The sequence below is a fragment of the Macaca nemestrina genome, chromosome 4 (assembly GCF_043159975.1).
Source record: "Macaca nemestrina isolate mMacNem1 chromosome 4, mMacNem.hap1, whole genome shotgun sequence".
NCBI classification, from domain to species: Eukaryota; Metazoa; Chordata; class Mammalia; order Primates; family Cercopithecidae; genus Macaca; species Macaca nemestrina.
The window spans coordinates 128,204,776-128,276,864 of NC_092128.1; the positions used below are offsets into that span (position 1 = coordinate 128,204,776).

General features: G+C 41.4%; 1 long non-coding RNA gene and 2 pseudogenes across 1 annotated transcript; 2 read left to right on the plus strand and 1 right to left on the minus strand.

The window, feature by feature from the left end:
- Window positions 1–20,028: 20,028 nt before the first annotated feature.
- On the minus strand, window positions 20,029–53,842 carry LOC139362888 (uncharacterized). The gene is made up of 3 exons (XR_011622437.1): window positions 53,718–53,842; window positions 32,668–33,013; window positions 20,029–20,844 (listed from the first exon to the last, which is right to left on the minus strand). It is a non-coding gene; the product is annotated as an uncharacterized lncRNA (long non-coding RNA).
- Window positions 44,702–45,434, plus strand: LOC105495918 (vomeronasal type-1 receptor 94-like; annotated as a pseudogene).
- On the plus strand, window positions 47,184–49,640 carry LOC105495915 (uncharacterized; annotated as a pseudogene).
- Window positions 53,843–72,089: the final 18,247 nt, after the last annotated feature.

Here is a 72,089-nt window from a genome sequence, read left to right on the forward strand (position 1 = left end):
ACAAAAATTAGCTGGGCATGGTGGCACGCACCTGTAATCCCAGCTACTCAAGAGGCTGAGGCAGGAGAATCGCTTGAACCCAGGAGGCGGAGGTTGCAGTGAGCCGAGATCACACCACTGCACTCCAGCCTGAGTGACAGAGCAAGACTCCGTCTCAAAAAAAAAAAAAAAAAAAAAAAAAAATTCATGGGTGGGAAAGAGTGCAAGGTCAGTGGTAGGACTGGTTTATGCTACAGACAGTGGTCCACGTGGAGCTATACTCTGATTTAGTCCTGTGTCCATGCAGGCAGATTAGACCATGATCAAGTGATACGGACCCCTACATTAGTGGAGGAAACAGGTTGCTACTGCAGATTCAGTGTCTGGGGTTGGGGATATGCCAGAAAACTTGTAGGCACTTTGGTGGGATTTTGGCAAGAAGCACTAAGAGCAAAAGCGCTGTGGTGGAATGCTTGAGGTTGGTGCCTAGTCCTGGGAGGGGTGTGGACGCATCAGTGTCTAGTGGGTCTGTCTGTGAATGGGTGAGAATCACGTGGTGGCAACTCTGAAAAAAGGAGGTCTGTTATCACAATTCCTTTTAGTCCCCTTTCACCCTGAGAGGAGACCTAGAGTCACAGGACAATGTGCAGTGTGACAGCCTGTGTGCAGGAGAACAGAGCCTCCCCTTACCAGATGCCCAGAGTCCCCCTCCAGGTCAGGCCTCTGTAATACCTCTTTTCTGACACCAAATCTGTGGAGTTTGCTAAACACCAAGCAATTTTTTTTTCTTTTGTAATGGAGTCTCTCACTCTGTCGCCCAGGCTGGGGTGCAGTGGCACCATCTCAGCTCACTGCAACCTCCATCTCTCAGGTTCAAGTGATTCTCCTGCCTCAGTCTCCCAAGTAGCTGGGATTACAGGCGCCTGTCACCATGCTCAGCTGATTTTTGTATTTTTAGTGGAGACAGCTTTTCACCATGTTGGCCAGGCTGGCACCAAGCAATTTTTTAACACCAACTTGTTGTCTAACATTTCCATCCTGATACCACCCAGAGTCGGCACGGACCATAATTCAGAGCTCAGTGTCACCATATCGCCCTCACTGCACACGCCTGTCACAAATCCCAGGGACCCATCTATGCTTCTCAGCTACTGTCTGTAAATTGGGGACTCCCATAATCTCCCTCAAGTTCAATAATTTGATAGAGATACAGAATTCTGCAAAATCCTGTACTTATGTTAACCAGTTTACTATAAAACATGCAACCAAGAAACAGTGAAATGGAAAAGAAAAGATGTATAAAAAAAGTTTGGGAAAGATGGGGCATATAGATAGTCCTGGTAAATAGCTGTGATTAATAAAATTCTCCAGCCAGGTGCGATGGTTCATGTCTGTAATCCCAGTAGTCTGAGAGGCTGAGGCAGGTGGATCACCTGAAGTCAGGAGTTTGAGACCAACCTGGCCAACGTGGTGAAATCCTATCTCTACTAAAACAACAAAAAATAAGCCAGGCGCAGTGGTGGGCACCTGTAATCCCAGCTATTTTGGAGGCTGAGGCAGGAGAATTGCTTGAATCCGGGAGGTGGAGGTTGCAGTGAGCCGAGATCATGCCACTGCACTCCAGCAAGGATGACAGAGCGAGCCTGTCTCTAAATTAATTAATTAATTTTTCCATCCTTTGTAGTCTTCACCAACAGCTTAAGAGAAATATTTTTTCCTATTATGACTTAGATGGTTTTGTATTTTCTTACTTATCACATAGCCAGATACAGACTCTGCAAATTTTCACCTCTCTCTTATAAAAGAATCAGCTAAATACTTTTCTTCAGTGGTCAAAATATTTTTTAATCAACTTTGCTTAAATTTTTCTCTTCTCTCAGGGCTCCTGACCTTTGAGTACCCTGTCTGAGCCAACATACAACCCCATTTTCTGTCTCTCCTTAAGAACATGCTTCTTCAGGGTAAAACATTCTCTGATCTAGAATCTAATTTTGTCCCCTTCTATCATACCATTCTTACTCCATCTTCTTTCTAAACTTGTTTGCCATTCTCTATCAAAGAAAGTCCTTGTCTGCCTATACGCTGATATCCTTAAAAATCTTATACTTGGCACTTTTTTCTGTTGTTGGGATTCAGAACTTCTTACCTAAATCTGAACTTGTTTTATTTTACAAAGTCTAGAAGCTGCCCCCAAAACAGCAACACCTTTAATTTCAATAAGATCCTCCCAATTACCATCCATTCTAATTCTAACTGCGTCTGCCTGTGGGTCCCCAGCTTTTCTGAGCTCTGTTGCTTATCTCAGTAAAATGGCTTCTTCCATGGCTGGGATGAGCAGGTTGGGACAACTGCAGGAGAGACTCCCTAGAAAGAACTGACTAGGTCTTCAATAACCTCCTTTTGCAGGCTCCATATTGCTCTTAGCTTGGAGTCACAGGGCTCAGGCTTTAATTTCCAAGTCAGAGATGTTCACTTAGTTTTAGAAACTAAGTGCAAGATAAATCCAGAAAAATTACTGAAACGTAGTGCTTATGGAAGGGAAAAAAATTTTAAGGTGCTTACATTTTATAGCTCAATGAGAAAAGCAAAAGTATCTATCTCTTTCAGACAATACACATATCACTAACTTATTTCCATAACAGAATATTCAGTAAACAATTAGTAATATGAATAAACTTCTAGAAGGTGCCCAGTCCCATCTCATAAAGTTTAGCATAAAATTCAGAAATCAAGATAACAGGGCCAGGAGGGTGGCTCATGCCTATAATCCCAACAATTTGAGAGGCACAGGTGGGCGGACCACCTGAGGTCAGGAGTTCGAGACCAGCCTGGCCAGCATGGCAAAACCCCATCTCTACTAAAAATACAAAAATTATCCGGGCATGGTGGTGGGTATCTGTAATCCCAGCTACCCGGGAGGCTGAGTCAGGAGAATCGCTTGAACCCAGGAGTCGGAGGTTGCATTGAACAGAGATCGTGCCACTGTACTCCAGCCTGGGCGACAGAGACTCAGTCTCAAAAATAAAAATAACAGGATGTAGAACAGAGGTATTTACTGTCACATATATTTTGCAAAAAGAGAGACTGATGTTTTGACGAATCTGTGTAATTCCCCAGTTATCTACCATATTTTCTTGTGCAAATGTATTCATTTCCTACAGCGATAATGGAAGAGACATTTTTCATATTATTTCCCTTGGTAATATTCCCAAAGCTAAGCTTAGAATACCGTGTGAAATCACGCAGCCAAAAAGTAACACACCTGAGAAAATTTCTACACTCACTCTGAAAAAGAAAAGGGCAAATGAGAATTTTTAACAAATGGATGACTACATTTTTTTGTGTGAAACTCATCTCTTTTATGCCCTTTGTAAATATTTTCTTACATATTGAGCTCTACTGATAAAATGCGATTTACAGTTAACTAACTTAAGTCGAAAGAAGTGAAAATATCTTTTCAAGGTGACACACCCAGGGAGTGGCAGTGCTGATTGGAACACAGACATGTCTGACTCATGTGTCAAGTCAAGCCATCCAATCACTTCAGAGTCTCCCACGCGCATCCTGCTCACTGAAATGTTCAATGACAACCATTCCAGGAGACGCAGCACTGTGCCTTAATGAGTTCCCCAGGTGCAATTACTTTGAGATTCTTGCACCATCTTATTGGGATCAGTTTTTCTTGTCTTCTTGTGAACTAGGCAAGGTGGGGACACTTTTACAGGACGCCGTAAAATTCTCAAAGGGAGGGATAAGGAAGGAGACCACTACTGCTCCTGCTGCCCTCCTCCCCCCACCTTGCCTAGTTCACAAGACAGGAGGAAAGAGAGAAAGAAACAAAAGTAAGATAAATAGCCAGACAACCTTGGCACCACCACCCAGCCCTAGGTGTTAGACAAAGTAATAATAATAACATCAGCCCCTGACCTAAACTACTTGTGTTATCTGTAAATTCCAGACACTGTATGAAAAAAGCATTATAGGCCGGGCGCGGTGGCTCAAGCCTGTAATCCCAGCACTTTGGGAGGCCGAGGCGGGCGGATCACAAGGTCAGGAGATCGAGACCACAGTGAAACCCTGTCTCTACTAAAAATACAAAAAATTAGCCGGGCACGGTGGCGGGCGCCTGTAGTCCCAGCTACTCAGGAGGCTGAGGCAGGAGAATGGCGGGAACCCGGGAGGCGGAGCTTGCAGTGAGCCGAGATCGCGCCACTGCACTCCAGCCTGGGCAACAGCGTGAGACTCCGTCTCAAAAAAAAAAAAAAAAAAAAAAAAAAAAAAAAAGCATTATAAAACTTTCTGTTTTGTTAGCTGATGCATGTAGCCCCCAGTCATGTTTCCCACGCTTGCTTGATTTATCATGACCCTTTCACGTGGACCCCTTAAAGTTGTAAGCCTTTTTTTTTTTTTTTTTTAATTATACTTTGAGTTCTAGGGTACATGTGCATAACGTGCAGGTTTGTTACATATGTATACTTATGCCATGTTGGTGTGCTGCAGCCATCAACTCGTCAGCACCCATCAACTCGTCATTTACATCAGGTATAACTCCCAATGCAATCCCTCCCCCCTTCCCCCTCCCCATGATAGGCCCCGGTGTGTGATGTTCCCCTTCCCGAGTCCAAGTGATCTCATTGTTCAGTTCCCACCTATGAGTGAGAACATGCGGTGTTTGGTTTTGTGTTCTTGTGATAGTTTGCTAAGAATGATGGTTTCCAGCTGCATCCATGTCCCTACAAAGGACACAAACTCATCCTTTTTTATGGCTGCATAGTATTCCATGGTGTATATGTGCCACATTTTCTTAATCCAGTCTGTCACTGATGGACATTTGGGTTGATTCCAAGTCTTTGCTATTGTGAATAGTGCCGCAATAAACATACGTGTGCATGTGTCTTTATAGCAGCATGATTTATAATCCTTTGGGTATATACCCAGTAATGGGATGGCTGGGTCATATGGTACATCTAGTTCTAGATCCTTGAGGAATCGCCATACTGTTTTCCATAATGGTTGAACTAGTTTACAATCCCACCAACAGTGTAAAAGTGTTCCTATTTCTCCACATCCTCTCCAGCACCTGTTGTTTCCTGACTTTTTAATGATCGCCATTCTAACTGGTGTGAGATGGTATCTCATTGTGGTTTTGATTTGCATTTCTCTGATGGCCAGTGATGATGAGCATTTTTTCATGTGTCTGTTGGCTGTATGATATCTTCTTTTGAGAAATGTCTGTTCATATCCTTTGCCCACTTTTTGATGGGGTTGTTTGTTTTTTTCTTGTAAATTTGTTTGAGTTCTTTGTAGGTTCTGGATATTAGCCCTTTGTCAGATGAGTAGATTGCAGAAATTTTCTCCCATTCTGTAGGTTGCCTGTTCACTCTGATGGTAGTTTCTTTTGCTGTGCAGAAGCTCTTTAGTTTAATTAGATCCCATTTGTCAATTTTGGCTTTTGCTGCCGTTGCTTTTGGTGTTTTAGACATGAAGTCTTTGCCCATGCCTATGTCCTGAATGGTACTACCTAGGTTTTCCTCTAGGATTTTTATGGTATTAGCTCTAACATTTAAGTCTCTAATCCATCTTGAATTAATTTTCATATAAGGAGTAAGGAAAGGATCCAGTTTCAGCTTTCTACTTATGGCTAGCCAATTTTCCTAGCACCATTTATTAAATAGGGAATCCTTTCCCCATTTCTTGTTTCTCTCAGGTTTGTCAAAGATCAGATGGCTGTAGATGTGTGGTATTATTTCTGAGGACTCTGTTCTGTTCCATTGGTCTATATCTCTATTTTGGTACCAGTACCATGCTGTTTTGGTTACTGTAGCCTTGTAGTATAGTTTGAAGTCAGGTAGCGTGATGCCTCCAGCTTTGTTCTTTTGACTTAGGATTGTCTTGGAGATGCGGCGTCTTTTTTGGTTCCATATGAACTTTAAAGCAGTTTTTTCCAATTCTGTGAAGAAACTCATTGGTAGCTTGATGGGGATGGCATTGAATCTATAAATAACCTTGGGCAGTATGGCCATTTTCACAATATTGATTCTTCCTATCCATGAGCATGGTATGTTCTTCCATATGTTTGTGTCCTCTTCTATTTCACTGAGCAGTGGTTTGTAGTTCTCCTTGAAGAGGTCCTTTACATCCCTTGTAAGTTGGATTCCTAGGTATTTTATTCTCTTTGAAGCAATTGTGAATGGAAGTTCATTCATGATTTGGCTCTCTGTTTGTCTGTTACTGGTGTATAAGAATGCTTGTGATTTTTGCACATTAATTTTGTATCCTGAGACTTTGCTGAAGTTGCTTATCAGCTTAAGGAGATTTTGGGCTGAGACAATGGGGTTTTCTAAATATACAATCATGTCATCTGCAAACAGGGACAATTTGACTTCTTCTTTTCCTAACTGAATACCCTTGATTTCTTTCTCTTGCCTGATTGCCCTAGCCAGAACTTCCAACACTATGTTGAATAGGAGTGGTGAGAGAGGGCATCCCTGTCTTGTGCCAGTTTTCAAAGGGAATTTTTCCAGTTTTTGCCCATTCAGTATGATATTGGCTGTGGGTTTGTCATAAATAGCTGTTATTATTTTGAGGTACGTTCCATCAATACCGAATTTACTGAGAGTTTTTAGCATGAAGGGCTGTTGAATTTTGTCAAAAGCCTTTTCTGCATCTATTGAGATAATCATGTGGTTCTTGTCTTTGGTTCTGTTTATATGCTGGATTATGTTTATTGATTTGCAAATTTTGAACCAGCCTTGCATCCCAGGGATGAAGCCCACTTGATCATGGTGGATAAGCTTTTTGATGTGCTGCTGAATCCGGTTTGCCAGTATTTTATTGAGGATTTTTGCATCGATGTTCATCAGGGATATTGGTCTAAAATTCTCTTTTTTTGTTGTGTCTCTGCCAGGCTTTGGTATCAGGATGATGTTGGCCTCATAAAATGAGTTAGGGAGGATTCCCTCTTTTTCTATTGATTGGAATAGTTTCAGAAGGAATGGTACCAGCTCCTCCTTGTACCTCTGGTAGAATTCGGCTTACTGGGTACATAACGAAATGAAGGCAGAAATAAAGATGTTCTTTGAAACCAATGAGAACAAAGATACAACATACCAGAATCTCTGGGACACATTTAAAGCAGTGTGTAGAGGGAAATTTATAGCACTAAATGCCCACAAGAGAAAGCAGGAAAGATCTAAAATTGACACTCTAACATCGCAATTAAAAGAACTAGAGAAGCAAGAGCAAATACATTCGAAAGCTAGCAGAAGGCAAGAAATAACTAAGATCAGAGCAGAACTGAAGGAGATAGAGACACAAAAAACCCTTCAAAAAATGAATGAATCCAGGAGTTGGTTTTTTGAAAAGATCAACAAAATTGACAGACCGCTAGCAAGACTAATAAAGAAGAAAAGAGAGAAGAATCAAATTGACGCAATAAAAAATGATAAAGGGGATATCACCACCGACCCCACAGAAATACAAACTACCATCAGAGAATACTATAAACACCTCTATGCAAATAAACTGGAAAATCTAGAAGAAATGGATAATTTCCTGGACACTTACACTCTTCCAAGACTAAACCAGGAAGAAGTTGAATCCCTGAATAGACCAATGGCAGGCTCTGAAATTGAGGCAATAATTAATAGCCTACCAACCAAAAAAAGTCCAGGACCAGATGGATTCACAGCCGAATTCTACCAAAGGTACAAGGAGGAGCTGGTATTTCTCTCGGGGAGCTCGGCTCTTAAGACGCGAGTCTGCAGACGCTCCCGGCCTAATAAAGAACCTCTTCCTTCTTTAATCCGGTGTCTGAGGAGTTTTGTCTGCGGCTTGTCCTGCTACAGATTTAGGGACAGTTTTTTTGTTTTTTGGTTTTTTTGCCTTCACAAATCTGACAGAATCCAGAGGGCAGAAATTACTTCTGGGTTTTTCCCTCAATACCAGCATCTGATTGGCTGACCAGCAATGTGTCTCCATGAAATGGAAGCTGAGTTGGGTAAAGACAATCCTAATGTCGCAAGGGATTCGCTTTTTACAGGAAAGGTATACTAGGAGATTGCTCACAGCCCCAGGGCATCCATTTGCTCTCTTGAAAGGCTACACTTTATACCGTGTGTTATTCTCAAAAAGAAAATAACTCAGGAGATGATATGTACTAGACACTCCAGCAGACATGGCCGCAGTGGGTATCTTGGTTTATCCACAAGCAGTACTAAGACCCAGGGCCAGGAAAAACCTAAAGTGTGGCTGAAGAAACATTACCCTGTAAGGTTTCCCCCCAAATAACTCAACCCAGACATTATGATAAGATGTCCGTGCATGGAGAAGACAAAAAAAGAGGCACAGATATTTTTTACAATCCAGTGTCAGAGGCTTAATCTCTGCTTTCTTTCTTTCTCTTTTTTTCTTTCTGAGACAGAGTCTCACTCTGTTGTCCAGGTTGGAGTGCAGTGGCACGATCTTGGCTCACTGCAACCTCCCTCTACTGGGTGCAAGCGATTCTCCTGTCTCAGCCTCCTGAGTAGTTGGGATTACAGGCACCCACCACCACGCCCGCTTAATTTTTTTGTATTTTTAGTAGAGATGGGGTTTCATCATGTTGCCCAAGTTGATTTCCAACTCCTGACCTCAAGTGATCTGCTCGCCTGGGTCTCACAAAGTGCTAGGATTACAGGCATGAGCCACCGCGCCCAGCCTCTACTTTCTTCTTATGTTAAATATTTACAAACGAGAAACTTTTTTTCCCGTTTGACATTGAATGACACTTTTAAAATGTCATCCAATGCTTTTTTTAAAAAAATAATTAATATAAGTACTGTGTCTGAAATATACAAGAAATAATGTGAGTTAGAAAAAAGTTGGCATTTGGGAATGTCAGAAAAATTGAAAATTTAATACTTTACTGCAAGCCAGAGTTAGTCTGTGAGAAAAGCATGGTTGACTTAAGACCCTGCTTAAGACACAGCTGAGGCCGGGCACAGCGGCTCATGCCTGTAATCCCAGCACTTTGGGAGGCCAAGGCGGCCAGATCACCTGAGGTCAGGAATTCAAGACAAGCCTGGCCAACATTGTGAAACCCCTGTCTCTACTAAAAATACAAAACTTCACTGGCTGTGCTGGTACAGGCCTGTAATCTCAGCTACTCGGGAGGCTGAGGCAAGAGAATCACTTGAACCTGGGAGGCCGAAGTTGTAATGAAGTGAGATCACGCCACTGCACTGGACTGGAGCTCTGGGCGCAGAGAAACACAAAGGACCCACAAAATTACGGAAGCGTCCTGTTCTCTCCAGCTGCATGCCTGATTGGACAGTTTCTAGTCCACGGCCTCTGACTGGATAAGGTTTGAGGCCCCGCCCTTCAGGCCCTGAGTAACAGAAAATTTGATCAAACACTGAGCTGAATAAAGCAAAAATAACAGGCTAGGCTGCAGCCTTTACAGCCAAGACTTCTTCCCTGATCTGAGACAGGCCAACCACAGAGGATATTTGCTTTTAACCTTGTGTATAATGTCATATGCATTTATAAATGATATATAATATAGTTATTCAGAAATTGAAAAAATATAAAGACAATTATTTTAAAATTTTGGATTTTATGACCTTCCTTGCTGTGGATCCTTTGCAGTGATAATGGTTTGGTTCTGTGGCACCACCCAAATCTCATCTCAAATTGTAATTCCTGGCCAGGCGCGGTGGCTCACGCCTGTAATCCCAGCACTTTGGGAGCCTGGGGCAGGGGGAGCGGGGAGATCCCTTGAGGCCAGGAGTTCGAGACCAGCCTGGCCAACATAGTAAAACCCGTCTCTACTAAAATTACAAAAATTAGCCAGGGTGGTGGCGGGCGCCTATAGTGTCAGCTACTCGGGAGGTTGAGGCAGAAAAATCACTTGAACCCGGGAGGCGGAGTTTGCAGTGAGCCGAGATCGCACCACTACACTCCAGCCTGGGCGACAGAGGGAGACTCCGCCTAAAAAAAAAAAAAAAAAAAAAAAATTGTAATTTCTACGTGTCAGGGCAGGGACCGGGTGGGAGGTGATTGGATCATTGGGGTGGACTGTCCTCTTGCTGTTCTTGTGATAGTAAGGGAGCTCTCAAGATATCTGATGGTTTAAAAATGTGGCACATCCCCCCTACCCTCCCCATCCCCAGTTTTCTCTTTTTTTCCACCAAGTAAGATGTACCTTGCTTTCCCTTCACCTTCCGTCATGGTCATGATTGTAAGTTTCCTGAAGATTCCTCAGCCACGTAGAACTATGACTTAATTAAACCACTTTTTAAAAAACTGTGCAGTCTGAGGTATTTGTTTACAACAGTGTGAAAATGGACTAATACATGAAGGCAGCCTGAGATTTCAAAAAGGAGGCAATCCTCTGCAGTAAAATATGAGCCACATGTAAATTTTGAATTTTCTATTAGCCAAATAAAGTAAAAAGAAAAAGGTGGGGACGGGTGCAGTGGTTCACACGTGTAATCCCAGTACTTTGAGAGGCCGAGGTGGCAAACCACCTGAGGTGAGGAGTTCAAGACCAGCCTGGCTAACACGGTGAAATCCTGTCTCTACTAAGTACAAAAATTAGCCGGGCATGGTGACAGGCACTTGTAATCCCAGCTACTCTGGAGGCTGATGCAGGAGAATTGCTTGAACCCAGGAGGCAGAGGTTGCAGTGAGCCGAGATCACACCACTGCACTCCAGCCTCATGACAGAGTGACACTGTCTCAAAATAAAAAAGAAGGAAACAGATGGAATAACTAGTAGAATTCATTGTAACAATTTAATCAGCCCAATATGTCCAAAATATTATTATTTTAATATGTTATTAGTATGTAATGGTTAATAAAGCATATATATTTTGAAGCTAAATCTTTGAATGTAACCTTGTATTTTACCTTTCTAGCACATTGCAGTTCAGACCAGCCACATTCCAGCACCCTGTGGCCATGTCAGAGGCATTTGAACCAAAGCGACTGCATCTGGAATAGGTGCTGGGTAAAATGGGACTGAGACCTACAGGACTGCATTTCCATGAGGTCAGGCATTCTAAGTCACAGGACAAATAGGAGGTTGGCTCATGATACAGTTCACAAAGACCTTGCTGATAAAGCAGTTTGCAGTAAAGAAGCCACAAAAATCCACCAAAACCAAGATGGGAATGAAAGTGACCTCTGATTGTCATCATGGATCGTTACACCCTAATTATAATGTATTAGCATGCTAAAGACATTCCCACCAGCACCATGACAGTTAACGAATGCCATGGCAACATCAGAAAGTTACCTTACATGGTCTGAAAAAAAGAGAAACATTCAGTTTTAGGAATTGCCCACCCCTTTCTTGTAAAACTCATGAAAAATCCACCCCTTTTTAAGCATATAATCCAGAAATAACTGTAAGTATTTTTAGTTGAGCAGCCTACACTGCTGCTTTGCCTACGGTGTAGCTATTCTTTTATTCCGTTATTTTCCTAATACATTTGCTTTTGCTTTGCACGGCAGACTCGCCCAAAACTCTTTCTCTCTTCCTTCCTTTCTTTCTCTCTCTTCTTCTTCTTCTTCTTCTTCTTCTTCTTCTTCTTCTTCTTCTTCTTCTTCTTCTTTCTTTGAGGAAGAGTCTAGCTCTGTTCCCCAGGGTGGAGTGTAGTGGTGCCATCTCGGCTCACTGCAACCTCCACCTCCTGGGTTCAAGAGATTCTCCTGCCTCAGCCTCTGGAGTAGCTAGGATTACAGGTGCACACCACCATGTCCAGCCAATTTTTGTGTTTTTAGTAGAGATGGGAGCCAGGCTGGTCTTGAACTCCTGACCTCAGGTGATCCGCCTGCCTCTGTCTCCCAAAGTGCTGGGGTTACAGGTATGAGCTACCACCCCCGGCCCTAAATTCTTTTTTGTATGAGATCCAAGAACCTACTCATCGGTTCTGGATTGGGACCATTTCTGGAAGCTTCCTTTCAATGAATCACAAAGGGATGATACTAAGGAAACCCCCAACTCAATGGAAATAGACTGAATCACCAATTGGCTAACTTTTTGTAAGTGCTGGCATATCCGGGTAAAGAATGAGATTGGGTTAGTAGCCCAATTTAGGGGAGTTAGAGTGTCTCCTAAGGCAGATAAGACAAAAGGTCCCCTTTAATAAAAGGCAAGAACACTTGACAAAACTTGTGTTTGAGGTGCAACTTCAAAAGGTTAGAGTCTTTCCTAAGATTTAGGGGGTTAGAGGCCCCTCTCAGTAAAGTCCCTCTCAGCTAAGATTAGATTTGGCATTATGGAATGTTAACCACTGTTGCCTTTGTGTTTGTTTGTTTTGAGATGGAGTCTCATTCTTGTTGCCCAGGCCGGAGTCCAGTGGTGAGATCTCGGCTCACTGCAACCTCCACCTCCCAGAATCAAGCAATTCTCCTGTTCAGCCTCACAGATAGCTGGGATTACAGGCAAACGCCACGACGCCCAGCTAATTTTTGTATTTTTAGTAGAGACAGGGTTTCCCCATGTTGGTCAGGCTGGTCTCAAACTCCTGACCTCGTGATCCGCCCACCTCAGCCTCCCAAAGTGCTGGGATTACAGGCATGAGCCACCGCGCCCATCCCTGTTTTTGGATTAATCTACCTTGCATGTTTCATGGATGACTGTGGCTGACAGAATCAGGTGAGTACAGGATCATGGAACATGTGGGAAACTTGAGAGCTGATGGGACTGCCGAAAAAGATTCTTTCATAACCAACAAGCGGCCACCTGAACTTTCGATTCAGTGCAATGCGTGGGTCTTTCTATGACTTTTCTGAGCTCCTCACCTTTCCCACCCTATCATAGGCAATGCTTGCCTCTCTCTCTAGAGAGAGATCAAAAAGAAGGAAACAGATGGAATAACTGGTAGAATTCATTGTAACAATTTAATCAGCCCAATATGTCCAAATATTATTATGTTAATATGTGATTAGTATTCAATGGTTAATAAAGCATATATATTTTGAAGCTAAATCTTTGAATGTAACCTTGTATTTTACCTTTCTAGCACATTGCAGTTCAGACCAGCCACATTCCAGCACCCTGTGGCCATGTCAGAGGCGTTTGAACCAGAGCGACTGCATCTGGAATAGGTGCTGGGTAAAATGGGGCTGAGACCTACAGGACTGCATTTCCAGGAGGTCAGGCATTCTAAGTCACAGGACAAATAGGAGGTTGGCTCATGATACAGTTCACAAAGACCTTGCTGGTAAAACAGTTTGCAGTAAAGAAGCCACAAAAATCCACCAAAACCAAGATGGGAATGAAAGTGACCTCTGATTGTCATCATGGATCGTGGCACCCTAATTATAATGTATTATAATGCCTTTCCCACCCTGTCATAGGCAATGCTTGTCTATCTCTCTCTCTCTCTCTCTCTCTCTCTAGAGAGAGAGAGGTAATATGCCAATGGGAGATAGGCTAATTTTCTCTTTTTGGGATCCAGGTTCTAGTATAAAATAGTAGTCTTAATTTGGAGAGGGATCTGTTTGCCTTCATATATATGTATACACACACACACACATATATGTGTATTTCCCTTTCCTGTCTTTTCTGTTACTCTGGGCCACCATCTTTCCCAGAGACCACATGATGAAACTTCTGGTCAGAAGTTCCTGAAACAGGCCTGGCAAGGTGGCTCATGCCTGTAATTCCAGCACTTTGGGAGGCCGAGGCACGCGGATCACCTGAGGTCAGGAGTTCAAGACCAGCCTGACCAACATAGTGAAATCTCATTTCTACTAAAAATACAAAAATTAGCCAGGGTGGTGGTAGGCACCTGTAGTCCCAGCTACTCAGGAGGCTGAGGCAGGGAGAACTGCTTGAACCTGGGAGGCAGAGGTTGCAGTGAGCCAAGATCCCACCACTGCACTCCAGCCTGGGAGACAGAGCAAGACTCCCTCTCAAAGATACAAAGAAACAAAAAGGAAGGCCTTGAAAAAAACAACAACAAAATGGATGAAGTTTCCCTCTTGTTTTATGTTCTTGGGAGCTTGACCTTGTAGCCATGTGGCAATATGTTCTCTTGGTTTCTACCATCCAGCATACAGAAGTTTTTAAATTTGTGTTCTAGTTAACCCTAAAAATGATCTTGAGCAGTTAAAAACCTTTGCAAGCTCAAAATTGGCTGCTGGAGGCTTCTTCTGGGAGACTCCAATGGAGCCTGCTCAGTGCTGTAGCTCAGTAGCTGGGCTTAGCTGTCTCACAGTGGCAGCCCGAGTTCAGGCTTCAATTTCTGGCTTAGGAAATGAGTCCTTTGTGATTTGATATCTGTGTGAGCATTTGTTGATTCTCTTCCCCTCTGTGAATCATCTTGAGCTACTTTTAAAGATTCCAGATTTTGTAAAAACTGCTTGCCACCTTTTTGAAAATACTTTCTACACTTATGGTTAGGTCCATAACCTTAGTTAAAGCTCATTGATTTCAGGAGGCAGAAGTTGTAGTGAGCCAAGTTTGGCCACTGCACTCCAGGCTGGGTGGCAGAGGGAGACTCTGTCTCAAAAAAAAAAAAAAAAAAAAAAAAAAAAAAGCTTATTGGTTTCACCTGGGAGGTTCTGTTAGTAAACTTCAAAAGTCAGAAATATTGACACTTTGGCATGGCTTAAGTCAAGTAATAAGAGAATGAAATAAATTTTTTGCCAGGCACAGTGACTCACACCTGTAATGCCAGCCCTTTGGGAGGCCAAAGTGGGCAGTTCACCTGAGGTTGAAAGTTTGAGACCAGCCTGACCAATATGGAAAAATCTTGTCTCTACTCAAAATACAAAATTAGCCAGGCATGGTGGCGCATACCTTTAATCCTAGCTACTGTTGGCTGAGACGGGAGAATTGCTTGAACCCAAGAGGTGGAGGTTGCAGTGAGCCGAGATCATGCCATTGCACTCCAGCCTGGGCGATAAGAGCAAAACTTCATCTCAAGATAAATAAATAAATAAACAATTTTTTTTAAAAAAGTGCATCATGGTTAAAATTCAGCTTATGTTTGTTTGTTTGTTTATTTATTTATTTATTTTTCTAGATAGAGTCTTGCTCTGTCACTCAGGCTGGAGTACAGTAGAGCAATCATGGCTTACTGCAACCTCCGCGTCCTGGGATCAAGCAATGATCCTGCCTCAGCCTCCGGAGTAGCTGGGATTACAGGCGCCCGTGGCCACACCCTGCTAATTTTTGTATTTTTGGTAGAGATGGGGTTTCACCATGTTGGCCAGGCTGATCTTGAACTCCTGATCTCAAATGATCTGCCTGCCTCGGCCTCCCAAAGTGCTGGAATTACAGGCGTGAACCACCATGCCTGGCCCCAAAATTAGCTTAATTAAATGCAGATATTCAAGCTCTAACAACTGGAACTCCTTGGAAAAAACAGAGGAGGTGCCACAATAGGCATTTTGGGGAAAACGTCTGTTTTCCTCATGAAACCCCAGGAACTGGAAGTGGATAGATCCCTCTCAAAGTCTAAGGCTCTGTTCCATTTTGCATTGCATTGTCTGATGGTTTTTACTTTCTGTAATATCAGAAATTACTTCACATTATGAGAGAACTTAGAAATGTAATAACTAGGTAGGAAATATACATTGAGTGATGGCTAATAGCAGCTATGGGGGGATACTTGGCTTTTTGCAAATTTGAATCAGAGAAGTGTGCTCTTGGCTCCCTAGAAGGTATGAAAATGTCCCCTCCCCCTAACTGAGAGATAAGATGCCAATGGGAGATGGGCTAATTTTCTCTTTTTGGGATTCAGGTTCTAGTATAAAAATAGTCTTAATTTGAAGGGATCTGTTTTGCCCTCCAGCTGTGCTTACTTACTAGTCTGTAGAAACTGCTTGGTTTTTGTTTTCCTGGCCCTGTTTCTCCGAGGCATCCACCCTGAAGCCAGGGTGGTAATCCAATTAAAAAACTGACAAAGGAAAAATCTTAAAGGTACTTGATCTTCTTCTTCCATCTGTGTATTTATAAGTGGTGTGTGTGCAATAAGAAAGAGCTTTGAATAATTGGTTTAAAAATAATAAGAGCTTAAATCAAATAATTATCAGAAAAATAGAAACCGTGGTGTGTTTTACTAAAGTCGTGTTTCAGTTTACATGACTTTAGTAATCTTTGGGAAATAAAAACAGTTTTACATGCTAGGTATGTAAAAAAAGTAAAATGTGTTTTTGGTAAAAGATTACAAGAAGTCATGGGAATGTGGATTACTTTTGGCCTAAATTATAGAGCTGAAGGTTTAACCAAGTTGTGAAAGGTTTGTCAAAAATTAAATCTTGTAAAAGAAATTCTACGTGTTAACAAATTGGCTAAAGTTAAAGGGGTATTCAGTTTTTTTTATAAATTGAACACTGGAATAAAAGAACAGCTGGTTTTCCTTAGAGCATTAATCTGCTTTTTCACAAAAATTATAAAGTGTTATCAAAGGATTACAGGAATCTTACCTTATGATCAAAGTGATTAAGACTAGATAGATTTGCCTATAAGATTTTATTAAGAATTAGGTTTGACATCAATAGTGCATTAACACAAGGGTGAGATTTAGCAAACTGTGAACAAGATTTTCATGTAACATTTTAAAAATGAAATATTTTTATCTGCTTTTTTGAATAAACTGGAGCAAAGGGAAAGGAAAAAAAAGATTATTTGGGAAGTGAAGTCTTCCCTCTATTAATGAGTAAAGGTTTTTGCCAGTTTAAATTTTTTTTTTTTTTTTTTTTTTTTTAAGATGGAGTCCTACTCTGTCACCAAGGCTGGAGTGCAGTGGTGTGATCTTGGCTCACTGCAACCTCCACATCCTGGGTTTAAGCAATTTTCTGCCTCAGCCTCCTGAGTAGCTGGGATTACAGGCACGTGCCACCATATCCAGCTAATTTTGTATTTTTAGTAGAGACAGGGTTTCACCATCTTGGCCAGGGTAGTCTTGAACTCCTGACCTTGTGATTGACCCGCCTTGGCCTCCCAAAGTGCTGGGATTACAGGCGTGAGCCACTATGCCCGGCCTTAAAATTTTGAGTTATCATTTTGGTTAATGAGTGAACTTATGATAACCTGAGATTTGATATTTGACAAACTTTTAAAAATCAAATTATAAATTATGTATTTTTCTTACCTAAATATCTTTTAGACAGTAGATCTCTTAAAGGACAAAAACGACATTTGGCTTATTTGGTATAAAAATCATACAGGAAGAATTCTCAGAAAGCATTGTCAGGCTGGGCACAGTGGCTCACACCAGAAATCCCAGCACTATGGGAGTCTGAGGAGGGTGGATCACCTGAGGTCAGGAGTAAAAGACCAGCCTGGCCAACATGGTGAAAACCTGTCTCTACTAAAAACACACACACACAAAAATAGCCAGGTGTGGTGGCAGGCACCTGTAATCCCAGCTACTCAGGAGGCTGAGGCAGGAGGATCGCTTGAACCCAGGAGGCGGAGGCTGCAGTGAGCAAGCCGAGATTGCAGCATTGCACTCCAGTCTGGGCAACAAGAGCGAAACTATCTCAAAAACAAAAAAGAAGGCATTGTCAAATATGAAATGGTGTTTTGTTTTCCTTGGGCTGTACTCGTAGAAAAATGTTATTTTGTATGTGTTTCAAAATAATGGAAAACCCTGTAATTCCGATATGACTTAGTGTATGTTATTAATAGTAATAATTGTTATGTAAAATTCCTGTATGCAACAGAAGTAACGAAAATCTCCCTGTCAATTGTGGCTTTAATAGTGGCTGTTCTAAGACTTCTCTGTCATCCACAGACAATTGTTGTCTTGTTTCAATCCTCTTTGAAAGGTAATTTATAATCAGCTATAGGACGTTGACAGGTGTTCTTAAATGCAGGTTTCTGATAACTTTGGAAATCTTGGTATTAGAATAAAGAAAAAACTGTCAGGACTCTCATGGAGACGCTGAAATGTGCATGAATATCAAGCAGAACAGGACATAACTGCATGGAGTGAACTAATATAAGACTGAAGTAATCTTTTTGACTTTGCTTAAAATATTAGTGATCCTGGCTGGGCGTGGTGGCTCACGCCTGTAATCCCAGCACTTTGGGAGGCCAAGGCAGGTGAATCACAAGGTCAGGAGTTCGAGACCAGCCTGACCAACATGGTGACACCCTGTCCCTTTAATATTATACAGTTTGACTATTATTTCTGCAGGAATTATTACCTTAATTTGCTTTTTTGTTGAAAACTATGCATTTCTGCATTCAAGAATTTGTTTCTGTCTTTTAGTTTTCCAAAAAAAATTTTTTTTTACTAAAGCTATGTTTTATTTTTTAAGTATATTTTAGTAAAGCAATTAAGTATATTTTATTCCTTCTAATTTTAGTCTTTATAGATCTGTAAATATATTTGCATTTTTTATCAGTTTGTCTTTATTACCATAGATTTGCTCTGCTTAATCTCCCAGTTAACTATTTCTCTCATTGGCTTATTATAAGTTAATAGTTAACCCCTACAATGTATATTCAATTTAAAGATTTTATTTTTCTTTTATTCAATTTACATTTGGCTCTTTCCACGTATACTCTTCAACTTTAAAGTTTCTTCTTCAGCCAGGTGCTATGATTCACGCCTGTAATCCCAGCACTTTGGGAGGCTGAGGCGGGCAAATAACCTGAGGTCAGGAGTTTGAGACCAGCCTGGCCAACATGGTGAAATCCCGTCTCTACTAAAAATACAAAAATTAGTCAGGCATGGTGGCACGTGCCTGTAGTCCCAGCTACTCAGGAGGCTGAGGCAGGAGAATTGCTTGAACCCAGATTGCAGAGGTTGTAGTGAGCTGAGTTTGCAGACACTGCACTCCAGCCTTGATGACAGAGGGAGACACTATCTCAAAAATAAATAAATAAATAAATAAATAAATAAATAAATAAATAAATAAATAAAGTTTTTTCCTCTTTCAATATTATTTTGGTTTCTTATTTTACCATTTAATTGATTTAAACATTTTTAATACAATTTTAATATTATAAATGTATGTAACATCCAATTTCTTCTTACTCTAAATTCTGAGAACTCAATAGACTGGATTAAGAAAATGTGGCACACATACACCATGGAATATTATGCATCCATAAAAAAGAATGTGTTCATGTCTTTTGCAGGGACATGGATGAAGCTAGAAACCATCATACTCAGCAAACTATCGCAAGGACAGAAAACCAAACACCGCATGTTCTCACTCATAGATGGGAATTGAACAATAAGATCACCTGGACACGGGGTGGGGAACATCACACACCAGGGCCTGTCACGGGGAGGGGGCTGGGGGAAGGATAGCATTAGGAGAAATACCTAAATGATGAGTTGATGGGTGCAGGACACCAACACAGCACATATATACCTATGTATCAAGCCTGCATGTTGTGCACATGTACCCTAGAACTTCAAGTATAATAAAAAATAATAATAAATTCTGAGAACTTATTTGTTTGTATATGTCATAATTTATCATTTAGATCTCATGTTTGGGAGTATAACCCATAAACAATATCTAGCCACAGACAAGTGTAAGACAAAGTTGAATAATTACTAAATTTCAAAGGAAATTCGTACTGAGGTTAATTTAGATATTCAATGACATGCCAAGAAGGAAGCATTGAGACTGGAACCAAATCACCAAATACTGCATAACAAATTCTACCGTACTAACTTACTGTTAAAGACAGAAACATTCATTTTAGCCATGTGCAGCTACTAATATTTTCACATATTAATAAAGTAAAGTAATCACGTTGTTATGTGTGCAATGTGAATGCGTGTGCATCCCTGCAATGCCAAATAGAGCTAAAAAAATATCACGACTTTGCAGGAACACAAATAAGTCAAGAAAAGATTCAAAGGAGTTATCAACATGAGAAGCCAATGATTAATCACAAAGCAAAATTGATAATCTTGTGCCTATAGTCCCAGCTGCTTGGGAGGCTGAGGCAGGAGAATCACTTAAACCCGGGAGGCAGAGGTTGCAGTGAGCCAAGATAGCACCAATGCACTCCAGCCTGGGTGACAGAGTGAGACTCCACCTCAGAAACATAAAATAAAATAAATGAAGAAGCACAGGCAGCAGAAAGAAGGAAGGATGAGACAGCACATCTGGCAGGGTGAGGCTTCCTACAATAGGTTGATAATAATAGGAGCATCATTTCTTAGGTTTTTACAGCTCTCAGGGGTAGATGTGGTGCCACACTAGAATCAAAGTAAGGGAGATGAACCTGACCAGCCCAACTAAAGCCAAAAGCCTCCAAGTTCTGCAACTCTAAGAAAAATGAGATAGAACATGCAGCCTGCAGTCAAAGGGAGATAGTGAAGCTAGTCAGTCCATGCCTTGGCTGATTTAGGAAGGCAGGCCAGCTGTACTGATATGTTGGGGTTTGAATTGACCCAGAGTTTTTGTAGAGAAAAATTTAATAAGTTAATTTAAATGTTTTCCAGATGCATGTAGAGAAGCCCAGAGATTTCAGGCTCTGCTGTGTGCTTCAGAGCTCATCAGGGCATCAGCTCTGGAAGGATGCAGTTGTTCTTTGCACCATCCCCCATCCAGTCTTCTTTTTCCTAGATGCACAATCAGTGGGACACCAAGGAGAATGAACAAGGAACACATCGTGGTCAGGAGCAAGACGGATGCAAGAATAAGCAGTAACTACTTGGAAACCCAAAGGGAGCATTTTTCTCTTTCCTGTGGGCAGCCTCTCAACTTTTGTCCTTACTTCCTGGCCTCAGTGATGGGTTTTGAGACCCATCCTGCATCTGGAGGCACCACGGGTCCTGGTGGTAAACACCTTTACTGAATCTGCAGGAAAGCTTTCTCATGACAATATGACCTCTTCTCTGCGATCATCAGCTTCTGGGCAATCTGAACAAAGCGCAAACTAGAAACCTATAAAATGGAGAAGAGTAGGTCTTAGGAAAACATATTCCCACTTTTTCCCTTGGCAAGTTCAAACAACAACTGTGAAGACAGATAGATGTGTAAAAAATGATGGCATCCTGTAACTCCTCATCATGCGAGTTTACCATCAGGAGTTTTTAATTCTAGCTCCAAATGGGAACTAGAAGTCGCTTCACTGTGCATCTATCAATGATTGATTGCACAACATTTTGTGTATCATACTGAGGAGTCTTCACTGAAAGATTTTTTCATTGAACACATAAACATAAAAATAGGGAAAGGTGAAATAGCAACTCCATAATCATCAAACAAAGTGTAAGAATGTTAATCTCACATCATTAGCATTTTTGTACAAATTTCCATGTATATCTACCCATAAAATGAACATTTTAATAATAAATCAGTTCTATGAATTTAAAAGAAAAAGCCAATGAAATCATTTTCCCTTTTTTAACAACAAAGAGACAGACATATGATCCAGACATGCCCTGATAGAGTGGAGTGGGCGTGGGGCCTGTCCTGGGAAAGGGAAAGAAGGGCAGAGTCAGTGCTCTGGATCATGTGTTGAGGGGTAAGATGGGACACAAATAAAGAGAGAAGGGCCTGGGCCCAGCAACACTGAGGCTTGCAGGGGGCTTCTGAAAGCAACAGACATGGCCTGCAACACTAAAGGTCAGATAGGCCAGTTGCAATAAAAAGATCTGCCCAGACATCTCAGCAACTCTGCTGGGAGGCCCTGACTACACCTGGACTGGATACTCCTGAAGTAGACTGGCTCCCAGAGAGCCACACACACAAGGGTCCTGACCACTATGGCTGGGAAAATCTAAAAGAGCCAATTTCTTCTGTTTTCAGAGGCTCAGGTGAGTGGAGACCAGGTAAGACTTCAATGAAAGAGCCCTGAAGAGACAGGGTCTTATAGGTTTTTACCCTCTAAAACCCAAACCAGCTGGCCACCTTTCTCTCTCCTCCATGCCAGCAACACAAGCAGGGCTTCTTATAGACATCTCTGACCCCTCTGCCTGAGATGCAGCCACCTGAACATTTTGCACAACAGAAGAAGGCAAGAGAAGTACAAGGGCAGCTGCACCAATGTGTTTTGGTGGGCACCCTGGCCCAGGCTGCAGACAAAGCTGTGGGCATCAGGTGCCAGGCAATGTACTTACCCTCATGCCACTCCAAGCTGAAGCTGCTGCTTCTTCAGTTTCTTGAGCACCCAGTTTAGGAATGACTTCAGATTTGCCTTGGTGCTCTTAGGTGGTGGTTGGGAATAGCAGTGACTCCTGGCACCCTGGATCACCTTGCCCAGGCAACAGCCATTCCTGCCCACACTGCCACCAGTGGCCCCAGGTGCCTGGTTGTCCTGTTTTTTCTTCCTTAGTTCACCTTCTCCTCTGACATTCCTCAAACCCCACTCCTCCTCATTCTCGTAGTGAGGTGCCTGGCTTCTTAGAGACACAGGACCAGCCCAGATCTTAGTTCCTGAACATGTGGGGCCAGCAAGCAAGGAGGCCAGGAGAAAAGTCATCTGTGCCTCAAGGACTAATACAACTTTCACACACCAGAAAAAAGTTAGGTGTCCAGTTGGGGACTACAGGCCCCAATTTTGTTCATGTCTTGTCTTGTGTGTATGTGTGTATGTATATGTGTGTGTATATATATATATATTTAACTTTTAAGTACAGAGTTCAGAGGTATATGTGCAGGTATGTTACATAGGTAAATGTGTCATGGCGATTTGTTGTGCTGATTATTTCATCACCCAAGTATTAAGCCTAGTACTCATTCATTATTTCTCCTGATCCTCTTCCTCCTTCCAACTGCTACCCTCTGATAGGCGCCAGTGTGTTTTGTTCTCCTCTGTGTGTCTATGTGTTCTCATAATGTAGCTCCCACTTATAAGTGAGAACATGCTGTATTTGGTTTTCTGTTCCTGCATTAGTTTATTAAGGATAATGGCCTCCAACTCCATTCATGTCCCTACAAAGGACATGATCTCATTCTTTTTTATGGCTGCATAGTATTCTGTGGTGTATATCTACCAGATTTTCTTTATCCAGTCCATCATTTACGGGCATTTAGACTGATTCCACGTCTTTGCTGAATAGTGCTGCAGTAACACGTGTTTGCATGTGTCTTTACAATGCAATGTTTATATTCCTTTGGGTATATACTCAGTAATGAGATTGCTGAGTTGAATGGTAGTTTTGTTTTTAGGTCTTTGAGGAATCACCACACTCTCTTCCACCTGGTTGAACTAATTTTTACCACCAACAGAGTATAAGCATTTCTTTTTGTCTGCAATCTCACCAGCATCTATTATTTTTTGACTTTCTAACAGCAGCCATTCTGACTGGTGTGAGATGGTATATCATTGTGGTTTTGATTTGCATTTCTCTAATAATCAGTGATGTTGAGCTTTTTACACATGTTTATTGGCCATATGTATGTCTTCTTTTCAGAAGTGTCTGTTCACCTCCTTTGCCCACTTTTTAATAGGGTTTCTTTTTCTTATAAACTTGTTTAAGCCACTTACAACTGTTGGATATTAGAACTTTGTCAGATGCACAGTTTGCAAAAATTTTCTCTCATTCTGTAGATTATCTGTTTACTCTGTTGATAGTTTATTTTGCTGTGCAGAAGCATTTTAGTTTAATTTGATACCATTTGTTATTTTTTGCTTTTGTTACAATTGCTTTTGGCATCTTTGTCACAATTTTTTTGCCTGTGGCTAGCTCCTGAATTATATTGCCTAGGTTGTCTTCCAGGGTTTTTATAGTTTGGGAGTTTTATATTTAAGTCTTCGATTCATCTTGAGTTAATTTTTGTATATCATATAAGGAAGGTTTCCAGTTTCAATCTTCTGCATATGGCTAGCCAGTTATCCCAGCACCATTTATTGAATAGGTAATCTTTTCCTCATTGCATGTTTTAATCCAGTTTGCTGAAGATCAGATAGTTGTAGGTGTACAGTCTTATTTCTGGGTTTTCTATTCTATTCCCTTGGTCTATGTGTTCTTGTACTAGTAACATGCCCTTTTGGTTATTGTGGCTTTGTATTACACTTTGAAGTTGGGTACCATGATGTGTTGTGGGAAGTCAGGGACCCCAGATGGAGGGACTGGCTGAAGCCATGGCAGAAGAACACAAATTGTGAAGATTTCATGGACATTTATTAGTTCCCCAAATTAATACTTTAATAATTTCTCAAACCTGCCTTTACTGCAATCTTTGAACATAAATTGTGAAGATTTCACGGACATTTATCACTTCCCCAATCAGTACTCTTATAATTTCCCATGCCTATCTTTACTTTAATCTCTTAATCCTGTCATCTTCGTAAACTGAGGATGTATGTCGCCTCAGGACCCTGTGATGATTGTGTTAACTCCACAAATTGTTTGTAAAATATGTGTGTTTGAACAATATGAAATCTGGGCACCCTGAAAAAGAACAGGATAACAGCGACATTCAGAGAATGAGGGAGATAACCATAAGGTCTGACTGCCTGCGGGGCCAGGCAGAACAGAGTCATATTTTTCTTATTGCAGAAAGTGAGTAGGAGAAATATCACTGAATTCTTTTCCCAATAAGGAACAACCCTGGGAAGGGAATGCATTCCCAGGGGAGGCCTAGGGATGGCCGCTCTGGGGGTGTCTGCCTTATGTGGTTGAAGATAAGGGATGGAATATGCCCTGGTCTCCTTCAGTGCCCTCAGGCTTGCTAGGATTAGGAAATTCCAGTCTGGCGAATTCTAGTCAGACCAGTTCTCTGCTCTTGAACCCTGTTTCCTGTTAAGATGTTTATCAATGACAATGCATGCACAGCAGGACATGGAACCTCATTAGTAATTCTAGTTTTGCCCTTGCCTTGTGACCTTGCTCTGCCCTTCTGCCCTTGCGATCTTTTATTGCCATTTGAAGCATGTGATCTCTGTGACCCACTCCTTATTTGTACACCCCTCCCCTTTTGAAATCCCTAATAAAAACTTGCTGGCTTTGCGGCTCAGGGGCATCACAGAAACTGCCAACATGTGATGTCACCTCCAGAGGCCCAGCTGTAAAATTTCTCTTTTGTACTCTTTCTCTTTATTTCTCAGACTGGCCGACAATTAGGGAAAATAGAAAAGAACCTACGTTGAAATATTGGGACCTGGTTTCCCCAATAATGATGGCTCCAGCTTTGTTCTTTTTGTTTAGGATTGCTTCCCCAATTTTGGATCTACTTTAGTTCCACATGTATTTTAAAATAGTTTTTGTCTAGTTCTGTGAAGAATGTTAATGGTGCTTTAATGGGAGTAGCATTGAATCTGTAAGTTACTTTGGGCAGTATGGCCATTTTAATGATATTGATTATTCCCATCTGTGAGAATGACATGCTTTTAAATTTGTTTAATTTTTTTCTTGTTTCTTTGCTAGTGTCAAATGTTGCTTTATCCTGTTCAGGTGAGAAGTCATAAAAATACACTTAATTTTATAATGTATTTCTTGAGAAATCTATATTATCTTTGTGTGAGCAAAATCCTTTTGTGATTTAAAGGTAATTTTTGAAAAATTTTATAATTCTGTATCCGTTGTAGGCATCATTTTACAACTTTTTTATTTTATTTTATTTTACTTTGAGTTCTGGGATACATGTGCAGAACATGTAGGTTAGTTACACAGGTATACATGTGCCATGGTGGTTTGTTGCACCTATCTACCCATCATCTAGGTTTTTAAGCCCCACATGCATTAGGTATTTGTCCTAATGCTTTCCCTCCCCTCTTCCCCTACTCCCCAACAGGCCCTGGTGTGTGATGTTCCACACTCTGTGTCCATGTGTTTCCATCGTTCAACTTCCACTTATGAGTGAGAACATGTGGTGTTTGGTTTTCTGTTCCTGTGTTAGTTTGCTGAGAATGATGGTTCCCAGCTTCATCCATGTCCCTGAAAAGGACAGGAACTCATTCCTTCTTATGGCTGCATAGTATTCCATGGTATATATATGCAACATTTTCTATATCCAATCTATCATTGATGGGCATTTGGGTTGGCTCCAAGTTATTGCTATTGTAAACAGTGCTGCAATAAACATACATGTACATATGTCTTTATAGTAGGATGATTTATAATCCTATGGGTATATACCCAGTCATGGGATTGCTAGTTCAAATGGTTCTAGATCCTTGAGGAATTGCTACACTGTCTTCCACAATGGTTGAACTAATTTGCACTCCCACCATCAGTGTAAAAGCTAAAAACATTCCTATTTCTCCTCATCCTAGCCAGCATCCATTGTTTCCAGACTTTTTAATGATCACCATTCTAACTGGCATGAGATGTTAGCTCATTGTGGTGCTGGTTTGCACATTTCTCTAATGGCCAGTGATAATGAGCTTTTTTTCATATGTTTGTTGGCCACATAAATGTCTTCTTTTGGGAGGTATTTGTTCATATCCTTCACTCACTTTTTGATGGGGTTGTTTAGTTTTTTCTGGTACATTTGTTTAAGTTTCTTGTAGATTCTTGGTATTAGCCCTTTGTCAGGTGGATAGATTGCAAAATTTTTCTCCCATTCTGTAGGTTGCCTGTTCACTTTGATGATAGTTTCTTTTGCTATGCAGAAGCTTTTTAGTTTAATTAGATTCCACTTGTCAACTTTGGCTTTTGTTGCAATTGCTTTTGGTGTTTTAGGCATGAAGTCTTTGCCCATGCCTATGTCCTGAATGGTATTGCCTAGGTTTTCTTCAAGGGTTTTTATGGCTTTAGGTTTTACATTTCAGTCTTTAATCCATCTTGAGTTAATTTTTATATAAGGTGTAAAGAAGGGGTCCAGTTTCTGTTTTCTGCATATGGCTAGCCAGTTTTCCCAGCACTATTTATTAAATAGGGAATCCTTTCCCTGTTGCTTGTTTTTGTCAGGCTTGTAGAAGATCAGATGGTTGTAGATGTGTGGTATTTCTGAGGCCTCTGTTTTGTTCCATTGGTCTACATATCTGTTTTGGTACCAGTATCATGCTGTTCTGGTTACTGTAGCCTTGTAGTATAGTTTGATATCAGGTAGCACAATGCCTCCAGCTTTGTTCTTTTTGCTTAGGATTTTCTTGGCTATACGGGCTCTTTATTGGTTCCATATGAAATTTAAAGTAGTTTTTTCTAATTCTGTGAAGAAAGCCAGTGGTAGCTTGATGGGAATAGCATTGAATCTATAAATTACTTCAGGAAGTATGGTCATTTTCACAATATTGATTCTTCCTATCTATGAGCATGGAATTTATTTTTTCCATTTGTTTGTATCCTGTCTTATTTCCTTAAGCAGTGGTTTGTTCTCCTTGAAGAGGTTCTTCATGTCCCTTGTAAGTTGTATTCCTAGGTATTTTATTCTCTTTGTAGCAAGTGTGAATGGGATTTCATTCATTATTTGGTCCTCTGCTTGTCTATTATTGGTGTATAGGAATGCTTGTAATTTCTGCACATTGATTTTGTATCCTGAGACTTTGTTGAAGTTGGTTATCAGCTTAAGGAGTTTTTGGGCTGAGACAATAAGGTTTTCTAAATATACAATCACGTCGTCTGCAAACAGACAATTTGACTTCCTCTCTTCCTATTTGAATATGCTTTATTTCTTTCTCTTGCCTGATTGCCCCGGCCAGAACTTCCAATACCAAGTTGAATAGGAGTGGTGAGAGAGGGCATCCCTGTCTTGTGCCAGTTTAAAGGGAATGCTTCCAACTTTTGCCCATATTGGCTATGGGTTTGTCATAAATAGCTCTCATTATTTTGAAGTGTGTTCCCTCAATACCTGGTTTATTGAGAGTTTTTTTGCATGAAGGGGTATTGAATTTTATTGAAGGCCTTTTCTGCATTTATTGAGATAATCAGGTGGTTTTTGTCATTGGTTCTGTTTATGTGATGGATTACATTTATTGATTTGCCTATGTTGAAGCAGCCTTGCATCTCAAATATGAAGCCGACTTGATTGTAGTGGATAAGCTTTTGATGTACTGCAGGATTCAGTCTGGCAGTAATTTATTGAGGATTTCACATCAATGTTCATCAGGGTTATTGGCCTGAAATTTTCTTTTTTTGTTGTGTCTCTGCCAGATTTTGGAATCAGGATGATGCTGGCCTTATAAAATGAGTTAGGGAGGAGTCTTCTTTCTCTGTTGTTTGCAACAGCTTCAGAAGGAATGGTACCAGCTCCTCTTTGTACCTCTGGTAGAATTCGACTGTGAATCAGTTTGGTGCTGCCTGGGCTTTTTTTGGTTGGTAGGCTATTAATTACTCCCTCAATTTCAGAACTTGTTATTAGTCTATTTAGAGATTCAACTTCTTTCTGGTTTAGTCTCAGGAGGGTGTATGTGTCCAGGAATTTACACATTTCTTCTAGATTTTCTAGTTTATTTGCATAAAGGTATTTATAGTATTCTCTGATGGTAGTTTGTATTTCTGTGGGATCAGTGGTGATACCCCCTTATTCACTTTTTATTGTGTCTATTTGATTCTTCTCTCTTTTCCTTTTTATTAGTCTAGCTAGCTAGCAGTCTATCTATTTTGTTAATCTTTTCAAAAAACCAGCTCCTGGATTCATTTATTTTTAAGGCTTTTTTGTGTCTCTGCCTCCTTCAGTTCTGCTCTGATCTTAGTTATTTCTTGTCTTTTGCTAGCTTTTGAATTTGTTTGCTCTTGCTTCTCTAGTTCTTCTAATTGCGATGTTAGGGTGTCGATTTTAGATCTTTCCCACTTTCTGATGTAAGCATTTAGTACTATAAATTTCCCTCTTAACACAGCTTTAGCTGTGTCCCAGAGATTCTGATACATTGTGTCTTTGTTCTCTTTGGTTTCAAAGAACTTCTTTATTTCTGCCTTAATTTTGTTATTTACCCAGCAGTCATTCAGGAACAGATTGTTCAGTTTCCATGTAGTTGTGCAGTTTTGAGTGAATTTCTTAATGCTGAGTTCTAATTTTGATTGCACTGTGGTCTGAGAGACTGTTTGTTATGATTTCCATTCTTTTTCATTTGTTGAGTAGGGTTTTACTTCCAATTATGTGGTCGATTTTAGAATAAGTGCTGTGTGGTGCTGTGAAGAATGTATATTCTGTTGATTTGGGGTGTAGAGTTCTATAGATGTCTATTTGGTCTGCTTGGTCCAGAGCTGAGATCAAGTCCTGAATATCATTGTTAATTTTCTGTCTCATTGATCTAATATTGACAGTGGGGTGTCAAAGTTTCCTACTATTATTGTGTGGGAGTCTAAGTCTCTTTGTAGGTCTGTAATAACTTGTTTTATGAATCCGGGTGTTTCTGTATTGGGTGCATATATATTTAGGATAGTTAGCTCTTCTTGTTGCATTGATCACTTTATCATTATGTAATGCTCTTCTTTGTCTTTTTTGATCATCGTTGGTTTCAAGTCTGTTTTATCAAAGACTAGGATTGCAACCCCTGGTTTTTTTTGTTTTGTTTTGTTTTTTGTTTTTTTGTTTTGTTTTGTTTTGTTTTGCTTTCCTTTTGGTTGGTAAATATTCTTCCATCCCTTTATTTTGAGCCCATGTGTGTCTTTGCATGTGAAATGGGTCTCCTGAATACAGCACACTGATGGGTCTTGACTCTATCCAATTTGCCAGTCCATGTCTTTTAATTGGGGGAATGTAGTCCATTTATATTTAAGGTGAATATTGTTATGTGTGAATTTGATCCTGTCAACATGATGCTAGCTGGTTATTTCACACATTAGTTGATGCAGTTTCCTCATAGGGACATTGGTCTTTATATTTTGGTATGTTTTTGCAGTGGTTGGTACCAGTTTTTCCTTTCCATATTTAGTGCTTCCTCAGGAACTCTTGTAAGGCAGCCCTGGAGGTGAAAAATCCCTCAGCATTTGCTTGTCTGGAAAGGATTTTATTTCTCCTTCACTAATGAAGCTTAGCTTGGCTGGATATGAAATTCTGGGTTGAAAATTCTTTTCTTTAAAAATGTTGAATATTGGTCCCCATTCTCTTCTAGCTTGTAGGGTTTCTGCAGAGAGATCCACTGTTGGTCTGATGGGCTTCTCTTTGCAGATAATCTGACCTTTCTCTCTGGCTGCCCTTAACTGTTTTTCCTTTGTTTCAACCTTAGAGAATCTGATGATTATGTGTCTTGGGGTTGGTCTTCTTGAGCAGTATCTTAGTGGTGTTCTCTATATTTCCTGAATTTAAATGTTGGCCTGTCTTGCTCGGTTGGCGAAGTTCTTCTGCATAACATCCTGAAGGGTGTTTTCCAACTGGGTTCCATTCTCCCCATCAATTTCAGGTACACCAATCAATCATAGGTTTGGTCCTTTCACATAGTCCCGTATTTCCTGGAGGCTTTGTTCATACCTTTTCATTCTTTTTTCTTTAATCTTCTCTTCCTGCCTTATTTCAGTAAGTTAATCTTCAATCTCTGATATCCTTTCTTTCACTCGATCAACTTGGCTATTGATACTTGTGTATGCTTCACAAAGTTCTCCTGCTGTGTTTTACAGCTCCATCTGGTCATTTATGTTCTTCTCTAAACTGGTTATTCTAGTTAGCAGTTCCTATAACCTTTTATCAAGGTTCTTAGCTTCCTTGCATTGGGTTAGAATATAGTCTTTTAGCTCAGAAGAGTTTTGTTATTATCCACCTTCTGAAGCCTACATCTGTTAATTTGTCAAACTCATTCTCCGTTCAGTTTTGTGCCCTTGCTGGAGAGGAGGTGCTATGATTTGGAGCAGAAGAGGCATCCTGGTTTTAGGAATTTGCAGTATTTTTGTGCTGTTTTTTCCTCATTTTGTGGATTTAACTACCTTTGATCTTTGAGGCTGATGATCTTTGGATGGGGTTTTTGGGTAGGGGTCCTTTTGGTTGATTTTGATGTTGTTGCTTTCTGTTTGTTAGTTTTTCCTCTAACAGGCCCCTCTTCTGCAGGTCTGTTGGAGTTTGCTGGAGGTCCACTCCAGACCCTGTTTGCCTGGGTATCACCAGCAGAGGCTGCAGAACAGCAAAGATTGCTGCCTGCTCCTTCCTCTAGAAGCTTCATCCCAGAGGGGCACCAGCCTGATGCCAGCTGGAGCTCTCCTGTGTGACGTGTCTGTTGACCCTTCCTGAGAGGTCTCTCCCAGTCAGGAGGCATGGGGATCAGGGACCAACTTGAGGAGGCAGTCTGTCCTTTAGCAGAGCTTGGGCGTTGTGCTGGGAGAATCCTCCTTGTCAGGATCTGCTGCTCTCTTCAGAGCCAGCAGGAAGAAATGTTAAATTCCACTGAGGTTGTTCCCACAGCCACCCCTTCCCCCAGGTGCTCTGTCCCAGGGAGATGGGAGTTTTATTTATAAGCCCCTGACTGGGGCTGCTGCCTTTCTTTCAGAGATGCCCTGGCCAGTGAAGAGGAATCTAGAATGGCAGTCTGGCCACGGCCACTTTGCTGGCTGTGTTGAGTTCCTCCCAGTCCAAACTTCCTGGCCTCTTCAGCACTATCAGAGGAAAACTGACTACTCAAACCTCGGTAATAACAGACACCCCTTCCCTCACCAAGATCGATCATCCCAGGTTGACTTCAGACTGCTGTGCTGGCAGTGAGAATTTCAAACCAGTGGTTCTTAGCTTGCTGGGCTCCATGGGAGTGAGACCCGCTGATCAGACCACTTGGCTCCCTGGCTTCAGCCCCCTTTCTAGGGGAGTAAACTGTTCTGTCTTGCTGGGGTTCCAGGTGCCACTGGGGTACTAAAAATATTCCTGTGGCTAGCTTGGTGTGTGCCCAAACAGCTACCCAGTTTTGTGCTTGAAACCTAGAGCCCTGGTGGTATAGGCATACTTGGGAATCTTCTGGTCTGTGGATTGCAAAAACCATGGGAAAACCATAGTATCTGGGCTAGATAGCACAGTCCCTCATGGATTCCCTTGGCTGGGGGAGGGAGTTCCCTGGCTCCTTGCACTTCCTGAGTCAGGTGATGCCCCACTCTACTTCTACTCGCCCTCCATGGACTGCACCCACTGCCTAACCAGTCCCAATGAGATGAACTGGGTACCTCAGTTGGAAATAGAGAAATCACTGCCTTCTGCATTGGTCTCGCTGGGAGCTGCAGACAAGAGCTGTTCCTATTCAGCCATCTTGCCCCAAACAATCCCACTTTCTCTCTTTTTGCTCCCCAAAGTCACTAAGGTCTTAAGAGCTAACATTGTAGATCAACTTTGTATTTGTATACATGTTTCATTACAGAAAATTTAAAACATACGCAAAATAAAGAAAACAGTATAATATGCCTGTTACCCAGGCTCAAAAACCACTAATAATGTACCAAATTTATTTTATCTATACTCCAATCCATTTTCTACCCAGACTTCATTCTTTATTATTATTTTTTTCTAAGGTAACATGTGTGCTAAATGAAGGTAAAATCTTGGCTGAGCACAATGGCTTAAGCCTGTGTAATTCCATCATTTTGGAATGACAAGACAGGAGGCTCACTTGAGCTTAGGAGTTTGAGAGCAACCTGGGCAACATAGTGAGACCACATCTTTACTAAAAATATATTTTTTTAAAATGAGGCATGATGGTGCATGCCTATACTCCCAGCTACTTGGGATGCTGACATAGCAGGATCCCTTGAGTCTGGGAGGTTGAGGCTTCAGTGAGATGTGATTGGGCAGCTACACACAAGCCTGGGTGACAGAGTGAGGCTCTGTCTCAAAAGCAAAAGAGAAAGATTCAATCTTAACTGTACTTTTTAAAACATCAGTATGCACATATAAACATTTTTCTTTTAAGAATAGAAGTATCCAAGTTAATAATCATTACTATAAACCCATTTGTTACTCAGACTTTACCTTTTAATTAGATTTTTAAAAAAATAAGATGTGAGCTCATTGAAAGGTCCAATGTTGGCCAGGTATAGTGGCTTGCATTTGTAATTCCACCCCTTTGGGAAGCCAGAGCTCAGGAGTTTGAGACTAGCCCAGGCAACATAACAAGACCTCACTAGCGCAACATAGTGAGACCTCATCTCTACAAAAATTTTTTAAAAATTAGTTGGGCGTGATGGTGCACACTTTATTCTGTAGTCCCAGCTATTTGGGATGCTGACTTCGGAGGATTGCTCAAGTCTGGGAGGCCAAGGCTGCAGTAAGCTGTGATTGCACCACTACACTCCACCTTGACTGACAGATTGAGATGCTGTCAAAAAAAAAAAAGGTAAATCTTAACTGTACTGGATTGACACATCAATACATCTATATAAACAATCCCTCTCTTAAAAATGAAAGTACCCCACTTAAAAATTATTGATATGCATGGGAATTACCTATGCAAACCATTTTTAATTTGTTTTGGTTTGGATTTTTATTGAAAGGAAACACCTAGAAACGTTACCTAAAATCTAGATTTTGATAAAAATAGGCTTGAATTTGGTCTGAGAATTTCAAAATAGGTATGAGTTTTGTCTGAGAATTTGTCTTTCTAACAAAGTACAGATATTACAGCACATGGTAGATACAGGGTCTCTTTTATCTAAAATAAATAAAATTTGGTGAATAAAAATTTTTAAATTTGACCTGAGGTTAGAGGACAAATCAAAACACCTGTACAATGTGTTATCTGTAGAAGTTTATTTTTTAATAATGACATAAACTATTAATAACCAAAAAAGTTATAGTAACTTATTAACTAAAGTGAGCAGAATTCCTATTACGGTATCTATGGAAATGCTTTCTTAGAGTAAAATATTCTCTTATCTTGCAAGGGCACTGGTTAATAACCGTGATGATTTGGAAGTCAATGTCTCATAAAGTAGTAGACCCCTTTTCACACCCATAGCTGGCCTTCACAGAGTTATCAAAAAAGCAGTCATTTACACAAGAGCAGATAATTTTTTTAGGTTCTTTTAAGTTTATATGACAATGTTGTTATAAAATTTAAATCAATTTTCCTACAAGATTATCTGACAAAATTTTATGTTATAATATCACAATATGATATGTAATATAAAGTAATATAATAACATTTTGTCCAATATGATGTCATATTATAATGTATGTTATTTCATAAAATATATTAAAAAATCAAAATGTTATATTATGATATCACAATGTATTATACCATATATATTATGGTATAATATGATATCACAATGTATTACTTATGATATATATAATACATTGTGGTATCATAGTACATATATTATGATATCACAATGTATTATGACATCATTATGTAAATTATGTCTGACATATATCACAACATATTATATTACATTGTTACATTATATATGATATGATATGATATGATATGATATTATACTACATTACATAGTCTAGCTAACTGACATGGCCCAGCAGACTGCCCAGGGCATGAACTACTTCCATGACAGGAATATTAGCCAAGGAGATCTCAAGTCTAATAACATTTTTTGACACAAAGGGTTCCCAGTAAAGATGAGTGACTCCTGTCTGACCACAGTGAAGACTCAATGAAGCAGGGCCCAGCCCTCGGAGCAGCCTTCACGTTCTGTTTTATGGATCGCAGCTGAGGTGATTTTTATGCAGAACCTGAACCCCTTCAGCTTCCAGTCAGACGTCTATGCCAGTGCGGTTGTGCTCTAAAAGCTCATGACTGGCTCACTGCCTTATAGCCACATTGGCAGCTATGACCAGATTATCTTTATGGCGGGCTGTGACTCTTTGTCCCTGGACCTCAGAAAAATCTCCAGCAACTGCCCCAAGCCATGCCAGACCTGCTGTCTGACTGCCTCAAGTTCCAGTAAAAGGAGTGGCTCCAGACTCTGGCCACAATTTTTCTGCTGCGAGGGTCACTCCCCAAGATTGAGGGAAATACCTCCAAACCTTCCTTTTATCAAACCCAGGCTGATGAGTTGCCTTCCTGCCTACTGAGCACAGGCTGTCTTGAGCCTTAGGCTTCACTCCCAGCCACTAGGGAGCTAATCTTAGCCCGCCATGCCAAGGAGCCTTGCCCACCAACTATCACTGTTTTATCTCTGTCCTGAAGTTGCAGCAGAATCTCATATTCCCCACCTGTTAGATGAGGGGGTCCCTATGTGCTTTCCCAGTTCTTCTGAAACTGAAAAACCCTTAAGGATTGAGCCCCAGCCCCCCTCCATCATTTTGTTTCTTGGCTTAGGAGATACCTCTAAATTTGGGGAACTCCTTCATCTCATATGGCTAAATTTTCTAGCAGAGATTTCACTCAGAATCTCTCTGGAATTTGTGCCTGATGTGACTTCCACTGGACTTTGGGGTTCGGCACATCATGTATTTTGGGAGTTGCCTTTTTGTCCTCTCCTCCATTCAAGGACTACTCTCTTACTTCACCAAAATACAGAGAATTTTGCTGAAAAAACAATAAAGTGTTTCAAATAAACCTTCCCAACCTTTGCCTCTGGGGAAAACATACTTTTTATTAAATTATTTATGTATGTATTTGACCTCTGCTCTAAAAAGAGACACTACTCACTTCACACAAGGCTGTCAGTTATTTAAAAACATCCTTGAAAAGATTGTCCCAACAGAAGCTTATATAAGACATAAAACAAATTAACCAACAGGTCTATAAAAATTGTCTCCCAACACAACATGCCCTTAAAAATACAAAAATATTAGTACAACCATTATAAAAAACACTGTGAAGCTTTTTCAAATAATTAAAATAGAGTTGCCATCTTATCCACCAATTTCACTTCCAGATATATAACCAAAGAAAATAAAATTAGTCTCTAGAAGAGACATCAGCACTTCTAAATTCATTGCAGAATTATTTACAATGACTGAGACATGCAAACAATCTATGTATCCATTAATAGATGAATGGATAAAGAAATTATGGAACATTTATATAAAGGAATATTATTCAGCCATAAAAAAGAGAATTCTGCCATTTGCAAGAATATGAATTAACCTAGAGGACATTAGCTTAAGTGAAATAAGCTAGACACAGAATGACAAATACTGTTTGATTTCATGCATATATGAAGCCAAAAATGTCAAAGTCATAGAAACAGAGAGTACACAGTGGTTCCTAGGGGGTGGTGGATGGAAGAAATGAAGACATATTGATCAAAAGTACAAACTTTTAGATATAAAATAAACAAGTTCTGGTGATTTAATGTACAGCATGGATGTCCATGAATGCTGTCTTAGGCTATCCCTACTTCTGCAACAAAATATTTTAGAATAGGTAATTCATACAGAGTCTAAACTTAGTTCTCACAGTTATGGAGGCTGAGAAGTCCAAGACCAGGGCACCAGCAGGTACACCTAATAGTACCTGCTAATCACATTAATTTGATAATTACACTATATGTATGTATGTACATATTAATTGGAGCATCACATTTTAACCCTATGTTGTTTTTATGAAAATGTTACTCCTGTACAACTTTATTCTCTCTTTCCCTCCTAGTTTGGGTACTATTATTTAACTCTAAATATGTTACAAATACAACAATATGTTTTTATAGTTATCTGCTTATATAATTTTATTTGTTTTAAATAAGTTGAAATAAGAAAAAAGAGCACTTGTATATTTACAGGTTTGTTTTGTTAAACTTATTATTCATTGTATTATTTTAATCTTTCAGTTTTACTAATGTATTTTTTAAAATCTTTGTGGATACAAGTTATTATGTGGAAAAATTTTCTTAGCCCAATATATCTTTTCTTGAACCCACCTTCTCTGTGCTGTTATTGGCAAATAAATTAAATTTCCTTATATTATAGCACTGAAGATTCAATTACAAACAATATTACAAAGTTGCTTTTGACAATCAGATAATATGAGAAAAATATTTCTTTTTTTTTTTTTTTTTTTGAGACGGAGTCTCGCTCTGTCGCCCAGGCTGGAGTGCAGTGGCCGGATCTCAGCTCACTGCAAGCTCCGCCTCCCGGGTTTATGCCATTCTCCTGCCTCAGCCTCCCGAGTAGCTGGGACTACAGGCGCCCGCCACCGCGCCCGGCTAGCTTTTTGTATTTTTTTAGTAGAGACGGTGTTTCACCGTGTTAGCCAGGATGGTCTCGATCTCCTGACCTCGTGATCCGTCCGCCTCGGCCTCCCAAAGTGCTGGGATTACAGGCTTGAGCCACCGCGCCCGGCCGAGAAAAATATTTCTTATACGGCCTTAAATATTTGTTACATTTACTAGTCTTCTTTGTCTTTTTTGGGCATTGAAATTATCTGGGATTAGGCCGGGCACAGTAGCTTATGCCTGTAATCCCAGCACTTTGAGAGGCCAAGGTGGGTGGATCACCTGAGGTCAGGAGTTCAAGACCAGCCTGACCAACATGGTGAAACCTCATCTCTCCTAAAAATACAAAATTAGCTGGGCATAGTAGTGCATGCCTATAATCCCAGCTACTCGGGAGGCTGAGGCAGGAGAATCGCTTGAATCCAGGAGGTGGAGTTTGCGGAGAGCCGAGATCGTACCATTGCACTCCATCCTGCGCAATGAGTAAAACTCTGCCTCAAAAAAAAAAAAAAAATTATCTGGGATTACTTGCATTCAGCCTGAAAACTTATTTTTATTCTTTCTCAAATGATCTGTCTGCATCAAGAAATTGCCTCAGTTTTTATTTATCTGAAAGTCTTTATTTTTATTTATTTTTAATTGATAGTTTTCCTGAGGATAAAATTTTTAGTGGACAGTTTTTTGTCTTTGAGCATTGAAATACATATATTCTTAGAAGTTGAAAAGCTTTTAAGAAGAAACAAAATTCGGGGGGGCGGAGCAAGATGGCCGAATAGGAACAGCTCCAGTCTCCAACTCCCAGCGCGAGCGACACAGAAGACCGGTGATTTCTGCATTTTCAACTGAGGTACTGGGTTCATCTCACTGGGGAGTGCCGGACGATCGGTGCTGGTCAGCTGCTGCAGCCCGACCAGCGAGAGCTGAAGCAGGGCGAGGCATTGCCTCACCTGGGAAGCGCAAGGGGGAAGGGAATCCCTTTTCCTAGCCAGGGGAACTGAGACACACAACACCTGGAAAATCGGGTAACTCCCACCCCAATACTGCGCTTTAAGCAAACAGGCACACCAGGAGATCATATCCCACACCTGGCCGGGAGGGTCCCACACCCACGGAGCCTCCCTCATTGCTAGCACAGCAGTCTGTGATCTACCGGCAAGGCAGCAGCGAGGCTGGGGGAGGGGCGCCCGCCATTGCTGAGGCTTAAGTAGGTAAACAAAGCTGCTGGGAAGCTCGAACTGGGTGGAGCTCACAGCAGCTCAAGGAAACCTGCCTGTCTCTGTAGACTCCACCTCTGGGGACAGGGCAATAACAAACACAGCCAAAACCTCTGCAGACGCAAACGACTCTGTCTGACAGCTTTGAAGAGAGCAGTGGATCTCCCAACACGGAGGTTGAGATCTGAGAAGGGACAGACTCCCTGCTCAAGTGGGTCCCTGACCCCTGAGTAGCCTAACTGGGAGACATCCCCCACTAGGGGCAGTCTGACACCCCACACCTCACAGGGTGGAGTACACCCCTGAGAGGAAGCTTCCAAAGCAAGAATCAGACAGGTACACTCGCTGTTCAGAAATATTCTTTTTTTTTTTTTTTTTTTTTTTTTGGGGACGGAGTCTCACGCTGTTGCCCAGGCTGGAGTGCAGTGGCGTGATCTCGGCTCACTGCAAGCTCCGCCTCCCAGGTTCCCGCCATTCTCCTGCCTCAGCCTCCTGAGTAGCTGGGACTACAGGTGCCCGCCACCGCGCCCGGCTAATTTTTTGTATTTTTAGTAGAGACGGGGTTTCACTGTGGTCTCGATCTCCTGACCTTGTGATCCGCCCGCCTCGGCCTCCCAAAGTGCTGGGATTACAGGCTTGAGCCACCGCGCCCGGCCTTGTTCAGAAATATTCTATCTTCTGCGGCCTCTGCTGCTGATACCCAGGCAAACAGGGTCTGGAGTGGACCTCAAGCAATCTCCAACAGACCTACAGCTGAGGGTCCTGACTGTTAGAAGGAAAACTATCAAACAGGAAGGACACCTACACCAAAACCCCATCAGTACATCACCATCATCAAAGACAAGAGGCAGATAAAACCACAAAGATGGGGAAAAAGCAGGGCAGAAAAGCTGGAAATTCAAAAAATAAGAGCGCATCTCCCCCGGCAAAGGAGCGCAGCTCATCGCCAGCAACGGATCAAAGCTGGACGGAGAATGACTTTGACGAGATGAGAGAAGAAGGCTTCAGTCCATCAAATTTCTCAGAGCTAAAGGAGGAATTACGTACCCAGCGCAAAGAAACTAAAAATCTTGAAAAAAAAGTGGAAGAATTGATGGCTAAAGTAATTAATGCAGAGAAGGTCATAAACGAAATGAAAGAGATGAAAACCATGACACGAGAAATACGTGACAAATGCACAAGCTTCAGTAACCGACTCGATCAACTGGAAGAAAGAGTATCTGCGATTGAGGATCAAATGAATGAAATGAAGCGAGAAGAAAAACCAAAAGAAAAAAGAAGAAAAAGAAATGAACAAAGCCTGCAAGAAGTATGGGATTATGTAAAAAGACCAAATCTACGTCTGATTGGGGTGCCTGAAAGTGAGGGGGAAAATGGAACCAAGTTGGAAAACAGTCTTCAGGATATCATCCAGGAGAACTTCCCCAACCTAGTAGGGCAGGCCAACATTCAAATCCAGGAAATACAGAGAACGCCACAAAGATACTCCTCGAGAAGAGCAACTCCAAGACACATAATTGCCAGATTCACCAAAGTTGAAATGAAGGAAAAAATCTTAAGGGCAGCCAGAGAGAAAGGTCGGGTTACCCACAAAGGGAAGCCCATCAGACTAACAGCAGATCTCTCGGCAGAAACTCTCCAAGCCAGAAGAGAGTGGGGGCCAATATTCAACATTCTTAAAGAAAAGAATTTTAAACCCAGAATTTCATATCCAGCCAAACTAAGTTGCATAAGTGAAGGAGAAATAAAATCCTTTACAGATAAGCAAATGCTTAGAGATTTTTTCACCATTAGGCCTGCCTTACAAGAGACCCTGAAGGAAGCACTAAACATGGAAAGGAACAACCGGTACCAGCCATTGCAAAAACATGCCAAAATGTAAAGACCATCGAGGCTAGGAAGAAACTGCATCAACTAATGAGCAAAATAACCAGTTAATATCATAATGGCAGGATCAAGTTCACACATAACAATCTTAACCTTAAATGTAAATGGACTAAATGCTCCAATTAAAAGACACAGACAGGCAAACTGGATCAAGAGTCAAGACCCATCAGTCTGCTGTATTCAGGAGACCCATCTCACACGCAGAGACATACATAGGCTCAAAATAAAGGGATGGAGGAAGATTTACCAAGCAAATGGAGAACAAAAAAAAGCGGGGGTTGCAATACTAGTCTCTGATAAAACAGACTTTAAACCATCAAAGATCAAAAGAGACAAAGAAGGCCATTACATAATGGTAAAGGGATCAATTCAACAGGAAGAGCTAATTATCCTAAATATATATGCACCCAATACAGGAGCACCCAGATTCATAAAGCAAGTCCTTAGAGACTTACAAAGAGACTTAGACTCCCATACAATAATAATGGGAGACTTCAACACTCCACTGTCAACATTAGACAGATCAACGAGACAGAAAGTTAACAAGGATATCCAGGAATTGAACTCATCTCTGCAGCAAGCAGACCTAATAGACATCTATAGAACTCTCCACCCCAAATCAACAGAATATACATTCTTCTCAGCACCACATCGTACTTACTCCAAAATCGACCACGTAATTGGAAGTAAAGCACTCCTCAGCAAATGTACAAGAACAGAAATTATAACAAACTGTCTCTCAGACCACAGTGCAATCAAACTAGAACTCAGGACTAAGAAACTCAATCAAAACCGCTCAACTACATGGAAACTGAACAACCTGCTCCTGAATGACTACTGGGTACATAACGAAATGAAGGCAGAAATAAAGATGTTCTTTGAAACCAATGAGAACAAAGATACAACATACCAGAATCTCTGGGACACATTTAAAGCAGTGTGTAGAGGGAAATTTAGAGCACTAAATGCCCACAAGAGAAAGCAGGAAAGATCTAAAATTGACACTCTAACATCACAATTAAAAGAACTAGAGAAGCAAGAGCAAACACATTCGAAAGCTAGCAGAAGGCTAGAAATAACTAAGATCAGAGCAGAACTGAAGGAGATAGACACACAAAACACTCTCCAAAAAATCAATGAATCCAGGAGTTGGTTTTTTGAAAAGATCAACAAAATTGACAGACCGCTAGCAAGACTAATAAAGAAGAAAAGAGAGAAGAATCAAATCGACGCAATTAAAAATGATAAAGGGGATATCACCACTGACCCCACAGAAATACAAACTACCATCAGAGAATACTATAAACACCTCTATGCAAATAAACTGGAAAATCTAGAAGAAATGGATAATTTCCTGGACACTTACACTCTTCCAAGACTAAACCAGGAAGAAGTTGAATCCCTGAATAGACCAATAGCAGGCTCTGAAATTGAGGCAATAATTAATAGCCTACCAACCAAAAAAAGTCCAGGACCAGATGGAGTCACAGCTGAATTCTACCAGAGGTACAAGGAGGAGTTGGTACCATTCCTTCTGAAACTATTCCAATCAATAGAAAAAGAGGGAATCCTCCCTAACTCATTTTATGAGGCCAACATCATACTGATACCAAAGCCTGGCAGAGACACAACAAAAAAAGAGAATTTTAGACCAATATCCCTGATGAACATCGATGCAAAAATCCTCAATAAAATACTGGCAAACCGGATTCAGCAACACATCAAAAGCTTATCCACCATGATCAAGTGGGCTTCATCCCTGGGATGCAAGGCTGGTTCAACATTCGCAAATCAATAAACATAATCCAGCATATAAACAGAACCAAAAACAAGAACCACATGATTATCTCAATAGATGCAGAAAAGGCTTTTGACAAAATTCAACAGCCCTTCATGCTAAAAACGCTCAATAAATTCGGTATTGATGGAACGTACCTCAAAATAATAACAGCTATTTATGACAAACCCACAGCCAATATCATACTGAATGGGCAAAAACTGGAAAAATTCCCTTTGAAAACTGGCACAAGACAGGGATGCCCTCTCTCACCACTCCTATTCAACATAGTGTTGGAAGTTCTGGCTAGGGCAATTAGGCAAGAGAAAGAAATCAAGGGTATTCAGTTAGGAAAAGAAGAAGTCAAACTGTCCCTGTTTGCAGATGACATGATTGTATATTTAGAAAACCCCATCGTCTCAGCCCAAAATCTCCTTAAGCTGATAAGCAACTTCAGCAAAGTCTCAGGATACAAAATTAATGTGCAAAAATCACAAGCATTCTTATACACCAGTAACAGACAAACAGAGAGCCAAATCATGAATGAACTTCCATTCACAATTGCTTCAAAGAGAATAAAATACCTAGGAATCCAACTTACAAGGGATGTAAAGGACCTCTTCAAGGAGAACTACAAACCACTGCTCAGTGAAATAAAAGAGGACACAAACAAATGGAAGAACATACCATGCTCATGGATAGGAAGAATCAATATCGTGAAAATGGCCATACTGCCCAAGGTAATTTATAGATTCAATGCCATCCCCATTATGCTACCAATGACTTTCTTCACAGAATTGGAAAAAACTGCTTTAGAGTTCACATGGAACCAAAAAAGAGCCCGCATTGCCCAGACAATCCTAAGCCAAAAGAACAAAGCTGGAGGCATCACGCTACCTGACTTCAAACTATACTACAAGGCTACAGTAACCAAAACAGCATGGTACTGGTACCAAAACAGAGATATAGACCAATGGAACAGAACAGAGTCCTCAGAAATAATACCACACATCTACAGCCATCTGATCTTTGACAAACCTGAGAGAAACAAGAAATGGGGAAAGGATTCCCTATTTAATAAATGGTGCTGGGAAAATTGGCTAGCCATAAGTAGAAAGCTGAGACTGGATCCTTTCCTTACTCCTTATACGAAAATTAATTCAAGATGGATTAGAGACTTAAATGTTAGACCTAATACCATAAAAATCCTAGAGGAAAACCTAGGTAGTACCATTCAGGACATAGGCATGGGCAAAGACTTCATGTCTAAAACACCAAAAGCAACGGCAGCAAAAGCCAAAATTGACAAATGGGATCTCATTAAATTAAAGGGCTTCTGCACAGCAAAAGAAACTACCATCAGAGTGAACAGGCAACCTACAGAATGGGAGAAAATTTTTGCAATCTACTCATCTGACAAAGGGCTAATATCCAGAACCTACAAAGAACTCAAACAAATTTACAAGAAAAAAACAAACAACCCCATCAAAAAGTGGGCAAAGGATATGAACAGACATTTCTCAAAAGAAGACATTCATACAGCCAACAGACACATGAAAAAATGCTCATCATCACTGGCCATCAGAGAAATGCAAATCAAAACCACAATGAGATACCATCTCACACCAGTTAGAATGGCGATCATTAAAAAGTCAGGAAACAACAGGTGCTGGAGAGGATGTGGAGAAATAGGAACACTTTTACACTGTTGGTGGGATTGTAAACTAGTTCAACCATTATGGAAAACAGTATGGCGATTCCTCAAGGATCTAGAACTAGATGTACCATATGATCCAGCCATCCCATTACTGGGTATATACCCAAAGGATTATAAATTATGCTGCTATAAAGACACATGCACACGTATGTTTATTGCGGCACTATTCACAATAGCAAAGACTTGGAATCAACCCAAATGTCCATCAGTGACAGATTGGATTAAGAAAATGTGTCACATATACACCGTGGAATACTATGCAGCCATCAAAAAGGATGAGTTTGCGTCCTTTGTAGGGACATGGATGCAGCTGGAAACCATCATTCTTAGCAAACTATCACAAGAACAGAAAACCAAACACCGCATGTTCTCACTCATAGGTGGGAACTGAACAATAAGATCACTTGGACTCAGGAAGGGGAACATCACACACAGGGGCCTATCATGGGGAGGGGGGAGGGGGGAGGGATTGCATTGGGAGTTATACCTGATGTAAATGGTGAGTTGATGGGTGCAGCACACCAACATGGCACAAGTATACATATGTAACAAACCTGCACGTTATGCACATGTACCCTACAACTTAAAGTATAATAATAATAAATAAATTTTAAAAATAAAATAAAATAAAATAAAAAGAAAACAAAGCCATCTGAACAAACTATTGTTATTTGTACACCCATAGACTGTTTTAAAGGAATCTAAATCTGTTTTCTGGAAATAAAAAGTTCACTTTTAAAAAAAAAAAAAAAAAAAAAAAAGAAGAAACAAAATTCAAGACCTGAGAATGTTCAGCGATATGAGAAATTCAGAAAGGAAGGAAATGCTTTCTGAGGAGTGAACCACAGGTACTATATGAGTATAGATAATGTGCACCCTACATAGGTGTGATTGTGGATGTGTGGATGTTTGAGATATGTACAATTTATTTGTTGTAAAATAAAATGCTCAGGTACATTTTAAATAATTTATATGAGATAGTTGGGGTTAATCAAGATAAACGGGTAAAATTAAAATGATAATGTTGGTAATAATTTTGACCATGCAATAAATAATACTGATGATAGGATATCTCTTGCTTTTTTCAGATATGTAAAATATGATTTCTCTTCACCATTAAGATGACCATGTTCCATGTATGATACTATTAAAAATTGCCCTTATTTTCCAAGCTGGTAGTAGACTCACAGCCAACACCTTCCTCCTTTTCTTCTGTATCTTCACACTCCCTCTGGACTGCAAGCCTAAGCCCACTGACCTCATCGCCTGTCACCTGGCCCTTGTCCACTTAGTGATGCTCCTCACTGTGAGCTTCTTGGCATCTCCAGACCTGTAAGTGTCACTGTATTCTCAGAATGACTTCAAGTATAAGGTATTCTTCTACATGCATGGAGGGACGAGGGCTCTCCATCTGCGCCACCTGCCTCCGGAGTGTGCTCCAGGCTATCACCATCAGCCCCAGCACCTCCTGGTCGGCAAGAATTAAACAGAAATTTGCACGTTGCATCTTTCACTTCTTTGGGTTCTCAGTTTGTTTCTCAGTAGTAACCTGCCCTCCTCCACTGTGGCCTCTTCTAATGTGACCAATAGCAATGTGCTAAGTATCAGTAAATACTCTTCACTTTCTTACATAAGCTACATCATCAGGAGTCTGTTTTTCATGCTGCCACTACTTACAGATGTCTTCTTTGTAGCAATCATGTTTCTCTCAAGTGCATACAGGGAAATTCTTTTGTCCAGACATCAGAGACAACCCCAGTACCTTCCCAGCACCAACCTCTCTGCAAAAGCATCCCCAGAGAAAAGGATCACACAAACCATTCTGATGCTGGTGAGTTGCTTTGTGGTCATGTACTGGATGGGTCTCATAATCTCATCACCTTCAACCCTATTATGGGCTTATGACTCAGCCATCGTGGGTATCCTGATGCTTGTGGGTGATTTCTGTTAGCCCTTTTGTGCTAATTAGTTCTGATAAAAGAATAATCGAAATCTTGCATAATGTGTGATATAAATATCATAGATGATTAATAAATAATGAAAATGATTATCTGAAAAACAGATTTTGACATCAAATTTTTCAAGAAGCAGGCAATTTTTAAACTTTTTAAATTTAAAATATATTATCTTATTACACTTTTATTTCATCTAAATATTTTTGAAACCTATGCTGCCAAGAACTTGGTGGTTTCTTTAGTTCAAAGTCCACCATAATAGTTCCCTGTGTCCACAAGTTTCTTATATTTAATTTTGATTCCCTAAATTTTATATAAGACAACTTTTCTATCTTCTTGAAGTGTATACTTAAGATGCTCCTGTTGGTAGATAACATTTCTCTGTGTGTGTGTGTGTGTGTGTATGTGTGTGTTTTATTTTTGAAGGTTATTTAGTTTACCCTTCCTTATTTATTAAAAATATGCTAGCTATGTATTCAATTATAGGTTGAACAATAATTTTTCAGCACTCTTAATATTTCCTTCTCAGTTTTCTGGCTCTGCATGGGCTGTGGAGATTTTACTCTCACCTGTGTAGATTCTCTGTCTCATGGTTTTTAATTTTCTTCATTCTCTTTGGTGTTATGCAATTTGACTTATCATGTTGGATATCTTTTTTTATTGCTCTCTCATTTTTTTTTTTCTTGGAGATGGAGTCTCACTCTGTTACCCAGGCTGGAGTGTAATAGTGCAATCTTGGCTCACTGCAACCTCCACCTCCTAGGTTCAAGCGATTCTCCTGCCTCCGCCTCCGGAGTAGCTGGGATGACAGGCACCCACCACCATGCCCAGCTAATTTTTCCGTATTTTTAGTAGAGATGAGGTTTCACCATGTTGCCAGGCTGGTCTCGAACTCCTAACCTCAAATGATCCACCCACCTTGGCCTCCCAAAGTGCTGAGATTACAGTCGTGAGCCACTGCACATGGCCTCTTCATTGCTCTCTTTTAGGCACACGTCTGGTTTTTAATTTTAGAAATTTGTAAATAATTATTTATTAGTATGATTTATTATTTGTATGGATTCAGGTGAAATAATTGTGCTTTATTCTTTGTCATTCTATTCTTCGCATGTGTATAATTACATTCATATTGCTATTATTTTGTTTCTCTTTATTTGGTTATATTCATTCTGCTCAAAATTCCAGTTCATTAATCCAGTTTACTAACTCTCTCATCATCAACTTAGTCTAATTTTATAATTAATTCACATATTGTATGTTAAATTTCTTTATGTTTAAATTATTCAATTTCTATTTGACTCTTCCAAATTTGCTTGCTCAGTTTATAGTTTCCTGCTCTTTCAAAAATTATTTTGATACCTTTTCCCCATTTGTTTTTACTTAAACATTTAAAATATTTAAATTTAATATTTTATATTAATATTTATAAATGTAAATATATTTATAATACTTTTTACATTTAAAATATTATAAATATATTTCCAGTATGCAAAGTATATGTGATATCAAATTTCTTCCAACCCAGCCAGGCACAGTGGCTCACACCTGTATTCCCAGTACTTTGGGAGGCAGAGGCAGGCGGATCCCAGGCCCAGGGCTCACAGTAAGCATACAGACAAGTGGGCACAGACTCACAGACCAGACGGACAACCAGCCACGGCCGGGCCAGACGTGTGGACACAGGGCCAGTGTCACATACAGACCACGGGGAGACATGGCACTAGGGGACACACAGACTTGATGCCACAATGTGGGCAGGGCACAGAGCTCGAGGGACCTGGGCAGCGGCCGCTTGGTATTTCTGCACTGGAATCCTGTGAGACAAGGGTGGTGGCTGCTCTGGAGATCCCTGGGGCGGTCCCTCACGGCCCCTCTGGGCTTAGTCCGTCTTCCACACTGTTGAGCAGCTTTCCACCTCATGGCAGAGGATAAACACTGTGGTCATATCCAGGCAGACCCGGCCCAGGCGGGGGACAGTGCCGTCGTAGAAGGCCTTGAGCCCCTCTTCCTCAGGATCTGCAGCGGCTGTCCCGTGTGTTCAGCGTTTGTGCTTCTCCAGGCCCCGCATCCGGGTCTTGATCCCGTGCATGGGAGCGTTTCCCAAGACACTGGCTGCGCCCACAATGGCTCCGAATGCCCCAGCGACCAGCCAGTTCATGGGCTTGCTCGGGTTGTCCCCTCGGTACCAGCTGTGCAGGGGGGTCAGGAGAAGAGGCGCACGGCCTGGTTCCAGCCCTGCTTCTGCGCTGGAAGCCCCGGTGAGTTCCCCTTGTTTCCGCACATCTCCCTAACCCGGTGGGACACTCCTCTGCACTGGAGGTCTGGAGGGGTCTGGCCGTGGATGATCTTCACCTTAATGGTGTCCATGGGACACACGACCACCACCGCCTCCGCCACGCCGGCGCCCCAGCGGCACCGCAGCCTGCGCTGCTGTAAAGCCGTCCCTGGGCTTCCCGCCTCTGGCTGCTGAGGAACTGGGACATTCGGAACCCAAAGCCGCCTTGGGGATGGAGCAGCAAAGCAGGGAGCCGAGGCGGCGGTGCCTGCCCGGGACGCCGTGGCCGCGACAATGTGCACGCGGGATCCATGCGCGGTGCCCGGTGGGTGCCAGCGCTCGTCCGGCTGCAGCTACATCCTCCCGCGCTCCATGGAGAAGGGACGCTGATTTCGATGTCGCGGGCCTGGCCGCCTGCCCAAGGTCGCCTTACCCGTAGCCTCCGCGGCTGGGCCACGGCGGGCGGGAGGTGGGCGCCCAGCGTGGTCTGAGGTCCCAGCCTCCTGAATTCCGCACTGATTCAGCCTCCTGAATTCCTTACTTTGGTTTTAGCACAAATAAAGATCTCTCTAAAGATAAAAAGGGATGTGTTGGCTTCTAATTTTTGTTAAAAGCAATAGCATATGTTGTATAAGATAGTGCATTGGGGTAAATGGGTTATTATTTTTATTTTTTTCATCAGCCCACTGACATTGAAAGGGGATAAATAGTTTTTAGGTTATCTGTGAGCAATTTTCCCTCAGATAGGCCTTAGTGTAGGGGTTTGTGGTCATGTAGCTGAGAGGGTAGGCAGGGATTAAAAGTCGTTATGGCAGTAATAACCTTCTGAAGACCAGGAAATTCAAACCCCTCTCATGGTAGTTTACTAATATCTCCTGGGTTTGCTGTGCCTTCCCTTTGTGCCTCTTCCCACACATGGTTTCTTGCACTTGGCCCAGCTATATTCCACTGTTCTTTTGACTCCATGCTTCTTAGCCTGGTGGCAGTGGTGAGGGAGTGAGGAGATCTCTAATGTTCTGAGGAAGCCTCAGACTTAGCACTGTCAGCTGGGGTGTGGGGTTACTGACATTTGAAGAGTTTCCTGCCCCTCCTGTAGATGCAATGCCAGGACAAGAGCACATTCCTGTCCCTCCTTGTCCATGGTAGGGGATAGATGCTCCTTCTCCATGTTCTTAACTCCCAGTTGAAGTTGGCCTGCAACAGTGCCCTGCCAATTAATAATTTATTTTCTTTAGTGTGGGGAAAAGAGAGATCGGCCTGTTACTGTGTCTATCTAGAAGGAAGTGGACATGGGAGACTCCATTTTGTTCTGTATTTGAGATGCTGTTAATCTGTGACCCTACCCCCAACCTTGTCCTTGCAAGAGACATGTGCTGTGGTGACTCAACGTTTAATGGATTTTGGGCTGTGCAAGATGTGTCTTTGTTAAACAAGTGCCTGAAGGCAGCTTGCTGCTTAAAAATCCTGCCCGTCCCTGGGCAATGGAATATCTCGGTGTAAAACCCCATTGTATGTTCTGTTTACTGAGCAAGGAGAAAACCGCCTTACAGCATAAGGTGTGACTTGCTGGCGGGACTTGCTGGCGCAATGCTGCTAAGAGGTTTATGGAGATGTTTGCATATGCATATCAAGGCACAGCATTTTCCTTTGAACTTACTCATGTCACAGAGATCTTTATCCATATGTCTTACTGCTAATTTTCTCCCTAAAATGATCCTATTGTCCTGCCACTCCCTTATCTTTAAGATGGTAAAGATAATTATCAATAAATACTAAGGGAACTCAGAGACCGGTGCCAGCGTGGGTCCTCTGTATGCTGAGCGCCGGTCCCCTGGGCCCACTTTTTCTTTCTCTATACTTTGTCTCTGTGTCTCATTTCTTTTCTCAAGTCTCTCATTCCACCTAACGAGAAACGCCCACAGGTGTGGAGGGGCAGGCTACCCCTTCATTTATGGGAGATGCATCTGTGCAGAAATGCGGGTGTTGGCCTTGTTTCTCCACCCTCAGTTTCGGGAGTTTTTCCCCAGTGCCTTGTGGCTCAGGTTTGGATGCTCTTTCTCTGCAGAGTAGGCCTTGTGTCATATAGGGGAGGTGGGAGGAGCGTGTCTCCAGAGTTGTAGCAGTGGATGGGATAGTGGTCCCTCCCTATCAGTACTGTGGGGGAAGCATTCTCAGGATTCTATCCTGCTTCCCTGACAGGCCTTGTAGGTTTCCTAGAAAAATTATACACAATGGTGTAAACCCTATGTCTGTAGACTCCAAAGTTTTACATTCTCCTCACCCACACACACACAGCCCCCAGGAACTAGTTCAAAAGTTCTGGCTTAATTGTATCAGTTTTCATGGTTTTCAGGGTGCACATAAAAACCTGGGGCCTTTGTGACCTACAAGCTTGTGCATCCCCGATGTTGGGTTTGTAGTCTGCCCCGTGACCTCAGTTCTCTAAAGGGCTCAGGAGAAACCATCCATTCATTTGCAGTTTCTCCAGGGATTTGTTTGCTTGTTTAATGTGTAGGCGCAACTCTTTGTCAGGTCTCTGTATCTGTCAGTCTCTGAAACTTAACTCAGAAACTAGTATTTTTAAACACATTATCATACTTTTAGTGCTCCTCTATCTATGCTAATTGTTCTTCAGTATTTTTTATATTTGTATGTCTTTATCTATTTTTAAACCAGGTTTAATTCCTTCTTAATCTAATTCATAACTTTCATTTCATTTATTCCCCTTTTCAGACATTTAAAGTATTGTGTGTTTCGAGTGGAGGAGGTCAGATTATAATTGACATTTGTCCTTGACTACTGGACATACCACTTCAGCCCCGATTACAGTTATACCTGAAGCCAGATCTACCCTTACCATGTATTTATTTTACTATTCAATAAATATTAACTTATCATGAATGGTATATTTTGCTACAGTTGCAGGTTTATGAACCTGAATAGACAATAAAATAAATAAATAAATACCAAATTACATGGCTTCAGGAGGGTATAATTTTTTAAGTTTTTTGGCTCATTAAAATACTTTTGTCTTTTTGTGATTTGCAACCTTGAGTGATTTCCTTGAAATAGGAACCAGAGTTGAAACTGAAGTAGTAGGTGTTGGTGAGATTTTGATGGCTAAGAACATCGGGCTCATTTTGTAACTGAGAGGGAAATTAGAATACATCACCAGTTCCATATGATCACAATGCATTTGGAATAATCACCATGGCAACTCATGACTTGTATTTTAGGGGAGAAGAATTGTAAAATGACCAAGCACAAAGCTGACCCAGTCTAACACGGATCTTTGTCTTTAAAACATATCCGCAATACTCATGTAGGTAGTGTTTATGCTAAGGTTCTTCTTGAATTTTCACGATTTTGCTTCTCCAGTAGTGTGTGTTACTGAGCAAAAGGGGCTTTCTATCCAAAACACCAGAACTCAAAACTGTGGCACTGGGTTTTTCTTTTTAAGAAAAAAAAAAAAAACTTTTTATTATAATTGCTGTTTATAATTATATAATTTTATGTTTGTTTTAATTTTTATTTCAGTATCATTTACAGTACAAGTGGTTTTGTTTACCTGGATGAATTATATAGTGGTGAATTCTGAGATTTTAGTGCACTTATCACCTGAGTAGTATATATTGTACCAAATAGGTAGTGTTTTTCACCCCTCATCCACCTCCCATCCTCTGTTCTGAGTCTCCAAAGTCCATTATATTACTCTCTATGCCTTTGCATACACATAGCTTAGCTCCCACTTATAAGTGAGAAATAATGGTATTTGATTTTTCCATTCCTGAGTTATTTCACTTAGAATAATGGCCTCCAGCTTCATTGAAGTTGCTGCAAAAGACATTATTTCATTCCTGACGTGCTGACCTTGGGTTTACTGGACACATCTCAGAGACAGGGCAGAGGATGAGGGCAAGACCCCTCTAAGGCACTCCCCCACACCCTACCACTCCTGCTCTGGAAGGACCCCTGAAGGGCACTGGAGGGGTTCAGTTATCAGTGCAAGCCAACATCCACACCTGCGAGTACCAACAGCCCCAGAGAGCAGCAGGGGCCCCTCACTTCTGAGAATCCCTCCAAGGATGTCAAGACTTAAGCCAGGGAGTAGAGAGAATCAGTCTCTCAGACCCAGAGAGGATTCAGGGAAAGGGCACAGGAGAGGCCCCAGCTCAGAGCCAGAACACAGTTCAGTTCAGTGTGGGAACTCACGGCATGGAGTGGATGGCCCTGCACGGCTGAAGAGACCAGTGTGCGGGGGCGTCTCACCCATTGTGGAGTCAGACTCTTACATTAGGTGGCGAGAGGGCGAGGTGAGAGTTACGGCCTTTCCCAACTGAATTCTGGACCAGGGCTTGAGCCCAGGCCAAATATCCCTGGGGAAAGGGCATGAGGCAGGAAGCCCTGAGCCAAGATGAACACTGGGGTGCTGTCCTCAGAGCAGCCTGGGGTGCCCTGACAGCACCCATGCCCCAGTCTGCACAAACTCCTTGCTCTGAAATTAACAGCCTGCAGAGATGTCCTCAGTATCAGAACAAGTGGGCCACACAAAGCCCTCGAGGACTCCAGGAACCCAGGTCCATGCGGTGCAGCCCTGCAAGGGCCAGATGGGCTGGGTGGAAAAGTTGACCAAGTCTTCCTTCCTTCCAGCCAAATCTGGAAGAAAGGCCCCTTGCCTGAGCTGTGTTCCTGGTACCCAGGCCTCTGTGGGCATCCCTTGGCACAAAGACCCTCTCCAAGGGGGATGGGCCAGCCCTTCCAGGACCACCGGCCCAGCTCCAGAAACCCATGGGTCACCCCCACCGTCACCTGACTGGGCTGGGGCCTAGCAGCATGAAGGGACTTCCACAGAAACCAGGGCAGTAGGCTGCTCTCTGGCGGCACTGGGGGCGCAGGGTCTGGCCAGCATGTCCCTGGCTCAGGACACATGCCTGGAAATTAGGATTTTCTCCTCTGCTCATCTCCTGAGTAAATCAATAATTACCCTCCCTCATGTCTCAAAATTCACATCCATGTAAAAGGCGCTGGTGGGGGTGACATTTCCAGGAAGCCAAAGGCCATGTCACCCCCCTGCAAAACGGCAGAGTTCTCCCAAAAGCGGGTGAACTGGCGCTCTGGCTGGAGGACGTGGAGGGCAGCAGCACAATGGACAGCGTCTGGGGCCTCAGGCCAGTTCCACAGCAGTTTAGGAAAGCAGGCGGCTCCCTGGGCCGAAGGAGGCGCGACGCTTTGGAGGGAAACCGAGCTGAGCAGCGGGAGGTGGAGTGAGGCTGAGACCCGCCCGATTTGGGCAAAGGCGAGGTGCACTTCGCAGCGTCACAACCACCTCACTACTCAGCTCAGACCTGCCCCTCAAGTCCCTCTCCGGACTCACTTCCCTTAGGTAGGGTGGCACAGAATCAGTGGCCAGCATAGGTTTGTAAGCAGACAGGCCCACACAGCCCTGCTCCTCCCTCTGAGGCAGCACACCACCCGCTAGCCCGGCGATTGCTGGGACTGTGGGCCGGTAGCCCCGCGACCAATGGCCGAAAGCGGTTAAAAAACTACTCCTCCCAGCATGCCTGACGAGGCGCGCACCGCCCTCCCCTTCCCGCCAAGTATCATCACAAACCCTACTCCCGTTGCATGCTGGGATTGTAGTCCCGCAGCCCTGCGAACAAAGGCCAAAAGCAGTTAAGAAACTACTTCTCCCAGCATGCCTCCCTCCAGGTGTCCTTACCAACCCCACTCCCGTTGCATGCTGGGATTGTAGTCCCGCAGCCCTGCGACCAACGGCCGAGAGCGGCTAAGACACTACTCTTGCCAGCATGTCCTGCAGTAGGGCACCGCGCTATGTCTCCCTCCAGGGATCTGCACCACCTACAATCCCGTTTCACGCTGGGACTGTAGTCCTGCAAGCCTACAACTAACAGCTGGGTGCGGATAAGGGACTACAGTTCCCCTCATTCCCAGCAAAGGTCCCGCCGCCACCGAGCTCCTCCAGGATTCCAGTGCAGTTCCGCCGTGCGGAGGGAAGCTTGGCTGTTCACAAACCTCTCCTGCCCTCGAGGAGACAGCTTGGCAGGAGCGGCCGATCTCACCTTGTCATTGTGACACGGTGTCTCCCCAAAGTGCCGACTTCATGACTTGTTGTGCCCAAAGTTTAATTTCCCACAGAACAGGTAGAGGCCAAGAGCTTCTCGCAGCCTCCGCCGCAGGGTTGCCATGGTAACGTTCGTTTCTTCCCTCCCCGCCCCCCACCCGCCACTGGCCGTCTGGACCCCACCCCGTCCCTCTGAGGGGCCTCTCCTTTTAACCCCGCCGTCTATTGTCCCTCCCCTCGCCACATGCGCAGTGCTGCCACTTGGTCCCGCGAGGGAAGCTCCCTTTTGAGTGTCCGAAACCGTTAGTTTGCTGCCTCATGTGAAGGTACCCAGTCTCTGGTAACCTGGCACTTCACTTTTGAAAACCACCTTTTTTCCTGCACCTCTTTGCTCCCCAGATGCACCTACTGGACCCCGGGCTGGCTGTATGGCCCGCGTCTGGGTCAGGCCTCGCACGCAGACGCTCCTGCCACCGTGATGAAGAGGAGAAAATGTCCCAGGGGAAAGGCGTGACCTTGCTGCATTCAGTCAGGAAACAGCCATGGGGAAGGGACCCCCTTAAACTACTTTGGGAGCCGCATCCACCACTTCTCTGCCCCCTACCCAGGCTGGTTCCCAGGCCTTGGGGTCCTAGTGTGGACCTCCCTGCCGTAATTAACGCAGGTGCAGGACCAGAGAGCGCCTTGGTCCCTCCGAACACATGAGGAAAGTTTGTGTGGTGAAGTTTGGACAGTGTCTGTGTTTCTGCCCTGAATAGGGTTCCCTAGAAAATCTTTATCCATTTTTAAATACTCTCTTTGGTACCACTTTTAAGACTTTGCCGGTGGAAATTAACAGTGATCATTTTTTTGAATCCATTTTTCTATTTGCTTTTTAAGATTAACTCTTAAGTACTCCACAGCTACACGCTTCTGAAACTGGCGGAGGCACAGCGTCAGTTCTGTACAGGGCGGACGCAGCAGGACAGAATCTCCCTGGGCATCTTTCTGGAGCATCAAATTTACTGCAAGATTTTAAAGAAACAAATTTAGTTGATTTCCAAGGTAAGAAATTAAACCTTGAAAACTAGACTAAAAAGTCATCTGCGCCTGACGTATCGGACTTTCTGCAGGAAGAAAACTCTAAGGAGAGCATATTGTCCATTATTATAAATAGTGAAAATGAGAAATCATAACAAGTCCCTTGAAAACCCTGCCCTGCCAGCCTTCTAATAGGGCCTTGGTGTGGTTTTATGTGGATTTTCTTTTTGAAGTGTGCTCACCTTTTGAATATACAAATTTGGGGGTTTGACTAAATTTTGCAAGTTTTCGGCTATTGTGTATTTGCTTTTGTATCATATTTAATTTTTCTGTCCTCCCTCTCCTCAGACTCAGTCATTCCACAGGTCTCTAAGGCACTTTTCATTTTCTTCAAACTTGTTTCACTCTTCAGATTGGATAATTTCTATTGCTGTCTTCTATTTCTACTCTGTTTATAAACTCAACAGTCTTTTTAGTTTTTTGTTTCATTATCTCTCTATTCCATTCTTTTTATCATTTCCATTTCTCTGCTGAGGCTCCACGTGAGTTAATTCGTTATGAGGATATTTTCTTTTATTCCCATGAACATACTTATAATAGCTGCTCTCAAACCCTTGTCTGCTGATGACATCGTCTTGGACATCTTAGAATTAGCTTCTGCTGCCTGCTTTTTATCTTGCGTATAGATTACATTTTAACATTTCTTCACACATTTCATGAATTTTGATATTGTGTACTAGAAATTATAAGTAGTAGTTATAGAGACTCTAAATTCTGTTGTATTCCTTTGAAGAGGATTGTTATTTGAAGAGGGGTTAATCTGATTGGATTCAAACAGCAATACCTATCTCACCTACAGTGGACACAGTTGAAATCCTCATTCTGTTACCGCACACACATACATGTATTATATATGGTTGTGCATTCCTATGTAACTGTACCTAATATTTTATCCAGATTTTATCATTGTTACCTGTGAGAGTGTTTAACAAGCAACTCTAGCATTACTGAAAGTCAGAACCTCACTTTTGTTTGCTTATTGGATTTGAACACGTAATACCTTTGTTTTCTTTTGTAACATTTTTCAATTTGAAGTCTTATTTGGTCTGATATTAATATAGCCAACGCAGATCTCTTTTGCTTATTATTTGCTTGAAGTACTGTTTTTCTCTTTTCACTTTCAACCTAGTTGTGTCTTTCAATCTAATGTGAGTCTTGCACAAACATGATAGTTGGATCATGTTTTTGTTGTTGTTGTTGTTGTTGTTGTTGTTGTTGTTGTTTGAGACGGAGTCTGGCTCTGTAGCCCAGGCTGGAGTGCAGTGGCCGGATCTCAGCTCACTGCAAGCTCCGCCTCCCGGGTTCCCGCCATTCTCCTGTCTCAGCCTCCCGAGTAGCTGGGACTACAGGCGCCCGCCACCTCGCCCGGCTAGTTTTTTGTATTTTTTAGTAGAGACCGGGTTTCACCATGTTAGCCAGGATGGTCTCGATCTCCTGACCTCGTGATCCACCCGTCTCGGCCTTCCAAAGTGCTGGGATTACAGGCTTGAGCCACCGCGCCCGGCTGGATCATGTTTTTTAGTCTGTTCTGCTGATCTCTGCCTTTTAATTCGATAGTTCAATCCATTTACATTTAGAAGAATTATTCATAAGTAGACTTCTGTCATTTTGTTATTTGTTTTCTGTATACTTTGTCTTTTTGTTTTACATTTTCTACATTATTTTCTTCTAATGTATTGGGTTGATTTTTTTTAGTAAAATATTTTAACTTTTTATTTTCCTTTGTGTATATTCTATAGCTTCTTTTTGTGATTACCATTATGGTGATGACATTTAACATCTGAATTTATTTATTTTAATTGCTGCATAGTAGTATATTCAATTATATGAACATAGTATAATTTTTAAATCTATTCTACTTTTGATAGTCATCATTGGGATATTTAATATGCTTTTTTTTTAGGTGAGTATTGAGTTTACATAAACATTGAGCGGAACTTACAGAGTTCCCATATATCCTCTCCCTACACCCAGCTTCTCCTCTATTATTAACACCTTACATTAGTGTAGCATATTTGTTACTCTTAATGAACTAATATAGAAGAGTTATTATTAACTAAAATCTAAAGTTTTCATTCAAATTCATGTTTTCTGTTTTACATTCTGTGGATTTTGACAAATGCATAATGACATGACACGTATCCATTATTGCATTATACAAAAGTTTTATTGTCTTAAAATATCCACTGTACCCCATCTATTCATCTCACCCCTTTTTCCCCCAAACTTTTAGAAAGCACAGATCTTCTTACTGTGTCCATGGTTTTGCCTTTTACAAAATGTCATATGGTTGGAATCCTGTAGTATGTAGCCTTTTCAGACTGTCTTCTTTCACAGCCGTATGTATTTAAGGTTCCTCATGTCTTTTCAAGCCTTGAAATCTCATTTTTTAAAAATCAGTGAATAATGTTGTATGGTTGCACCACAACTAGTTTATTTATTTACCTATTGAAGAACATTATTTACCTATTAAGAACATTATTTACCTATTGAAGACCATCTTGTTTTGTTCCATGTTTTGGCAATTATGTATAAAACTGCTCTAAACAGTCACCTGCAGAGTTTTGTGCAGATGAAAGTTTTCACCTCTTGGATTAAGGCCAAAGAGTGTGATTGCTAGATTGTGTGTAAGTGTATATTTAGCTCTGTAAGAAACTGGCAAACTGTCTTCCAAACTAGTCATAAACTTTGCATTTTCACCAACAATAAATGAGAGCTCTTGTTACTCTATATCCTCACCAGCATTTAGTGTAGCCGCTGTTTTGGATTTTAGCCATTCTAATATGTGTGTGGCAGTATGCCGTTGTTCTTTTCAATTTCCCAGTGATATATGCTGTTGAGCATATTTTCATGTGCTTATTTGCCATGCTTATATGTTCTTTAGTAAGGATCTGTATCATTTGCCATTTTATAATTGGGTTGTTCATTTCTTATTCTTGAGTTTTAAGAACTCTGGGATTTTTTTGCATATTTTTGATACCAGTCTTTTATCAGTTATGTGTTTGGCAAATATTTTCTCCCATTCTGCGACTTGTCTTTTTATTTTTTAGCAGTGTCTTTGGCAGTGCAGAAATGTTATTTTTAATATGGTTCAACTTAGCAATTTTTCCTTTCATAGATCATGTTTTTGGTGTTTTTGTTTTGTTTTGTTTTGTGACAGAGTCTTACCCTGTCACCCAGGCTAGAGTGCAGTGCAACCTCCTACTCCCAGGTTCAAGCGATTCTCCTGCCTCAGCCTCCGAGTAGCTGGGACTACAGGCACGCACCACTACACCCAGCTAATTTTTGTGTTTTTAGTAGAGACGGGGTTTCACCATGTTGGTCAGGATGGTCTCGATCTCTTGACCTCGTGATCCACCCAACTTGGCCTCCCAAAGTGCTGGGATTACAGGTGTGAGCCACCGTGCCCAGCGTTTTTGGTGTTTTATCGAAGGAGCAAAACCTGAGGTAATTCAGATTCTGCTCCTTGTTATCTTCTAGGAGTTTTGTGGTTTTTCCTTTTATATTGGTCTGTGATCCATTCTGAGTAATTTCTGTGAAAGTTGTCAGGTATGGGTTTAGGGTTTTTTTTTCTTTTTTTCTCTTGCATGTGGATGTCCAGTTGTTCAGTACTGTTTGTTGAAAAATTATTCTTTCTCAATTGAATTGTCTTTGTTCTTTCCTCAAAGATAAGCTCACTGTATTTTTATAGGTCAATTTCTGAGCTTTCTCTTTTGTTTTATTGATCTGCTTCTCTGTTATTATTTACCAGTACCATGTTGTTTTGATTACTGTAGCTTTATAGAAGTGCTTAGAGTTGGGTAGTATCATTCCTATAACTGTCCTTTTAAAATATTTTCTTGGTTATTCTGAGCTTTTTGCCTTTCCATATAAACTTTAGAATCAGTTTGTCAATATCCACAAACTAACTTTGTGGAATTTTGATTGGGATTGCATTGAATATGTAAATGTAGTTGGGAAGTACTGACATTTTAACAATGTTGAAGCTTTCTTTACTTGAATGTGGATTATCTCTCCATTTATTTAGATCTTCTTTGATGTTTTTACAGTTTTGTAGTTTCCTTTATATAGATTCTATGTTTATATTTATTTTATGTTTGTACCTAAGAATTTCATTGTTATTGGTGCTAGCCTAAATGTCACTGAATTTTTAAATTTCAAATTGTAACTACATTACTGATATATAGGACAGTAATTGACATTTGTATATAAATCTTATATTGTGCAAAGTTACTATGATTTCTCATTAAAATTGGTTATTCTAAGATTTTGTTTTGTGATCTTTTTGTATTTATCTATAGGCAATTATATCATCTGTGTAAAAAGACAGTTTTATTTCTTCCTTCCCAATCTACGTACCTTTTCTATTCTTGTCTTATTGCATTACCTAGGGCTTATAGTATAATGTTATATAGGAATGGTGAGAAGAGACATCTTTGCCTTGCTCCTGATCTTAGCAGGAAAGCATCTAGTGTTTCAACATTCAGTATGAGGTTAGATGAGGGGTGTTTGTTTGTTTGTTTGTTTAGATGGAGTCTCGCTCTGTCTCCAGGCTGGAGTGCAGTGGCACGATCTTGGCTCACTGCAACCTCTGCCTCCCGAGTTTAAGCAATTCCTCTGCCTCAGCCTCCCAAGTAGCTGGGACTACAGGCACACCACACCACGCCAGGTTAGTTTTTTGTATTTTAGTAGAGACAGGGTTTCACCATGTTGGCTGGGATGGTCTCAATCTCCTGACCTCATGATCAACCCGCCTTGGCCTCCCGAAGTGCTGGGATTACAGGCGTGAGCCACAGCATCTGGCCAGATGTAGGTTTTTTATAGACATTATTTATGAAATTGAGGAAGTTTTCTTCTATTTCTAGTCTGCAGAGAGATTTTCTCATGAATAGGTTTTGGATATTGTCAAATGATTTTTCTGAATGTATTGATAAGATCTTATCTTTTTTTAACTTAATATGATGAACTGAATTTTTTTTTTTTTTTAAGACAGAGTCTTGCTGTGTTGCCCAGGCTTATCTTGAATTCCCAGCCTAAAGTGATCCTCCCTCCTTGGCTTCCTACTGCATTAGAATTACGGGTATAAGCCACCACACCCAGCCTAATTTATTTTCAAATGTTGAACCAGCCTGGCATGCCTGTAATAAATCTCACTGGGTTGTAGTAAATAATTCTTTTTTTACATTTTTGGACTTGATTTCCTAATATGTGGGTGAGAGTTTTTGCATCCTTGTTCATGTGAGATATTGCTGTGTATTTTTTTCTTGTAATGTCTTTGTCTAAATTTGGTATTATGGTAATTCTGGCCCCAATGAATGAGTTTGAAAGTATTCACTCTGCTTCTGTTCTCTGGAGCAGATTGTACACAGTTGGAATAATTTCTCGTAAATATTTGCATAAATGTACTAGTTATCTCATCTGGCTTTGGTACTTTCTGTTTGGTAAGGTTATTTATCATTGCCCAGTTTCTTTAATAGATGTAGTACTATTCAAATTGTCTGTTTCTTATTGTGTTGAGTTCTGGCAGGTTGTTTCTTTCAAGGAATTTGTCTCTTTCATTTAGGTTATCAAATTTGTGGGCATAGAGTGGTTTATAATGTCTATTATTCTTTAATTCTTCATGTGCTCAGTAATGATAGATCCTCTTTCATTTCTAGAATTAGTACTGTCTCTTCTCCTTTTTCAACTGAAACTAAAAAGGAACATTTTAAAAAGTGAAAGCTATTTTTGATAACCTATTTAATCTCTCATGATCTGCAACTGTGGGTACATAGGAAGTACATGGAAAAAGATGTTTGGCAGAGCTTGCCAACAGATTCTTTCCTGCATCAAGAAGGCATGCCTATCAACATGACACTCTTAAGAGGGAGGAATGTGACAAAAGAAGGATGTGATCTGCTCTTGGTGAAGAGCCACCTGGCTCTCCCTCAGCTGCACGTGGTGGCCTTAATGTGCATCTTGCTAGAAGGGGCATGCAAGCCAGGGGCTGCCAGCCAAGCCATACAGGCTAAGGGCAGTCTCAAGTCCATCTTTTATTTCATCGAGCTGTTCTAGTAAGGAGCTAGAGTTTTATGAATACTGTAAACTCTTTATCATATTTCTTTGCTATTTCTAGAGGATTTGTTTTAGGAGTCCTCTTGTATACCAAAATGCATGGATGCACAAGTTATTTATAATGGCATGGTATTTACATAAAACCTATGCATATTCTCCTGCATACTTTACATCTTCTCTAGATTACTTTTAATACCTAAATTGTTGTTATACTGTATTGTTTAGGGAATAGTGAAAAGAAAAATAAAATTCTATAAATGTTCAGTACAGAAACCTTACTAAAAATATTTTTGAGGCTCATTTGTTGAATCCAGGAATGCAGAACCAATAAATTAGGAGGGCCAGCTTGACCTCTGTTTGGAATCCAGGAATGTGTCCTCTTCCTGTGTTTGTAAATGGAAATTTATTTCAAAACATGACACAACTGCTTCTTCACTGACATTTTCAAAAACTTGCAAGCAGCAGCCAGGCGCTGCCTCACACCTGTAATCCCAGCACGTTGGGAGGCTGAGGCAGGTGGATCACTTGAGGTCAGGAGTTCAGGACCAGCCTGGCCAACATGGTGAAACCCCATCTCTACTAAAACTACAAAAATTAGCCAGGCATGGTGGCAGGCGTCTGCAATCCCAGCTACTCAGGAGGCTGAGACAGGAGAATCACTTGAACCTGGGAGACGGAGGTTGCGATGAGCCAAGATCGTGCCACTGCACTGTAGCTTAGGTGACAGAGCAAGACTCTGTCTCAAAAATGAAATGAAACAAAACAAAAAAATATATACTGATAAAGACATTTTGTATGGCAAAGGGTAAAGTCATCAGGAAAATATAAAAAATTACATATATGCAGTTATCAAATAAGCACAGAAATACATGAAGCAAAAATGACAGAAATAAAGGGAGAAATAGATAATTCAACAATAATAGTTGGAGACTTTAATGCCCCACTTACATTAATGGATAGAACAAGTAGACAGAAGATAAAAAATAGAAAACATGAACAACATTATAAAACAACTAAACCTAACAAACATATGCGCAGCACTGCATCCAACATGAGAATATATATTCTTCTCAAATCCACATGGAACATTCTCTAGGACAGACCACCTGTTGGGCCATAAAACATACATCAGTAAAAATAGAGATTGAGATAATACAATGGGTGATTTCTAATTATAATAAAAAAGAATCAGAGATCACTGAAAGCAAGAAATTTAGGAGACTCATAAGTATGTGGACATTAAATGGCAAACTCCCAAATAATTTATGGATCAAAAGAAAACCACAAATACTATCAGAAAGTGTTTTAACATCAATGACAATATAACCAAAACATAAACCTTACGGAAATTGGTGAAAGCAGTGTTTTGAGGGAAACCTATACCAGTGAATTTCTTCATTAAAAAAGAAAGACAAATCTCAAGTCAATAACAAAAAAAACTCAATAACAAAAAAAATCTCAAGTCAATAATAGTAAGTTCTCCCAAACTTTTAAATCAATATACTATCTGGCTTTCCTGGGACAAAATATACTAATAGAGGAAAAAATAATCATGAAAAAAAAAAAAAAACCCTAGAAGGAAAGACTGGGGAATGGGACACTTTGGGGATTGGGCTGTGATAATAGTCTAGGAAATTTAGGAGGTCATGTGGAGGCTCAGGGCCAGGTATGTGGTCTAGAAAAACCCAGGAAGAGGGCCGGGCATGGTAGTTCACACCTGTAATCCCAGCACTTTGGGAGGCCAAGGGCGGGTGGATCACCTGAGGTCAGGAGTTCAAGACCAGCCTGGCCAACATAGAGAAACCTTATCTCTACTAAAAATACAAAATCAGTGGAGTGTGGTGGCACACGCCTGTAATCCCAGCTACTCGGGAGGCTGAGGCAGGAGAATCTCTTGAACCCGGGAGGTGGAGGTTGCGGTGAGTTGAGGTCACGCCATTGCACTCCAGCCTGGGCAGCAAGAGCAAAACTCCGTCTCAAAAAAAAAAAAAAAAAAAAAAAAAAAGGAAAAAAAGAAAAGAAAATCCCAGGAAGACCCTCAGTATTCACCCTTGTTTGACTTTCAAACTCTGCATCAGCAGAAAGTAAGGCAAGAACCAAGTTGTAACTTTCTGGATGATTAGTAAAGGCATGCTCCAGCACACACGCGCACACACACACACACATACACACACACCCAAAAGAGAACATTATAAAATTTATTTGGAGGAAGTGGGGAAATAACAAACATTTAAGGAAATCTCTGCAAATCACTAGCTTACCACCAAGCTAATGGAACAGAGACATCAATGTATGACAGAGCACACATCACAATAGGTAGCAACAAAAACACAGAAGAAGGATGGTAATCTGATTTCAAAATTACTATAATATTCAAAATGTCTCGTTTTCAACAAAAAATTACACAATATGTAGGCATATATTATTTATTGGTTACACTTGAATTTGTAGTTTCTATTTTGATTTCCAAGCTGAAAAATATACTTTTTATCTATAAATTTTCTAGCTGTAAGATTTCTGCTTTTATTAAATTAGTGAGTCTTTTGGAGCCTAAAATTTTGCAATTTTCAATGATTTTTTTCTCTATTTGAAAATGTTGTATATTCTACTTACTTGTTCATTTAACACATTTTTTTCTAAGACCACAGAGATATTCTTTTTGTTTTTTAATACATCATAATTTATGCTTAAAATTTGGTTTCACCACCTTTACAAAGTAGGTTTGTTGCATGGCTAGTAATGTAATTTTTTTCAGAAAGCTAACAAAATTTAATTTATTCTGAAAATGTTATCTTAGGGTTATTTTTATTTGCCATCACTTGTCATTGCCTCACCCAGATTAACACCACCTCACTCACAGAGCTGACTTTTTTGTGAAGACTGTGTGTGATTCTTTCTGTTTCTTTCTGCATTTTTCAGTTTTTAGCAATCTCACACCACCAAACAGCCAAAGCGAGTTTTGGTGTTAAAAATCTTCAGTAGACTTTTTTATTGCTCAAAGGATAAATTACTTCCACATTTTATTTTATTTTATTTTATTAATTTAAAAATGTTAATTGACAAGTGAGGCTTGTGTATATTCAGGGTGTGCAATGTGTTGATACATGCACACATTGTCTAATCATTTTCACAATTAATTAAATTAATATAACTCCTATTGTTCAAATATTTGTGTCCCTCCCAAATTTATTTTAAAACTTAATCCTTAATACAATAGTATTATAATATGGAGACTTTAGTTGGTGGCTAGGCCGTGAAAAATCTGCCCTTACCAATGCAATTAGCTGCCATTGTAAAATGGCTTGAGAAAATGAGTTTGGCCTATTTTGTCCTTCTGCTGTGTGAGGACATTGCTTTTAATGTGCCATCTTGGAACCAGAGACTGGACCCTCACCAGACACCTAGCCTGCTGATGCCTTGAGTTGGACTTCTCAGCCTCCATACCTGTGAGAACTCAGTTTATACTGCTTATAAATTATCTATTCTAAGGTATTTTATTACAGCAGTTGGAACAGACTAAGATAACATCCAGTAACATCCATGCTGTGCAGTAGACCACCAGAACTTGTTTATTTTATACCTGAAGGTTTGCACTTTTTATTAACAACCCTCAATTTCTCCACCCACAGCTCCTGCTGTATTCTCTGTTTGTATTCTCTGTTTCCATGACTTTGACTTTCTAGGCTTCACATATAAGTGAAATCAAACAATATTTCTTACTCTCTGGCTTATTTCACTAAGTCTGCTGTTCTCCAGGTTAATTGCTATAGTTGTAAATAACAGGATTTTCTTATTTTTATGGCTGAATAATATTCCATTATATAAACACACCACAATTATTTTATCCATTCATTTATGAATGAATACTTAGGTTATATGCATATCTGTCATTGTAAATAATTGCACAATAAATATGGGAGCACAGATGTCTCTTCTAGATACTAATTTTATTTCCTTTGGTTATATATCTGCAAGTGGAATTGCTGGATAATGTGGTAATTCTATTGTAAGTTTTTAGAAAGCTCCACAATGACTTTGATAACGATTTTACCAATATTTCTATATTTTTTAAAAAATGGGCCGGTCGCTGTGGCTAACGCCTGTAATCCCAGCACTTTGGGAGGCAGATGCAGGTGGATCACAAGGTCAGGAGATCAAGACCATCCTGGCCAACACAGTGAAACCCTATCTCTACTAAAAATACAAAAAATTAGCTGAGCGTGGTGGCATGCACCTGTAGTCCCAGCTACTCGAGTGGCTGAGGCAGAAGAATCACTTGAACCCCAGAGGTGGAGGTGGCAGTGAGCCAAGATCATGCCACTGTACTCTAGCCTGGGTGTCAGAGCAAAAGACTCTGTGTCAAAAAAAAAAAAAAAAAAAAAAAAAAAAAGTTCTACTCTGTTGGGAGACAATTTTCATAGACCTGTCAGTTTACTTTTTAATATCCTCTATAAGCTTCTATTTGGACAATCTTTTCGATCCATAGGGATGAAAACTATCGAAGGCTCCATCACCAAACCATGGCCTTTCCTCAATGTTGTAAGGCCTATGCCAAGGAGAAAGAAAGGGGATGCCTTTGGGTGCCCCAGGCACACACAACTCTCTGAACTCTTTCTCCAGCCAGCTGCTGCAGACAAAAGATGACATTTCTGGGAAGATGAGGACTTGTTTCCAGACCAGTACCCTAGGGCCATGAGGTCTTATGGCCCAAACGCTATGCTTACCTCCAGCTGAGTGCCTGAGATGGGCCCTTTCTGTGTCTCCCCAAGGCTTGGGTGCTGAGCCTGCCTTCCTCACCACCTAACCATAGTCTTGAACTTGCGGGGAAGGAGGTTTTCTCCCTGCCCTGGAAGAGGACAGATAACTGATTTCCATTCTTTTGATTCTGTTTTAAAATTTTCTTTCTAAAAAAAAGAAAAAGAAAAGAAACAAGGAAAAAAAGATATCATAACCAAAGTAGGGGCAATATTTACATAGGTGAAAACACATAGATATGTCTATAGGCAACAGACATGTGGCTAATTTACATATAAATTAAACATTATTGTCTTAAGGTGTACAGAGCTAAAAAATTATTCAATTCATAATATCAAGTGTTAAAATGCAAAAATACAATGAACTGATCTGAGAAATCATACCCCCCAAAAAACACAACCTGTTCCCCAAAAACCTACTGAAATAAAAATTCACATAAAATTAAAAATTAAGAAAACAACCTGAAAGGAAATTTTCATGTGGCTACACGTTACTTGTTGGTTACACTTTAATTTTTATTGTCATTTTACACAGTGTTCAAGAAACATTGCTTATAGGATTTCTGCCTTTGTGAAGTTAAAGACACTAATTTAGGTTTAAAAGCTTTCAATATTAAATGATTTTCTTGGTATTGGAAAATTATTGGAAAATTACATCCATCCTCTTCTTAGTGCTCAAAAATGCTGATCACTTTTCCACTTGATTAACTTTCTAATAAAATTTCAAACTTTCAAATAGTTCCTCAACACTCCTTATTTTTTCTATACCAGACAGTTGATTTCCATGATCATTTTATTTTATTTTATTTTTTTTAATTATTATTATTATACTTTAAGTTGTAGGGTACATGTGCATAACGTGCAGGTTTGTTTCCATGATCATTTTAATATCAATTAATATTGTAAATGTATCAATTTTTTTTTTTTTTTTTTTTTTTTTTTTTTTTTTTGAGACGGAGTCTCGCTCTGTCACCCAGGCTGGAGTGCGGTGGCCGGATCTCTGCTCACTGCAAGCTCCGCCTCCCGGGTTTACGCCATTCTCCTGCCTCAGCCTCCCGAGTAGCTGGGACTACAGGCGCTCGCCACCTCGCCCGGCTAGTTTTTTGTACTTTTTAGTAGAGACGGGGTTTCACCGTGTTAGCCAGGATGGTCTCAATCTCCTGACCTCGTGATCCGCCCGTCTCGGCCTCCCAAAAATGTATCAATTTTTTATTTAATCTGTGTGTATACATTAAACTCTTTGGTATTAAATCTATGTGTAAATGACTTGAAATTGCACATAACACATCATTAATAATATCTAAGCATTAATCTGATTAATCAGATTTTCTTCTCTTTCTACCGTTTTGCATTTACTGGGTCATTTTGTGTTTTTTAAAATTTATAATTCCTCTTCTTTAAACATATTTCCAATATATGAAGTGTATATGATGTACAAATATTAACATTTAGGCGATAGTTTCAGTTTGTCATTTAGGCAAAATCAAGTCTAATGATGCAGTTTTCCAATTAACTTTATTCTTTGTTACCTATTTATAATATTTAAATTTAATAAGCCCATAATTTTATATATATATATGTACATATACATATCAATGAGGACTACAGTAAAACAATTTAACATATGCATGAGCTCATGTAGTTTCCTTTTGGTGTCAAAACACCTAAAGTTTACCGTGTTAAAAAATTACCAGTATATCGTATAAAAATAGTAACTATAACCTTTAAACTGTACTTTAGTCCTCTAGATTTCATTTATTTTATGTAACTGAAATGTTGACTTGTGTCTCTTTTCTCCCCCGTCATCATTCTGTCCTGTCTCTATATAGGTATTTAATCTTTTTAAAGATTTTATATATAACAGAAATTATGCAGTATTTTTCTCTCTCTCTGTTATTTCCCTTAGCTTAATATCCTCCAGGTTCATTTATGTTACACAAATGGCAGTATCTTCTCCTTTTTACAAGTTGAAAAATATTATATGATACATTATACACACACACACACACACACACACAAACACCTCCCCCACAAATTTTTTTCTCCACTTGTCCATCAATGTACAGTAACTTGGTCCCATAACTTGGCTGTTGGGAACGATGCTGTGGTGGGGCACAGGGAAGAGGGGAGTGCAGATATCTCTACAAGATGCTGATTTCATTCCTTGTTGATATATAACTTATAAGAGGGATTACTGAGCCATATGGTAGTTCTAGTTTTAGATTTTTAGGAACCTTCATACTGTTTTCCATAATGGCTGTACTAACTTACATTCTAACCAGCAGCATACAAGGGTTCCCTTCTCTCCACACCATCACCAACACTTGTTATCTTTTGTCCTTTTTATGACAGCCATCCTAACAGATGGGAGGTGATATCCCATTGTTATTTAACCAGAAACTGTAAAACTCCTGGAAGAAAACGTAAGGGTAAATGCTACTTGACATTGGTTCAGATAATAATTTATTAAACAGGACATTAAAAGCATAAGCAACAAAAAACAAAAATACAAGTAGGAGTACATCTAACCCGAAAGCTTCTGCACAGGAGAAATCAATCAATGAAATTAAAAAGCAGCTTATGAACTCAGAGAAAATATTTGCTAACAATATATCTCATAAGGGGTTAATATCAAAATACATAAGAAGCCCACACAACTACATAGAAAAAAGAGAGAAAACTTACCAAAATCTAACAACCTAATTTAAAAACAAGAACCTGAATAAACATTTATCTTTTAAAAAAGATATAAAAATGCGCCCAGCGTGGTGGCTCACACCTGTAATCCCAGCACTTTGGGAGGCCGAGGCGGGCAGATCACTAGGTCAGGAGATCAAGACCATCCTGGCTAACACGGTGAAACCCTGTCTCTACTAAAAATACAAAAAATTAGCCGGGCGCGGTGGCGGGCGCCTGTAGTCCCAGCTACTCAGGAGGCTGAGGCAGGAGAATGGCGTGAACCCAGGAGGCAGAGCTTGCAGTGAGCTGAGATCGTGCCACTTCACTCCAGCCTGGGCAACAGAGCGAGACTCCGTCTCAGAAAAAAAAAAAAAAAAAAGATATAAAAATGGCTAACAAGTGCTTAACATCAGGAAAATGCAAATCAAAGTCCTCATTTACTTTAGATTCTATGCTTTATAAATATGAATGTGTACGGCAAGTATAGTAATCTTCATCCTACAACAGAGGACCCTGAGACTGGTGACTCAGGGATGCATCTGCCTGGAGCCGGCCTAGGGTGAGGGGAATGGTGCTGAAGAGGACGGCAGATGACGTAGAACCAGGGGCAGAGACTCACCTGGGACCCCTCAGCAGAGGAGCCTAGGTCGGTCTCCAAAGCTCAGCAGCACCCTCTGGGGACCTGCTCCCTGCTGGCTTGGTCAGCACCATGGACAGAGGACAGGCGGGAGAGGCTGAATCAGAAGAGTCAGAAAAGAACAGTGGGAGGAGGACAGCCAGGTGTCGCAAGCCCGGGCTGCTGGTTGACAACCCTGAGAACCCTCTGAGGCTAGCGATGCGGTTAAGGGCCAAGCTGGCCACCTGTGGGGCCCTCAGTTACCCTCACTGCCTGTCGTGCCACCCCAGCAGTGCACAGCAAAGCAATTAGTAAGTGGACAAGGCAGGCCTGTGGATGGGATCTGGGGAGTCTTGCTCAGGGTCTCTGACAGGACAAGGGTAAAAGAAGGGCCACTGTGGCTGGAGAAAGGGTCACAGTCTCTGGGTTAGACACGATGGAGAAATGAGGAAAAGGGAAGGGGTGGTGGCTGATATGCAGGAGAGGCAGGTGGATGCAAGATGGTCAGAGTCTATCAGACAGGATGGGCTCCAGGTGCATCCTCGGTGTACTGGGCACTTCTCAGGCTTCCTGGAACTCAGCCTGGTGATGTGGTCACTTTTTGGGAGACTGCTGTCAGGGCCCAGCCACACACCCCTGGGCAGCCCTGTCCCATCCCAGGACTGGACTTGCTCAGCTCCCATAGGGGATGCTGCCTGCAGCCCAGGAGGGGCAGCCTTATTGTGCAGCCTGAGCCCCCATGGATCCTCAGCAGCCCCTGCCTGGCCTTGCGCTCCCTCTGCTCTCTTGCCCCGGCCCCTCCTGAGTGTCAGCCAGCATGGAGGCCCTGTCTGTCCTTTCTTCCCTATGCAGCCTCCTGGGCTGAGACCTGGGTTGGATGGGGATGGGACTGGTCCTTCCCTGAGGCCTGCTCGGGAAAGGGGATGGCCCACAGCCTTGTCTAGGTCCTCAGCTCTCTTCATTGCCTTACAGTGAGACAGAACTGCCCCTGTCTGTGCCCTGGAGGTGGAGGTAAGAGCCTGACCCTGCTGCATGGGAGCTGTCCCATGGATGGGTGACTTGGCAGGGGGTGTGTGATGCGGAGGCCGTGGCCTGTGGACATGCGTGCTGGGAATGGGAGTGACACACCGTCACTGGGAGAGGCCACAGTTCCTCCTGGATCTCACACTAAACTCTAGCCCTGCAGGTCTTTTACCACAGCCACCACCGAGAATCACAGTAGTGTCTCAGGAGTCGCTGCCTGCTGCCCACCAGGCCCTACCTGGAGGCCAAGACCCAACCAAAGCCCAGGGTGTCTGTGCCCTGGGAACAGTGTGTCCTATGGTCATAAGGCCAAGCCACCAGTGGCCACTCATCAGGGGTTGGGTTCTGTCCTATTCTGGCTCCTTCCAGTTCAGTCCCATCAGGGCCCCTAAGCACATGGCCCAGCATCCAAGAATCACTCCAGGAAGCCTGGCAGCTCAGCTCACTCCATCAGTTACCTACAGCAAAAACATCACGGCATCAGATGCACAGATAAATGGCCATGAATGCTTAACAACTGGAATAAATCTAGGAACAGTGAGAAGGCACAGCGGTGAATGAGGGTCCCCTGTGACCGCTCTTCAGGGTTTCCTTGAAGGCTTGGAATCTTCCCCCATTTGATGGTGAGTGTGTAGCCATGGACAATCAATGTACAATGTACATTTCCACAGCCTGCCCCGTGGAAAGCTGATGAGAGCACACTTCTGTCTCTGCATAACAGTGACTGTCCGGATCTCGCCAACAGATAGAGATCATTTCTTATATCTGTCTCAATAATTTTATCCCCCAGATCATCAACATAGAGTGGGGGCAGACTTCTGTGCCAGTGGGTCCAGGTGACGTGTTGTTGAAGCCTGCTGTAGAAGCTTATCTGCTACAGGGTCATTGTTTCCATACATCGATCTTTAATGTGCTGATCAGCAAGGGGGTCATCTGGATCTGCAGGCTTCTCATGTCTGTGTGGACACTCTTCTCCTGTCTCACCCTCTGCCTTCACCCACAAAGAACAAATGTGGGGTTTATTCCTTAGGTAGTAGAGTGTGGTCTGGGCCAGTTTGGGCAGCATGTCACTAGTGGATGCGGCTTTCCCCAGCGGGAGAGCTGGTCATGTTCTATCAGGGTTAGAAATCCCTCTCTCCATATCTACAGTGGCCTTTTAAAGACAGTTCTGCATCATGAATCTGGATGGGCAGTCATATTCCAGGTGTGACAGGCAGGTCTGAGGGACATTTCCTGCAGGCTTAGCACCCTTCAGTCTTCTTCAAATGTACGTACACCCCAGAGCCCCAACTAGACACTGAATGGCCTGGCACAGATTTTGCATTTTTTCTCATAGTTTTCTTTGGTCATTCAGATACACAGATTTTCTCTAGGACATGTGTGACACAGAGGAGAGAAGCATCCTCCCAATTTTGTCTGTTTTAGGTGCTGGAGACCAGAGAGGTCTCTTCCTGAGAGGGTCAGCAGGCAGCAGTAGCTTTTCAGGTGGGAGAGAGGACCCCCACAATCCCACCAGCCCCAGCTCTTCTTTCTGGCCCTGTTCTTGAGACCCTGGGCAATTGCCTATGACTGCATGTGATTCGTCTTTCTTGACTCAAAATGAATCTCTCTTCCAAGGAATCCCTATTCTTTGAGGAAACTCTTGGCTTCCTGGTCTCTCCAAGAACTGGCCTGGAAGAGACAGAGAAATGTGGATACACCCTGAAATACAGTGTATACTTGGTGCTTTTCAAAGACCCTCCCTCTACACCAACAGGGCTTAAGGAGACCTTGTGTCTGCTGCTGGAAGATGGCAAAACCTTAAATGAGAAGGTCAAGAACCAGGATCACTGGAAAAAGAAATGTCCAATCTCTAAACTCATAGACGTGTCGGGAAACATCTGTGTGTCTGGATATTTATTGTGTTCAATGATGGATAAAGACTCAAAAACTCGCTGGGCACAGTTGCTAATGCCCTTAATCCCAGCACTTTGGGAGGCCGAGGCAGGTGGATCACCTGAGGTCAGGAGTCCAAGACTAGCCTGGCCAACATGGATTAAAAATACAAAAATTATCAGGGCACGGTGGTGTGAGCCTGTAAACCCAGCTATTTGAGAGGCTGAGCCAAGAGAGTCATTTGAACCCGGGAGGAAGAGGTTGCAGTGAGCCCAAATCCCCTCACTGC